We start from the raw sequence: 72,089 nt of genomic DNA, 5'->3' as shown, positions 1-72,089 counted from the left end.
AATAGACTATGGGGACAAAGATACTGATTTGGGTAAAAATACCACGATTGGGGTGTCAGTCCTCTGTTCCATATACTCCAAGTTGAAACTAAAATGATGTGTTGGCATTCTCTAGAATCAAACTTTCCCTAACTCAATTTAAATTTCCCACTAAACTATTTTTTTTAAATCTCTGTCTTTTGCCTCCCAGATCCCAGTTCCATTTAGGCACCTAATCTCCTTTTTGGACTTGGTCTCCTCTAGTCATTCCTGAACTGGGATTTCCTTAAAAACAATTAACCACACATATACTCCCACATATGCACAGAGAAAGCTCCAACAAGATAACCCTAAGGATGACAGTGCTGGGCCATTTCACCAAGGGCAACTATAACAGGTTTTTACTATGATGACAGCACAGGTATAATCTCCATGTTCTCTCCCCACCTCCCTCACCCACCCACTTAGGACCCGGCTTAGTTTAATATGAATCTACACTCACTATCAAAGGGAATGTAGCATGTTATTGATTTGCTATCTTTTTCAGAGACCAGAGATCTCAAGGAAAGCAACTTGTCTCACATCAGATTTGACTTTTCAGAATTCTGGATAGCTGTTTCCTTTTGTTTGGGAGGACTTTCAGGGGTGGGAGAAAGATGCATCTTGTTAGTTTTTGATAGGTGGAATATTTCGTCTCATTCTGCTTGGGATGTTTGCATTTTGGTTTGGATTTTAGGTCCTTTTAAAAATCGCGCTGGTGTGTAACTTTTGGCTGCTATGACAGTGAATCGATTCACTTCACATGCTGTTAATGAGTAGATTGACTTATTCTGTTTTCCTCACTGGATGGTATTCTAGTACAATAGGCAAAATGTCAACAATGACCAACAGAAGTCCAGTTAGAAGAAAAAAATGGTGGGGAAGTCTGGAAAGAAATGATACAAGTTATGATTCATTAAGCCTTTTAGTATTTAGAAGCAGAGACAGGTGAATTCATTTTCACAGTTATGTCCTTGAAAACCTCAGGTTTTAGAATATTGATTGAGAGCAGACCCTGCTTAATTTTTATCTTTGCATCTTTGCATCTATCATAGTGCCTGTCAAACAAATGCTTGTCTAATGAATGACTGAATTAGAATTGGGCCAAGTCTGGTGAAGCTGACACCATTACATTAAACATGATTACTCTCAGAGAAATTATTGTACATTTAAGTAGCAATGATACAAACTTTGTACTGGTGTCAGGAGACACAGAGTCAGGTCCCAGATCTGCAATTCAAGGATGTGTCATAGAATATTGATGTATGACCCTGGAAAAGTCACGTAACATCTTTTAGTCTCAGATGCTTTGTTGAATGAAAGACTTGGAATAGCTGGTATCCCAGATCAATCCAATTGAATCAATATTTGCTAAGTACTGGTGGTATACAAGTGCTTCAAGTGTTTACAGTGTACTAGGTATCATGTTTTAAGAGATGCATCACAAAGTTGGGGAATGTGCAGAGAACTTTAACAAGGATGGTGAAGGTTCTTGAGTTCATGCCAAGGAGTATTTTTTCAATGACTGTTGGCCTGGAGAAAAGAGTTAGGCAGGGCATGATACCTATCTTTAAGAATTTGAAGGGCTGTCACATAGAACAAGGATTAAGATTGTTCAGCTAGGACACAGAAGACAGAACTGGGAGCAATGTGGGTAAGTTGTGAAGAGAAAAAATAATATGTTTGATGTAAAGGAAACACATAAGGCAGCTAGGTGACATAGTGGATAGAGTTACAGATCTGAACTGAGGAAGATGTACGTTCCTGAGTTCAACTCTGGCCTTACTGGCTGTGTGACTCTGGGCAAGTCACTTAACGTTGTTTGCCTCAGTTTCCAAATCTGTAAAGTGAACTGTAGAAGCAAATGGCAAACCACTTCAGTGTCTTTGCCAAGAACATCTCAAATGGGGTCATGAGGAGTTGGGCACGACTGAAAGAACTGAACAACAAAAAGGAAATATTCTTAAATGAAAAATATCCAAAAGTGATTCCCTCCCAGCTCTCTCATCCATTCAGAACAGCCTTCCTATGAAACTTTGCTGCAGTTAACCTAATTGCTTAAATAACTTTTTGCACTCAGTCTATTCCTTCTTTCTCTCTTTCTACCTTCACATTTTAGCAATTGTCATATGCTGTTGGTTTTACTCCCCAAAGATTTCATTGAATTCTCCCTTCATTTCCATTCCTTTTGCCACTCTAGTGGTTCAGATTCCCATTCCTGCTTTCCTTGAAAGCTGTATTGGCTTCCTACCTGGCTTTCTATTCCTCTTGTTTTTTTCTTTATTCAATTAATCTATAACACGCATGTCAAAGTGAATCACCTAAGCCAAAGGTCTGATTACATCTCTCAATCAGTCCAAGTCCAGTGTCTCTCTCTACTGAATAAAAATGTAAAATCCTTAGGCTGGCATTCAAGGCTCTTCACAACTAGGTCTTAACCTATCTTGTTAACCTTATTTAAAAATATTCCTTTTCATTCACTCTGATCCAACCAAAATGGACCATTTGCTATTTCCCAACATTAACTATTTTCACTCAGCTCCGATTCTTCACATGCCTCTAATTGACCTCTCATTTGCTTTAGTCTCTATATGGAGTACCTACATCTCTACTTTTGTTTGACAATAAAAGCTCATCAAAATCTGGCCCTTTCCTCCCCTTTTCAACCTTACTGTATATAACTCTCCTTTATACATAGTATTGTCTAGTCAACATGGATTTTTTACTGTTCCTTGTACATGATATCTTCCATCACTGTGGCTTTTTTTAAATAATTTTTTTAATTTATGGAATAAAACAATCATTTCTGTAAGATAGTACAATAAAAAGATGATTGCACATGAAACTACAAATCCACTATATACAACTTGCTATTCTTTTTAAATACACAATGTAGTTATCATGTAAATTTCCTTTTTTTCTTTTTCTCTCTTTTTTTCCCTCCCCCACTCCAAAGTTGGCTACCATTAGACACAAATAAGAATATATACACATGTGTGTATAAATATATATGTGAAATAATTTTATATATACTTCTATTTCTCAGTTCTTACTCTGGATGCAGATAGCATCTTTCTTTATTTGTCCTTTATAGTTGATTTGTATATGTGTAATAATAAAAGGGACTTATTTGCTCTGTTATTTTTTTAAGCAATTGGGGTTAAGTCACTTGCTCAAGGTTACAAAGCCAGTTATTTCTGGGTGTGGTGCTAAGTATCAGAGCCCGGATTCGATCCCAGGTCATCCTGACTCTGGGGTTGGTGCTCTTACTCATTGAGCCACCTGGACGCCCCTAAGCAATTGGGATTAAGTAACTTGCTCAAGGTTACACAGCCAGGTGTTTCTGGGTGGGTGCTAAGAGTCTGAGCCCAGATTTGATCCCCAGGTCATCCTGACACTGGAGCCAGTGCTCTTACTCGCTGTGCTACCTGGCCGCCCCTGCTCTAAATTATTCTTAAAATAATATGGCAATTACTATAAAGTGTTCACTTGGTTCTGCTCATTTTGCTCTTTATTATTTTGTGTAAGTCTTTCCATTATTTTTTTCCATGCTTTGTATTATCTATAAGTCATGTTTGGAATACACTCCCTCCTCTCCTCCCTCTCTTTGGATCTCTAGCTTCCTTCAAGTTTCAGCTCCATCTCTATCTTCTCCATGATTCCTCACATGACCCTACTCAGATAGAAAGGATACTTCCCTCTTTGGATTTCTCATGACCTTATTTAACCACCTCCTATTTACTAAACTGCATTCTAACCTGTTATAATGATTTGCATATGCATCTAATTCATTTAGTAGAATCTAAGTCCTTTGAGGGCATGGACTACATAATTTTACATCTTTCTCTTTATCCATAGCACCCAGTCTTAAACATTGTAGGAGATTTACAAATGTTTGTTGAATGAAAATGAATGAGTTATTACATGTAGTCACTGATATTATTTACTCTGGCTTCTTTGTTAACTTTATAAAATCAATTATTATTGATATTAGCATATTACTTATGAAAATAGGTGACTCTTTCTGGAGTCATAGAATGTGAAAGTAGCTATCTCTTCCATTTATACACAAACAGAATGCCTGTTATAATGTACCCAACAAATGGTTGTATGGTCTCTGCCTGAAGACCCTTCTTCCCCTGAGTTAGCCTATTCAATTTTGTGACAGTTTTAATTCTTAGAAAGTTTTTTTTTTGCTGTTTATTTATTTTTTACCCTTGGCATAAGCCTAAACTTACTTCTTTTACATTTCTCTTCATTTCTCCTGTTTCTTCATTGTGGGACAAAACAAACTAAGGCTAATGCCATCTCTGGATAACAGCTTTTCAAACACTTGAAGACAGATGCCATGTCTTTCCAGGTTAAACATGCCCAGCACCTTCAGCCAATTCTCAGATGTCATGGATTCAGGGCTCTTCAGTCTGTTGGTTGTCCACCTCTGGGTACTCTTCAGCTTTTCAGTGTACTTATTAAACTATGGATCTCAGAAAACAGCATGATAGCCTTGATAAGATTTGTTGAGGTCAGAGGACAGTAGGATTGCCATCTTCCTGTTCCTGTAAATTAAAGCCATCTAGCATCATATTAGATTTTGGGGCTGCCGCATCACTCTGCTGCATCATATTGAGCTTATAGTACCCTAAAATACCTGGATTCTTTTCAGAACCTCTGCTGTATGGCTATGCCTCCTCCTTCTTACACTTAGGCTACTTTGTATCCCAAGTGCACAACTCAACATTTATGTCCTTTAAATTTAATCTAATTAAGTTCAGCAAGTTGCTGAATCAAGTTGCTAACCTGTCAAGATCTTTTTGGGTCCTGATTGTTATCCAGTGAATTAGATCTTCCTCTGAGTATTCTGCCATTTGAACATTTGATGGGCAATGTTTTCTATCTACACTTCCTACTGTTTTGCAATGCTAAGCTGAATGTGTTCTGTGTGTAGGGGTTGGGGGGGGCAAAAAAGGGGTGGAGTCATAAATTAATAAAGATTAAACCAACAGTCATTTAAGACATGGAATATTTATATGTAGACACTGGAAAAAGCACAGGTCATCATCCCTTTTAATGAAAAAAGACTAATGAGCCCTGACCATGCAAAGGGAAGGGACACTTTTAGCATAAGTGGTGGAATCAACACAAAGTAGCTCAAATTCCATTTCAACTTTTGGTTTCTAGTTTCTCTTTCATAAGATGGTTTATAGGACTGCTTTAAGTAGCAATGTTGCCTGATTTTTTAGTTTCCTCTCTTCTCACTTTCACACCCCAGGGGCCAGGGTAAGCACAATAAAACGGTTAAAATCAGGCAGCAGGAAGGAGTAAGAGGAATGAAAGGCCTGAAGAATCCAGAAATTAGATAATCAAACTCCAAGTAAGTCCGTTTTCTAAAGATAAATCTCTTTAATGATAATGGATTTCTCTTATTTTAGGATGAGTGGGAGGCAGCTGACTCTCAATCAAGCTAGATTTTACAGAAGAAATGCAGTTTGAAAAAGAAAGAGGAAGGAAAGGTCTGGAGGATCTTATGATTTTCAAAGGATATGGCCATGTTTCTTTCTCATCATCTAACTTTTTTTGTGGTTGTTGAGTTGTTCCAGTTGTATCAGATTTTTTGTTACCCCATTTGGGGTTTTCTTGTCAAAGATACTGGAGTGATTTGCCATTACCTTCTCCAGCTCATTTTACAGATGAGGAAACTAAGGTAAACAGGGTTAAGTGACTTGCCCAGGGTCACACAGCTAGTAAGTGTCTGAGGTCACATTTGAACTCAGGAAGCTGAATCTTCTTGACGTGAAGCCCAGCATTCTTTCCCTTCCACCTATCTGTGCTCATCATGTAACTACACAAATAAAATGACACAAAATCTTCCTAGAAGATGGCAAGGAGAGCCAGTTCTGACAAAAAGCCCTAAACAATTAAAAAAAAAGAGAGACCAATCCTTTCCCATCTCAATGAAGATGTTGAGAAGAGGGAAAGAGAAATAGAAAAAAAGAAAAATATTTTAAGGAATTGTGTTGGCATTATTCCTACAGTTCCATGATTTCCTGTTACTCTGGAGTTCTATAGCCTCCTCTGACCTGAACAATGCTAATGTTTCAATGTCCCAACTGGGCACCAGAAACCACATCCAATCTTCCTTGCCTAGGTGGGTTGAGGGGACAGAAGTTACTGTGTCATTCCAGTAATATGCTCGTCCTTTGCTCTACATATTGACCTTTCCCACTGAGTCACTACCTAAAAAGAACTGATAGAGTCTCCTTGACCCCAAACACAGTCTAAGAAATGTTCTATCCATCGCATTTCTATGTAATAATCTTGTCCGCTCTGAAAAGTTTTCTTTATTGAGATTGACCCTCCAGTAGAATACCTAGCTCTGTTTCCCCCCTTTCCCTTATGATTCCTATGCTCTCTTTAATCTTCAATCTCCCTCAGCTACTGGATCCTTCTCTGCTGCTTGCAACTATCCCCACATATCTCCCATCTTTTAAAAAAAAAATCCTTAAATTGTCCTAACTCTTTTAGTCTTTCCAATATATGGCAAAGTGGTTATTACCATCACTGTTTGGTAGTGGGCAAAAAAATAGAGAAATTGAATAGAATAGATATCAGGAGCCAACAAAACATATTCAATGATTAGTGTTTGATAAAGCTATAAAAAATGGCTGAGTCCAGAAACCACATCAAATGAGTTTTATTGAAATGGAACTATCTAGAAAAGAGACTCAGAGAGGCATCATGCTCAGTCAAATAGCGATGTGGTTTTATCTAGATATATCATTGGTTTGTTCTATAATTATGTATAGTTCACTACCCATCCCAACTTGCCTATCCAGGAAGAAGGAGACTACTGTCTGTGGTCTTTCTTGGCACTGAGAAGAAAACAGTGGTTCGCATGTGCTTTCCTCCTCCATTTATCTCTTGTTCTTTTCCTAATCAGCTCACCATCATTTTCTACACACACAGACACACACACACATACACGCACACACATGCACACACACGCACACACGCACAGACACACGCACACATACACGCACACACGCACTTCTTTACTTATATGCTGTGCTTCAACTTCCTTGTGCTCATCCTGCTCTTCCCTGCTGATCTTTAGATTATCCTAAATTTCAATTTTGGGGGTATTGGAGTATGCTATGACTTGTAGACATTTAAAATCGCTAGACTAGTATTATAGTGATGGACCTTTTTTTCAGGAAGAAGTTTGAGGTCATTATTACAGCTTTGCAATGTCCCAATTGGGGGATATTACATTAAATAAGGCATTGCAACTTAGAATACAAGTCATCAAAAGGCTTTGTTTTGAACATAGCATGTAGGCAACTAGTTTGTTTAGTAGTGCATAGAATACTGGACTTATAATCAGGAAAACCTGAGTTCAAATTCAGCCTCAAACCTTCAGTAGAAGTGTGCTCCCATTTAATCCTGAGTTCAGCTCATTTGTAATGTGTGCACGTGTGTGTGTGTGTGTGTTTGTGTGTATTGAAGGATGACTTCTATAGTTGGTCCATCCAGTTTCATATCCTAATCTGCACAATTCTCCACTTCATGTTCCAGTGTAAAAAGTTATGGCAAACTCTTTTGAGAGATTAAATATTTTGCTGAAGAAGCTTTGCAATGCTCCAGGCTTTAATAAAATCAGAAATTCATTTGCAAACATCTGGAGCATCTTGAAATCATCTTCTAAAATTTCTCCTCAACTTGGCCTGTATTTTGGATTTTCTCTCTGACAAGGGCAAATATCATTAGTTACCATATTTATCTCTGTTTTAACCCTCACTTGATATTAATGATGAGTCGTCAGAATTATTATCTTTTAATTGGGGGGGATCTGAAATATCTATCAAAACATATATATATATATTTATAGTCAATGAGCAAGTGCAGTAGGGTTTCATATTCTCTACACTTTTCAGTCAGGTCTATGACTATAAAAATATAGAATATCAGTTGTGAAAACTCACCTGTTGCCTCCTGTAGAAATTCCTTTGTGCTTACTCTCCCAGCTCCTACTTCCCACTGGCACATTCGGCCCCTCAAGACAATGACTACTGCTTCCCTCAGACCAACAGGTAACTCTGAGATGTTTGTCTTTCTAGTACTAACACTTCTAGTACTAACACTCACGAGCCCTGATCTCATATTCCCTGATCCCATCTTCCCATTGCTTATAGCTTTTTAATTTAAAAAATAATTTTTATTTTTCAAATAATAAAAATCTCTGTCAAACCTGCCATGAAACCTGACAAATTGCCCCCAAAGTCAGTGGCTGATTGATTATGGAAGTAGAATGATTATGTATTCTCTGTAAACTAAAAGTTTTCAGGGAAATAGATTGTATTCAGAAGTCCACTTGCCCCACAGAGACATACTTCTCTATGTTTGAAATGATGCTTTTCCCCACTTTGGCTTGGAAAAAAAAGTAATAATAATTAGCATTTTAAAAGATTTGGGAAATTCTTTATGTGAGTTCATTTGATCCTTGCAAAACCCTTTGAGATTATTCTCGTTTTATAACTTAATAAGCTGTGACAAAGAAAAGTTAAGTGAGTTGTCCGGGATCATACTGCTAGTGAAGGTTTGAGGCTGGATTTGAACTCAGATCTTCCTGATTATAATTCCAGTATTCTAGCCACGCATAAACGAACCATGCCTACATGCTATGTTCAAAACAAAGCCTTTTACTGACTTGTAATCTAAGTTGTAAAAAATGGGTTTTCTTGCTATGAAAGTTCTAATTTTGATCTTTGTTCTAACTACTTGCCATTCTGACTATATGCATAGACAGTTAATTCAAGAATATCTCTCATATCACTGAACAAGACATTTCCTTTCCATTATAATATGAGCTATTTCATTTTTGATGATATAAGGTGTTTATTATGTCCTATGTCTCCAGATTATTTTCTCAAAGTATCTATTATATATAGAAATAATATTCCTGTGTAGTCTACAAATGTTTGACCACTTTCATTTTTAATTTTATTATTTTCTATTTTTTTTTTTGCTATTTGTTTTCTAATTCCTACCTGCACATTGAAGTCACCAAATGTCAAAGCATGTGTTAATTGAATTTGAATGGTCTTATTGAGTTTCTAGAATTTATCTGTATCTCTTTATCCTCAAGAGATGTTAGCACATAAGCTGATATTATTTTCATGGAAGACTTTTTGTAAATAGCTAACATGAACATGTTCCTGTCCCCATTAATATAGAGGATAATAGACATCTTCCTAGTCTCTTAGGCTCAAAACCTTGGTGTTATCCTGTACTTTTCTGTTGGACTCACTCTACATATCTAATGTACTGCCAAGTTTCATCATTTCTACCTTCACAACAGCTTTCACATATGTCCCCACAGGCACCATTCAAATAATGGCGTCTCTTCCAGTAGAAAGTGAGCACCTTGAGAGCAGGGACTCTTTTTTTTTTGGCCTTTTTTTGCATCTCCAATGTTTAACGCATTGCCTGGCGTATTGTACATACATAATTAATGCATGGGGCAGCCAGGTGGCATGGGAGATAGAACACTGTGTTTGGAATCAGGAAGACTCATCTTCATGGATTCAAATCCATCCTCAGACACTTCCTAGATGTGTGACCATGGGCAAGTCATGTAACTTTGTCTCAGTTCCTCATCTGTAAAATGGGCTATGGGAGCAAATGACAGCTCCAATGCCTCCACCAAGAAAACCTCAAATGGGTCATAGAGAATCAGACATGACTAAAACGACTGAGCAACCCAACACCAACAATTAATGCTTGTTGATTGACTGGTTGAGCCCTGCAATAAAAGATGATTGAATATATCCCTTTTGCAATGCACTGGTCTTTAATTTTAGTTTCCTTTTAGAAAAAAAGCAACAAGAAACAATGTTTGATGCATCCTGGGATGGTGATAGAAGGATGAGGTGTAATATGGTTATTACATTGTATCATCATGTAGTATACATTATTTGTATTCATTTGTATCTTGAGCATGTCCCAAAAGACTTATTGCAGTTTTAAACTTTAATAGCTCGAAAGTTTAGTAGCTGAAAACTGTGCTAAGGCTTTTGGAATATCCTATATGCAGGTTTAAGATGGTTCAGAAGACCGCAAAGCTTTTGTGTAACACTTAGAAGGCTACATGATTGGTTTGTTCCCATCATAACTAACCATTATTGGTTTGCTTGCTGCCGCATTAACACTAGTAGCTTTGCAGTCATTTTACACATGTTTTCTATGTTTAATCCTCACAACCCTGTGAGCTAGGTACTACACATATTATCATCTCCATTTTACAGATGAAGAAATTGCATGTCAGACAGTTCAGATGACTTGTCAGAGAGTGTCTTTGTTATTATAAGCAATCTTGTCAATGTCTTATATTAAAACTAACATGAAATTACCTTATAGATGTTTAGAATGGGTAGGATAGATCTGTTTCTCACTGCATTCTACTCAAAGAAAAGAAATAGTCAGTAATGGGTCATAGATCAAGGAAATGACTCTCTACATACTAATGGGGCCAGAAACACTTCGTGTGAAACTGAGACCACCCTCATCAGACATATGGGTAGATTGAGGAGTCATGTCTATATATCAATGGGGTAGAAACCCCTAAATTCAAAATGGACCATTTTGGAAAAAAAAAAAAGATCCCACTTCTACTAACTCTTAGGACAGACAGAACTTAAAATAGAGATGACTGAATATACTTGCCAAACTTGGAGAAGGAATTAAGCAGGCAGGTGATTTCACATATTTCTCTTGACCTTTTACTTTTTGCTTTAGTTGAAATGAAAAATACTCTATCTAACCCTGCCTATCTGTGCGTCTATCCATTTTATGTTATCATACAGTATATATTATTCCTATTCATTTGAAAATTCAGCATGTTCCAAAAGAGCTAGAAAGAGAGAGAGAGAGAGAGAGAGAGAAAGAGAGAGAGGGGGGAGGGCAGTGTCTTCCTTAAAATCTCATCTGCAAGAGGGGATTAGACTAAATAAATTCTAAGTTCCCTTTCAATTGTAGTTATATTATCCAATGAATTCTGGAGACCCAGAATTCTAGCCTACTGGTAACCAATCTATAAAAATCATGCTAATTTAGAACAACCATAGGAATGGTAAGTCAGAATAAAGGTTTTCATTTTTATTCAAGTTCTAGCCCACATTCAATCTCACTACTAACATAATGTTTCAAGTATAGTTAGCTTGCCAAATCTTTCCTTTGTAGCCCATTCAAAAATAAGCTTGTATTGTCCCATGCTTCATACACCTAGTTTAGGTTCTGTCATTAATAATTCTGAATAAATGGAATCCAAATCAACAAGGTGGGACTTCATTGTATTTCAGTAGCATGATTATGTTGGGTTAATAGTTAATGGGTACAACATTTGGTGATGATGCCTCATCACAAAAGAGAATGTTTTAATAAATATTACCTTTCTTGATGCAGGAACATCAGAAACTGTTGATTGCTAAAGAAAACATCAACTGTGTTAGAAATAATACTATTGTAAGTATAATATTTATTCCTGGGCAGACCAAAACTAATATTTTAAATCTTTCAATGCAATAATAGCCAGTAATCCTTTAGGAAATAAGAATCTGGAAGTCATAGCACAGGTCAAGAGACCAGTTCCAGTATGCAAGCCAGGTAGAAAGAAAATAGCTTACTTGTGATTGATATCTAAGTAACCACAACCAACATGTGTTCCACAGCTGGAACACTTTGCAATGTATTGAATGTTTTTTCTTAAAACTCCCACATTTAGATAATTCTGTAATTGTGACATGGGCTGGCAAAGTCTGTGATTAGCCTCAAGGTCAAGGCTGAACAAGAACAAAGAGGATATTTTATCAGGTTTTGTAAACTTATTTTGATTTTCCCTAGACACCAGAACATCCTGGAAACATTCAATTTTGACTTTTAAAATGGGTGTCATGTAAAAATCTCCATACAGCCACTTAATCTTGACCTATTTATATGCAGACAGAGAAATGTTAACTAAAGAGGACAGAAATTTGGGTTGTGAATTGTTAACTCTGCAGGTGCAGGGAAAGTTTAAGATTTCAGTTTCTTACAGAGTTATTTAAAAGGCAATAATATACAACCCATATTGATTGTGGATTTTCATTCCAAAAATGAATTTTTGAAGAACAAAAAATCTGTTTAAAATTAGATTTTAAAATGGGGCAAGGACTGTGACTCATTGGTAAGCTCCAATTGAAGCAATCCAGAGTGAACTTTTAAGGCTGAGTTATTTTTAAATGCTTGAAAATAAGGGAACTATAAATGGAAATCTGAACACAGCTTAACCTGCAGCCATATCAACAGCCCCCTATGAAACCAGATAAGTTCCTAAATTCCACAATGCATTCAAGGCTATTTATTCTTTATTTTTCTGAAATGAAAATCCTAGATGTATCAATCAGTCTTTGGGTAAAGAGCCCAAAAAATGCATACTTAACTGAGTGGGGTGGGTGACACTGAAAGAAAGGAATGAGAAGTGTATATAGGCAAACAATCTCTAGCATATAGAAAATTCCTGGTGGGCACAAGCAAGTTTACATAAACACACACAGTACTCAGAAGCTTGCTTCTACCCCCCCCCCCCAAGCTCTTTCTCAGTTAATGTCACTGCAAAGATGGTCTTGTCTTAAGCTGCATCACATTTTAAATCTTGGCATGTCAGAGGCTCTTGCTGTTGCCATCTTCCTGGTTGAAAGTTCTGGAAAAAAAACAGTTACCAGGTTTTCTTTAGGGATTTTGTCAGGTTGAAAAATGAATATCCTTGGCTATCTTGCCTTCCTTCCTTCTTGCATGTCAGAATAGTTTTCCATATTGTCTCTGTTTCCTGTCCACTCTCTCCCACCTTTTGACCCTATGTGTCTCCCTCACTTCCTTAATTTTTCTGCCATCTTCCCCTCACTCACTTGCTTACTCCTTTTTTCTCCTAATAAAATTCCAAATGCTGCTGCTATACAAATATCAAAGGAGTTTGCCAAGCATAACTACTTAGAAAAACAGAAATATTGAAGTGCCCAAGTTCAAATGAGCACAGAACTTGAGACTTCAGAGGATGGTAACAGTATTGATGGAAGAAACAAAAACATTTTTATGCCTGTACACACACACACACACACACACACACACACATACACACACACACACACACACACACATATATATATATATATACATACACACATAAGGTACTTATTCCATGTGCATCTGTTCAACCTTTTGCATCTGTACTGTACAATACATGTTTAAATATAATTAAAACAAATTTATTTCACCCAAGAAAATATAAATATAGATCTAATTCAACAGTAATTTATTAAGAATCTATTAAGTATGAGGTACTCTGCTGGGTCCAGCTGGTACAAAAGCCAATATGAAACAATCCATACCTTCAAAAAACTTACATTCTACTGGAGGGAGAGTAAGGTGCCTGGATAAATAATTTATATAGTAAAGATAGGCATATAAATGTATATATGCATCTACATACATACATATACAAATACAGGAAGGAGTACTAACAACTGGGGTAATCAGGAAAGGCCTTAAAAAAAGATAGAACTTTCACTGAGCTTTGAAAAAAAAGAGAATTTCAGAGACAGAGCCATGATGGCAGAGCAGCAGGAAGTCATAGCTCCCTAATGCAATTTTTCCACAGAGATCTATACAATAGAAAACTGAGTTCTGATTGTAAAATTAAAGAAAAATATCACAAGGAGTCATATTTCCAATCCAGGTTAACATAGAGAGAAAGATAGAGGACCGAGGCCAGTAGGAATGGGGCCTAGCCAACAAGAATTGAAGGAAATACTAGGAAACTTACCCAGGCAAGAAGTCCCAGATACATGCAGGAACCCCAGCCTCTTTCAAAATACTGGCACTGGGTTAAGCACTGTGGATACAAGTAAGAAAAAAAAGATGAGGGGCGGCACCAGGTAGCACAGCAAGTAAGAGCACCGGCTCCAGTGTTGAGAAGACCTGGAGATCGAATCCCGGGCTCAGACACTTAGCAACCACCCAGAAACACCTGGCCGTGTAACATTGAGCAAGTTACTTAACCCCAATTGCTTAGGGGTGGCCAGGTGGCTCAGCGAGTAAGAGTACCGGCTCCAGTGTTGGGACGACCTGGAGATCGAATCCCGGGCTCGGACACTCAACTCAGCACCACACCCAGAAATAACTGGCCGTGTAACCTTGAGCAAGTTACTTAACCCCGATTGCTTAAAAAAAAAAAAAAAAAAAGGATGGTCCTTCCCCCTCAAGGATCTAACAATCTAATGGAGAAAACAACACATAAAAGGAACCTGGAAAGGGGAAGGACATGCTACAGGGTAACTGACATGGAATGTGATGGAGCTGAGTACAAACCAAGCAAAGCTGTTGATGAAAAACAGAGAATTAGCAAAGGTGGGAGATGGAATGTCTTATATAGTGATTAATAAGTAATCCCAATTGATTAGAGTCATGAGTTTGTGAGTGGGATAGTATTGCTTTAGTTTGGAAAGATAAATTAAAGCTAAATTGTAAAGGTCTTTAAATGCTCAGGAAAGCAGTTTGTATTTGATCTTAGAGACAATAGGGAGCCATTAAGATTTCTTCAGCAGTATATTGATGTCACCCCTCTGCTTTAGGAATATCTTTTAAAATTTTTTACATTATGGAATGCACATCAAGCCTTAGTTGTCTGACAATATACTATAGTCTGGTTAATTATTGATTAAAGAATAATGTTTATTTCTTCTAATAACAGGAAAATCTTATCCTGTGTCCCTTAACTTTATATACTTTTAACATTGCTGAACTAAAACTAATTCCATGTAAAAACTTAGTAAGCTCAGAAAGCCAAGTCAAAAAGCAAGTCAACAAGCATTTATTGAATGATTACTATGTTCCAGAGTCTGTCCTAAGTGCTGAGAACACAAATATAAGCAGAAGAAAGACAGTTCCTGCCCTCAGATAGCTTATATTCTAATGTGTGGAGCTCCTTAGAGGTTGGAATGTAGAAGTGGAAGGAAGTAGGGAGAGATAAGGGGAGAGAATAATGCTGCTGGGTCATGGCAGAGAAGGCAACAATGTCAAGAATGGAGCTAGGAGAGGAGTGAAAGAGCGGGCATGACTAAGATGGACACTTCCTCAGAATGGAGGTCCCAGAAGGAATTCACCAATCAGGGGAAAGCCTATTGGGATAAAGGGATCTTTCAGGTGAGAAGGTCATGGGGGTGGATGCATCTGTCAGGATGAGAAGGCTGCTGTGATATGGCAGAAATGTGTAGAGAATTGAGTGGACATTGAAGTATTTTTTTTAAAGCAATCGGGGTTAAGTAACTTGCTCAAGGTTACACGGCCAGTTATTTTTGTGTGAGTGCTGAGTATCTGAGGCCAGAACCAATCCCAGGTCTCCTGACTCTGGAGCTGGCGCTCTTACTCACTGAGCTTCCTGGCCACCCCTCATTGAAGTATTTTCGTTAGTGTTGCCAATTTGGCAAAAAATGAGTACTGCACCTGATTATTTCATTTACCACAGAGGAGAAACAGATTTTACCAAAGTTGTAAGATGCCAAGAATTAATTATACCAAAGGGTCTTCTTGGGGTTGGACTAAGTATTTTGTCATGCTCACTAAATAATACTTCAATAATAGGAATAATTAAGAATAGAGTCAAGGGCGGCCAGGTGGCACAATGAGTAAGAGCGTCGGCCCTGGCATTGGGAGACCTGGGATTGGTTCTGATCTCAGGTACTTGGCACCCACACAAAAATAACTGCTCACAGTGTCCTGACGATGAAACATCAAGGTATATATGTACACACACACACACACACACACACACACACACACACACACACACACACCTTGATGTTTCATTGCTATATATGGTACCTAATGGATATTTTCTTTTCTTTTTGAAAATCTGATACCTTTTATTTTAACATCACCTTCATTTCCCAAAGTAGAAAAGGAATATTCTTTGCCCTCAGATACCTTGCCTAATTTGAGGTTTCTACTACTTAAAACCTTTAACAACTCTTTACCTTATGTAGATACGGAATACCAAGTAATTATTCTCCACCCAATGAGGAGAGTCTTATACAAATGAACTTGAGACATGACTTACGCATATTATCTTATTTGATATTCCATCATCCCCCCCCCCTTTTACTGCAGGCTCTTGTGAAGAGGTGGCCTTTCTCCTCAACAAGACTGACCCCCTGTTATGGAAATGGGAATCTGAAGATCTTCCCTGCCCCTTGGCCCTTTGATAGGCTTAAGTGACTCTGAGAACCTTCCCTCATATGAAAATATATTCTTCCTCTTAATAGGCTGAATGTGGTTACATGGACCCTGTGGCGGGAGGCTTGTTTTTCAGGAATGTCCACACCTTGTTACTTTGTGTTTGGGCAGTAGTTCAAGAGGATTGTTAATGTTCTTTGATCCAGGAGAAGGCTACATATACCCTGATGTGAGGTTTTGCTTTGGGGCTCACTTTGAGAAGAGCTGTGTGATTTGACCAGATGAGACTCTGGGCAGCCATTGAGCCCCCTGGCTTTGAAAACCCAAATGTTGATGCTTCCCTCCCTGGTAACTGACTAGTTATGGATGTAATGGTCAGACAGCTGGAAGCCTGTCTGCTGATCTGTTTCTTTGTCTGTATTTTTTGGCTGCTTGTAACCTCTGTATTCTCTGAAGTTTGAGGTGCTGACCTTTTCCCCCTGAACTAGGTAAATGACATAGATTTGATTAAAAAAAAGATTGTTAACCCATTTTGAGTTTCTTTCCTTTAGAAAAGCAGATCTAAGAAACTGTGCTAGCAGCCATCCTGGGTATGGTGGGGTGTTTGCTGCTGTACCCCCTAAATGTACATGTAACTCTTCCATCTTCTCCAACAAGTTACACTTACAATCTATGGATTGCTTTCCTATCTACAAAGAGGCTTAACTTTCCACCATCCTTAAAACAGAAAAAGAACAAACAAACCCATGTTCACAACCTTGATATTATTTCCAACTCTTCAGTCCCATTTACCTTGGGGCAGCTAGGTGGCAAAGTAAGAGGCTAGTATAATCAAATGGAAGTGGTATATTCAAAATAGAGCAAAAACAGGCAAAAGCGGAGTCTCTGCTCTACATGAATCTGTAGCAAACATGGAAATTGAGAGGAATGACACACCCCCTGAGCCAAAGCAACAGTTGGTACAGTCCACTGTAAAATGGAATGAGGGATATGATGTATTAACTGAGGAACAAAAGAGACATGCATGGTTTACTGATGGGACAGCAAAATATTTGGGGCAAAAAAGACATTGGAAAGCAGTGGCCTATAACCCATGCACTAGAAGGACTTTGGAAAGTACTGGGATAGGTGCAAGTAGCCAATATGCTGAACTTATGGCAGTATATCAAGCCATCAAAATAGAACAAGGAGGACAGTGTCATATATTCACTGATTCATGGGCAGTAGCTAATGGGTTAGCTACATGGATGCCCATGTGGAAAAATGAAAATTGGGAAATTCATGGTAAACAAGTCTGGGGCAAAGAATTATGGGAAGATATCTGGAACATGTCTTTGGTCACTGACTTGTCAGTTTTTCATGTAGATGCTCACGTGGCCCCCACCACACCAGAACGTGAGTACAATGCTCATGTTGATCGACTGGCAAAGATTGCTACTGAACATATTGTCCCTACTTTGACAACAACTGATGATCCGGTATTAGCAAAATGGGTCCACCAAACAGCAGGCCATTTGGGGGTCCAGGCCACACACCAGTGGGCACAAGATCGAGGTATTAGTATCTCTCATTCACTGTTAAAACAGATAGTAGAAGAATGTCATATATGTCAATTGGAAAAGGAGCGAACTGTTCCTCGGGTAGTAACTGGAGAGATAGCAAGAGGAAAAGTCCCAGCCCAAATCTGGCAAATAGATTATATTGGTCCACTACCACTGGATAAAGGATGCAGATTTATATGTACTTGTGTTGACACCTATTCAAGTGTACTAGTAGCTTGTCCTTATAAGAATGCAACCCAGAAAAACACTTGTAAAACTCTAGATCTCATAAGTCTATATTATGGAAGCCCAATGCAGATTCAAAGTGACAATGGGTCACATTTCAAAGGAAATGAAATGAAGAAGTATTGTATACTAAACAATATAGAATGGATATATCATATCCCATATTATCCAGAAGCATCTGGGTTAATTGAAAGAATGAATGGATTACTGAAAGAACAGTTGAGGAAGTTAAGTTCCAATAATTCATATCAACATTGGAAGGATAATTTGTTCATGGCTTTGCGTAATTTGAATAATAGACCATTGGGAGGAAGTACACCTCTAGCCAGAATGATGACCCCCAATCTGCAAATTAGAAAACAACAAACACACAAGATCCCAAATATTGAGTATTGGACCTTGAGGCCAGATGTCCCAGCACCGTACCCAGGACCACCTGGTTCGGTGGGGTATGATTTACATTGTTTAGAGGACTTTTGGTTGGACAGGAAAGAAGTAAGAAAAATTTCCACTGGGATATGCATAAGAATCCCTAAAAATCACTTTGGACAGATTTTACCCAAATCAGGATTAGCAGCTCAAGGAATACATGTATTGGCTGGAATAATAGATTCTAATTATCAAGGAGAAATTGTTGTAACATTCCAGAATTTAGGTGAAGGGCCCATACAGATTCACAAGAATGATAGGATAGTTCAAGTGATTATCGTTCCTTGTAAAACAATGCCACTTGTAAAAACTGACCCTCCTTCCAAAATAACTGTCACAGGAACTGAAGGATTTGGTTCTACTGATAGAATAAAATCAGGAGCTAAAGTATGGGTAAAACGGAAGCCAGATGATGTTCCAAAGGCTGCAGAGATTATAGCATATGGGAAGGATAACACTGTAACTATTGTTTATTCTGGAGAAGATGATTACAAAATTGTACCCTTAAGTCATTTATTCTACCGTGAGTGAGGCTACAACAGTCTGGTTATTGTCTCTTTGCTTCTTCTTGATTTTTTGTTTGTTCACCTTGTTTGTTAGATTTGTTTTCATAGGCTTGGTACCCTCCATCTGTAGATGCCTGATAGCTTAAGCTGGATGTCACCCCCTGTCTGCAACTGCGATGTGTCGCCCTTGGACCTGGCATCAAGCATATTAAGAACTGACCTCTCAAATGGGACCCCTTAAGACAGGGACAGCTCTACATCCGATTTCAGCAGCAAGTAGCCATAGAAGAAGAGATCTTCACCCCTTACCACAAGATTTTGGGGCCCCATTTGTTCGGGGTGGGGGGAATGATGGGGAGCTTGTGCTCAAGCCCCACCCTAAAATATGGTTTTCTGTGTTTATTGTGTGCTATTCTTGTTATATTGTTGTGAAATTTTGTTGACACCAGTTATTCCTACTGTATTTTTGCCAAGTAAGGGACATGAAAGATCTTGGGGCCGAATGTAAGGGTTATGGGATTTAAAGATCTTCCATGCCCCATTGGACGTGCTGACGTAGCAGGAAGGGGTGGAGCAAGAAAAAGCGAAAGCCAGAAAATGCGCAAGCCAGAGAAAGAGAAAGCCGAGCTAGCAGTCCTGCGGTGGGCTGGCGGTGGTGGCGACGGTGGCAGCAGCAGAGGCAGCGGCAGTGTGAAGCCCTTTTTGAGTTAGGACTGCTAAGGACTTTCTGCTAAGGACTCCTGCTGAGGACTGCCAGGGGCCGGAGCTGCTGGGAGTGTGCTTCCCGCACGCTGGGTGGTTGCTGTGCGTGGGGAGAGGAGGACCTTTGCCTGAGGTAGCCTGTTCTGTTTTAAAGGCTTGAAAATTTGGGTGCTTTCTACTTTATCTACCTGTGCCAATATCATAACTACTCTGATGGCTTTCACTTTCTGGTTTTGGGACTCAGTCTTTTGGTATCTTAATAAATTTTCTAGTTTATTTCCTCATATGGCAAGCATGACGTATTTTGTAATGGATAATTATATCAGCATATTTGTAATCTCCATAGGCATTGTGAATATGGTATTGCTGATACACTTTCCTATCTACAAAGAGGCTTAACTCTCCACCATCCTTAAAACAGAAACAGAACAAAAAAACCCATGTTCACAACCTTGATATTATTTCCAACTCTTCAGTCCCATTTACCTTGGGGCAGCTAGGTGGCAAAGTAGATAGAGTGCATAGCCTGGAATCAAGAAGACCTGACTTCAGATTCAACATGTTTTGTGAAAAACTTTTGACTTCTATGAAACACAACTTGTTCTCAAATATACAAACAACATATTATTACTTTAGTGTAATTTTTCAAAAATGAGAACTATTCATTCAATATTTTTACTGCTAATATTTACTACCTTATTTGAATCCTCACATGAGGTAATTATTATAATAACATTTAATAACAGATTTTTTATTTCCTTTTTTTCTGTTTCCACAGAATTATTTAGTTGGAAAAGACATCAGAGATCTAGTCTTACTCATACAAGAACAAGATTCCCTCCTATAATATACTTAACAATTCATTATCTGGCTTCTGCTTGAAGACCTGTAGTAAAAGGGATCAGACTGCTTCCCAATGTTGCTTTTTTACTTTTGTATAGCTCTAAAAATTAGGAAGTTTTGCCTCCCACCAAGTGTAAATCTTCCTTTCTGTAATTTCCACACATTATTCCTACTATCATCTGTGGCTAAGCATAAAAAGTAGATTGCTTCTTACATGTGACAACCGTTGAAATATGTAAATGCTCCTCTCTCCCAGCCTTCTTTTTGCCAGGCTAACTATCTCTAGTTTTCCCAATTGATGTTTATATGGCATTGTCACCAATTTTATTACTGCATCTTTTGGGTATGTGACATTTTGTTAATGTACTTCCTAAAATGCAAGTCCCCAAACTGAAAACAACATTCTACATTTGGTATGACAATGTCCTTTCTTCCCAAAAGGTACCAAAGTTCTTTTAAAATAATTGCAAATACATTGTGAGTATGTACCAACTAGTCATAAGTTTTAGCATTTTGCATGTTTCATATATCTGTATTTAACACCCTACAAGATAGAGAAAATTTGACTAAATATTTAAAATAAAAGATTTATTAGACCTAGTCATAGTCACCAAAACAAAATATATGCAGGGATATGAAAAATAATAATGCTTCTAGACTGAAAAATTAGATTTCTAATGTGCAAAATGGTAAAGTATAATTGAAATTGATCCATTAAATGAATACACCATTTGTGCACCAAATATAATATAGTTCATATAAATGTAGATCTGTTTTAGTGACTAGCTGCCAAATCTTATATATTATTCCTAATTAAATTTCATAAATGTACATGTAAAAATTTGATGCTGCAAAATTATCGATGTCATTGAATTCTATTCTTACTGAAAACAGCCTGATCCAGAGAATTGGGACAAGTTTGGGAATATCAATTCTCATGATTTCTCCATGACAGATTAAAGCCATAAAACAGAAAGAGAGGGTGATTGTCTAAGAAAAGATTCCTTTTAGACATTCCAGGAACAAAACTAGAAACACACACTCTTTCTTTTAACTTCATGTATATATAATATCACCTTAAGGAATGTGCTGATACTTTAATTTTTAAAATTTTCACAATGTTTCACTGAAACAGAACTTTTTCTGTCATCTTTACAGACTGAAAAACAAATGTCATAGAATTGCAGAATCTCAAATCTGGAAGAAACCTAAGAGACCATTCAGTCCAATCTATTCCTGAAAGAATACCTTCTATGACATATCAAATAATGGTCATGTGGAATCTGGTTGAAGACTTTAAGTGCAAGGGAATCCATTATCTATGGCAGCAGCACATTTCACTTTTAGATAGCTCTAACTTATTAGGAAATTGTTTTGTTGAACATCCATTTTTACCAATATCCTTGAGTTCTTACGCTCAATTTCTGTGCAGAATCACTCAGCTACATTGCATGTATCTGACCTTTCGCTTTCTAAATGACCTTTACCTTCCCTACATAAATCCCTACTCCATTTTAAATTGATCTCAGTTGGTGACACGTGCCTGATGACACTAAATTGCACTATGGCAAAGATTTAGAGAAGTCTTTTTTTCATATTAATACTCTTAGCAGGGTATTCAAATTTACACCGTTAAAGGGAATGTCCTGTATGTGACAGACAAGTAGTTGAGATATTTGGAGTCCTACAGATTACAATAGTCTACCAGTCCCCCCACCTCAGGCCTAGGGACCCCAGGTTTCTGTGTTTTGTTTTTTTTTTGTTTTCATTTAAAATATTGTTATTATTGATGTTTTCTGTTTCTTACATTATCATAGTTAGCAACAGTATCGTTCTGTCCAGAGAGCCAGCTCATATAATAAATAGTGTTTTTTTGAAGAGGAAATATGTTAGCATAACTGATTGGTAGAAAAAGTCCAAAAATCTGCAGTGTGTAACACCTGTGGAATTCCTACATCTATGAAGGTCTGAGTTGGGACTGTCTTGTCATATCTCTTCAACTGAGTCATGTTGATCTTTATATTTCCTTTTTATTTTTTGTTGTATGGTTATACTTTCCATTTACATTGTTGTAGTTATTGTATGTATTGTTTTCTTGGCTCTGCTTATTGCACTCTGCTTTGGCTCATGCAAATCTTTCAATGCTTTTTCATAGGTATGATACACATAACTTCTTATATTTCAGTATATTTCATCACAATTTGTTTAGCCAGTACTCAATCTTTAGGAGTTGATCTTTTTCCCCAATGCTTTGCTCTCTCAAAAAAGTGTTTTCATAAATGTTTTTAGTGTATGTGTGGGGCTTTCTTATTAATGGCTTCCTTATGTTGCAAACTTAGTAACAGAGCCTCTGGTTCAGAGGATATGGAAAAATTAGTCACTTCATTTCTGTATTTCCAAAATGGTTGTGCCATTTCACAGTTCCACCAATGTATTAGTGTGTCTATTGTTCTGCAGCCTCTCTTATATTGATTATTGATATTTTGTCATTTTTGAAAATCTCCATGATATAAAGGAAAACCTTAAGGTTGTTTTAATTTGTATTTTTGTTTTAATTACTGATTTGGAACATTATTTCATATGGTTGTGAATGCTTTGTAATTATTCTGAGAACTGTTTGTTCATATCTTTTGACCACATATATATTAAGGAATGGCTATTAGTGATAGATATGTATCTATCTATATAATACATATCATATTTATGTGTATACACATATATACAGATATAATATACATATAGTGTTTATATACCTTGGATACCAAGCCTTTATCAGAGAAATCTGATACAATATTTTTCCTCTATTTGACTTTCTCTATCCTAGATGCATTAGTTTTGTCAGGGAAGAAGCTTTGTATTTTCATGCAATTAAAGTTATCTTTTAAAATTTTTTAATTACTACTTTTTCTTCTTTGGTTAAGAATACATCTAACGAAAGCTGGAGAGTTATATGATCTGTTTCTCTTCTATTTTTATTAGTAGGATCATTAACATGAAGGTTGTGTTTCCATTGAGAATGTATTGTAGAACATGGAATAAGGTACTCTTCTAAGTTTAAAGACTGCTTTCAAGTATTCCCAGTAGATTTTATCAAATGAGATTTTTCCTAGGTAACTAATGTTTTCCACTTTATTGAATACTGAGCTATTGAGTTCCATTTTTCTAATTTGTTCCTGTCTAGTTTGTTCCATTATCTATCTCTCTATTTAAAAAAAAGGGGGGGGAGGCAATCAGAGTTAAGTGACTTGCCTAGGGTCATAGCTAGTAAGTGTCTGAGGTCACATTTGAACTCAGATCCTTCTTACTCAGGGGCTGGTGCTCTATACATTGAACCATTTAGCTGCTCCTATCTTTTGCCTTATACCAGATAGTTTTTATGACTGGTACTTTATAATATAAAGCTAACATAATTGCAAAGTGCTGCTCCCTCCTCACCTCTAATTCTTTTCATCATTTCCTCTGATAATCTAGATCTTTTGTGTTTCTAGATAAATTTGGTTACTACCTTATCAAATTCTATAAAGTATCTTGAGTAATTTGATTGGCATTGCATTAAACTGTTAATTAACTTTGGGAGTATTGTCATTTTATTATATTGGCATGGCCTAGCCTTGAACACTGAAACTTCCTACAGCTATTTAAGCTGTTCTTTATTTTTCCATACAAATCTTTTGCATGCTTTGGTAGGTACATGTACTTTCTAGGTATTTGGAGTGGGATTTCTCTTTCTAGTTTTGCTTTTTGAGTTTTGTTATTATATAGAAATGATATTTATTTGGGGGGGTTTGTTTTGTAGGCTGTAACTTTACTGATAACATTAATTGCCTCAATTACTTTGTGTTCTTATTTTCTTGTATTTTCTAAATATACCATCATATTGTCAGCAAATAGGGATAGTTTTATCTCCTCTTTAAGTATATTTATTAAATTTCTTTATCTTATTTTATTGCTACTGCTAGGATTTCTTTTTTTATAATTCTATCTTTATTTATTTTTTGCTTTTTGGAGGGCAATTGGGATTAAGTGACTTGCCCAAAGTCACATGGCTAGTTTTGGGGTTTTTTGGGTGTTAAGTGTCTGAGGCTGGATCTGAACCCAGGTCCTCCTGACTCCAAGGCCGGTGCTCTATTCACTGTGCCATCTAGCCACCCCTATTGCTAGGATTTCTAAAATGATATCACACATTATATAAACATATGTGTGTGTGTACATACACACACACATATACATATATATGCACACACATGTCTACTTATATCTATATCCACCTATATAACTATATCTATTTATCTCTCTATCCAGAGTAAGAGTGAACAGCATTAATTGACTTATTTTTATGGGGAAAAAATTCTAGTATTTACTCGTTATATATAACGCTTGCGTTGAGTTTTAGATAGATGCTCCTTATCATATTGTGAAAAGGTGGGGTGTCTCTCTAAGTCTACATTTCATAGGGTTTTTAGCATAAAAGAATGCTGCATTTTATTTTCCCTGGTTTAAGTATTAGGACTATACTAGTCATATAAAAAGGATTTTGATAGGGTACTTTGATTTTTCTTCTTCTGAAAATAATTTGTAAAGTATTGGTACTAGTTTCTCTTTAAAAGTTTGATGGGGATGGGCAGCTAGGTGGAGCAATGAATAGAGCACTGACCCTGGAGTCAGGAGGACCTGAGTTCAAATCCGGCCTTAGACACTTAACACAAAAACCAGTCATGTGACCTTTGGTAAGTCAGTTAACCCCAATTGCCCCTCCAAAAAAAGTTTGATAGAATTGCCCTATAACTCCATCAGGACCAGGAGTTTATTCTTTGGTAGTTTCTTACAGTGAGATCTACTTCCTTTTGTGATATTGGGTTACTTGATATCTCTCTAGCTTCCTGATGGTTTTGCTATTTTACATTTTTTAAGGTAATGCTAGATTTTTTTCGATTCTCAGGTTCTCTTTTTAAGGCTACAAGGGTCATTGTCCCATCATTGCTAACCCTCAATTTGACCTATACACATCACACATGACTGCCTACTCTCTAGCTCCCTTCCACCCACTTTCATGTATTTTCCCATTTTGTAATGTAGTTCTCTTAGGGGAAGTTAAATGGTTTAATGGATAAAGCACTGGCCATGCAGTCAAGAGGACCTGAGTTCAAATCCAGCCTTAGACAATTTACTAGCTGTTTGACCCAGAGGAAGTCACTTAACTTTCTTTGTCTCCATTCTTCATCTGTAAAATGAACTGGAGAAGGAAGTAACATTTTCCTGCATCTTTGCCAAGAAAACTCTAAATGGGGTTAAAAAGAGCTGACACAACTGAACAACAACAATGCAATCCCACATACACACAAAAAAAACCCCAAAAGATTCTCCTGTAGGTAAGGTTTTGCCAGATTCTTTCCATAATGTCCCAGGCCTGCCTGGGACTATTGCCTCCACCTAATTTCTGTCTTCACCCTTGTCTCTTTGTGCACATGTAAAGAAGTTGCTTACTAGTATTTCTACTATCAATCTGTTGATGTTGCTGTCCTTGGCTATTACACTTGTTCACTCCTCCTGCATTGCTATTTGTAAGGGTTATGGGATTTAAAGATCTCCCATGCCCCATGGACATGCTGACATAGCAGAGCAAGAGAAAGTGAAAAGCCGAGCTAACGGTCCTGCGGTTGGCAGTTGGCGGCGGTTGCCTTTTTTTTTTTTTTTTGAGTTAGGAACCCTGCTGAGCACCACCAGGGGCCGGAGCTGCTGGGAGCAGGACTTTCTGCTAAGGACTCCTGCTGAGGACTGCCAGGGGCCGGAGCTGCTGGGAGCACACTTCCAGGACACTGGGTGGTTGCTGTGAGTGGGGAGAGGAGGACCTTTGCCTGAGGTAGCCTGTTCTGTTTTAAAGGCTTGAGAATGTGGGTGCTTTCTACTTTATCTACCTGTGCCAATGTCATAACTACTCTGATGGCTTTCACTTTCTGGTTTTGGGACTCAGTCTTTTGGTATCTTAATAAATTTTCTAGTTTATTTCCCCAAATGGCAAACCTGATGTATTTTGTGATGGATAATTATATCAGCATATTTGTAATCTCTATAGGCATTGTGAATATGGCATTGCTGATACATTTGGCAATCAGGATGGGATCACAAAATGTCAGGCCTCTATTTGGAAGCAGTGGGGCTTTAGAGGGAGAAATGGCTATTCCAGGATGGGAGGATTTGCCTTATTCCTCTCTAGCCAGAGAATGGGCTAAAAGCACAGGGCCCTGTGAAAACTGGGAACCAAGGCTAAAAGAGGGAGAACCTGGAGATTTGGAAAGATGTTTGAAAGCAATACCCATAGAACCAGGCAAAGAACTGGCAGGAGTGTGCAGGAGAGGCTGGGTGCTGCTAACAAGTTATCGCCTTATGTGTAAAAGTAGGGATAAGCTGCTGAAGGAAAGAGCTAGGATGGCTAGGGAGTCAGCTGGTTTGCCTGAGGATTCTTCTGTGTCACAGTACTCAGAAGAGCAAACTGGAGGGACCCATGTGGTCCAGGAGCAAGCTACTGTTCATGTAGCTAAAAGGAAGCAAAAAACTAGCAGAAGGAATGTGCATGCAGCTTTTGTACAGGCTAGGCAGAGTTGCCCTGACTGCTTCCAGGAGAATGTGTGTGAGGAGAATGGAACAAGGTTAGATGAGGAGTCTCCTAATGTAGAAGCTCTCCCCATACGAAGAAGAAGGCAGGAGAACCACCGAGGCAAAACAGAGTCCAGGGAGATAATTGAGGATTTCACTCAACAGGAGATCACTGATATATTAAGTAGATTTACCCAAAGAATGGGGGAGTCTTTAGTGTCTTGGATAGTAAGAATCACTGATGAAGGCGCCGGAAGAATAACACTGGACAATGAGGACTGTTTAAAATTCATAAGTATCAGTCAGAATCCTTTTGTACACCAGGCTTTTAGGGATCACCATATGCAAGGAGGAAATAACAAAACTAATCTTCTAGCTTTAGCTGCAGAAGGTTGCAAAAAGCAATATCATAACTACTCTGATGGCTTTCACTTTCTGGTTTTGGGACTCAGTCTTTTGGTATCTTAATAAAATTTCTAGTTTATTTCCCCAAATGGCAAACCTGACGTATTTTGTGATGGATAATTATATCAGCATATTTGTAATCTCTATAGGCATTGTGAATATGGCATTGCTGATACATTTGCTATTGTCTGGGGTATTTGAGAATCAAATGATCTCTTCTGGTATGCATTGCTTTCAAATGCATTTTAGATAGCACTTCATTATTGATCATCCATCTTTTTTCATTCTTGGTAAAACTCAGGTTTCAGGGTAAGGCACCTTGCTCTGTATCTTTAGCTCAGTTGCTCTTTGGAACACATTATTCAACTCCTTTCCATGTTTTCTGGTGGATGCAGAATAGGTGTGTATTCAAATTTTCTTTCTTTCGTATTCCTTTATATCCTGGGTATTTGCAGAATTTGTTGTTTCTCAATGGAATTGGTAAATTTAACCATGAAGTGTCTTGAAGTTTGCAGTCTTGTTTTTGTTGTTATTGTGTTGGTTCTTCTTTTTCCTTTCTGGTGACAATGTATGAAATTCTTTCATCGGTATTTCATTTTCTACATTCAGAATTTCTGGGCAATTCTCGCGTATTATTTCCTACTGTGTAGTGTCCCATCATGTTCTTCTGGGACACCATTGAACCTTAGGTTGTCTTTGTGCATCTTGTCTTCTAAAGCAGTATGTTTTACCTACATAATGAGCGACTTTTCTTTTAATGTTATTCTTTGTTTCCCTTCTGCTATATTGGTCATTTCTGTATATTTGTATTCTGACTCTGTTGATTTCTCTTTTGTTCCTTTGCTAAGACTTGCCATTGCATATTTCAATTTTTCTTTCCTGCTCATTTAAAAACAATTTTTCTAACTTTACAGGTCACAGATTCTTCTGTCTATTTCTTATTTCTCTTATTTCTCTCAGGAAGCCCTAGTATATTACAGTTCTGTGTTCTCTTCATACTACATAGTGTCTTCTGTCTTACCAAGTATTAAATGATTTTTCTTTGTTTTGTAGTATTTATTCATAGATGCCTTAACTTGTTTACTAGATCTGGAACCCATATTTCTGCCGTTTATGCTTTCCTTGTTGACTTATCTGATTATATAACAGGTCTTTGAGTTTTCTTCTTTTTCAATCTTTGGCAATTTCAGTTCCCCCATTACCCTCTCCATTTCCCTCTATTGTTTACTTTCTAACTCTTTATTCTCTCCCCTTCGATGGTGCCTTCCTTGGGGTCTGACTCTCAGAGCATCTTACCTTCCTCCCACTCTGGACAACTCATGAGCACACCAGCCTAGGTCTCAGGTCCATGTGGATTTGATTGGACAGAAACAGTTTCAGTTGTGCTCTAAATTCTTTCCCTCTGGCTTAGTGGAGTGCTAAAACAGCACCCTTCCCACACATGTACACTCTGTCCTGTCCAGATATCCTCTTTTCCTTCCTCTGTTTCTCAATTTTCTGGTTCAGAACTGACAATTTAGCAAGCTTCCATCCTGGTGGCTGATTTTTGTATTTTATATCTATAAGACTCAGGGATGTGTTGTGGAATGGTATTTAATATGGTATTGAACTTTCCATTCATCCTAGATGCCTTTCCCGTCCTCTTCCCTCTGTTCCTGGATTTTCTGCGAAGATCTTTTTTTTTTTACTTTTTGTAGGGCAATTGGTGTTAAGTGACTTGCCCATGGTCACACGGATAGTTTTTGTGTTAAGTGTCTGAGGCTGGATTTTAACTCAGGTCCTCCTGACTCCTGAAAGTGCTCTATTCAAATGTGCCACCTAGCCGCCCCTAAAGATCTTTTGCAATGCAGAATGTAACTTCATGATATTGTTTGTGTGGCTTCAGGGAGCTTCCCTAATTTGGAATGCTATAGAGATGGGCTGGCTCTCTGTCCTGAGCCAAGAAGAATTCCACAGTCTGGAGCCAATATCTCTATTAAGCGATAGTGTTGGGTATGGCAGGGGGGAGAAGTTGGGAGGATTGGGGGGTGGGGTGGTGCTCAGGGAATTCAGTAGAAGTCAGATCATTGGTTTGTTTGTTTTACATGCTTTTGGATTTTAAGTATCCTAAATCATGGAGACAGCTTAAACTATGTTATCTTTGGTGCATTAATTTCTTAGATTTTAGAGTTTGAGGGGATCAGAGGAGATGTCTAATGTTCCATCTTGTTTATCATGTGACCACTGCACATAGTCTTCAAATTATTCTTCCTGTAGTGCTGATGGATAAGGTGGTATGATCTGTCTATTATTAGAAGGAGTTCTAATGATTTAATGGCACAAAAAGTTCCTTTTACAATATAGCTGGATGGGGACTTAAATTTGAATGTGAGCTATTTGCTACCTTTGTGGTCTTGAGGAAAGTACTTAACATCTTTGGGTAAGTTTCCTCATCTATAAAATAAAGCAATATGAATAATAGTCTCTAAGGCCCACTCTAGATTTATACTATAACATTTTGTCTTAGTAAATGCGCAGACCTTCATTTCAAAGAAAATATGAGAAATTTCAAATTATAAAATTTATTAGAAAATTTTATTAGCTTTTTAGTTCTAATGAACTAAAAACAGTTTTGAATGAACAATCAAGTTCATTTTTTTTTAAAGTTACATTTTGTTTTGGAAGGAACATTGACTCAGAAATTGGAGGCACTGTGTTCAAATCCCACCTAGGATAGTTACTACCTCTTTGACTTTGGGCAAGGCATTTAACCTCCTTAGGACTTAGATTTCTCCTCTGTAAAATGAGGAAATTAATTATTTAGATGTGTGGATAATTGCTCCTACCTCTCAGGGTTGTTGTAAGGATCATCTGTGATAATATTTGTAAAGCACTTAGCACAGAGGCTGGCATATAGGAGGAATTTATTTGACACTTATTACTTCTCCTTCCCCTTACTCTTTCCTGAGTCTCATGTAAGCCTTACCACAACTCCAGGACATAGACACTGCAGTTATTCTCATTTTATAGATAAGAAATCTCAGGCTATATCCAATATCTAACTAGTCTTTCTTGAACTCAAACCAATGTCTATCTTATCTTTCCTGAATACGTTGCCAACACTCTGCTGGTTATCATACCCTGGATGCTTCATTAGCATCTCAGAATCAATATATTCACTGTAAATTCACCTTCACCAACATAAATTTAGCACTACTATCAACTCCCCTATACAACTGGATTTCAAGGTACCTATATTTGAAAACTTCAATCTCTTTCACTCTTCATATCTAATTGTAGCAAGACTGCCCCTCACATATAGCATGGAGAGGTGCCTTATGTATGGCTCACAGGGAGCCTAGAATAGATATATTTCTATTATCCCATCCTCCCACCCTTCTCCAAGGGAGATTTTAATTTTTCTCAGGAGAGGAAATAGGAGATTGAGACTAGAAATTGGCCACTTTACTCTCCCCAAAATTATATTTGAATATGTTTACATATATGTATGAATGTACATGTATACACATATGTGTATGTATACTATGTATGTGTGCGCAATTTGAATTATATCTGATTCCATAAATATTATTAGTCTAGGTAATGTAATTTTCACTTTCAACTTAAACTCTTGATAACTGTTTCTTAATAGAGAAAGGGGGCCTGAAGCTTTATACTTGAGATTTGATTCCTTTCCCAACAAACACCAGTTTTACAAAGAACACACATTTCAAATACTTAAACCTATTTATCAAAGTCTATAGAAAAAAAACAGGAATAAGAGAAATTATACATACGAGACTCTATACCAGCCAATATAGATTGAAGGAACTCTTCCAATAAGAGTGAGGTAACTCAGCTCGACCAAGAGGGAGAATTCCAGATCTCACTCAAAAAGAAATTCCCTAAAGTTTTTGATATAGAGACATGATAGAAATAATAAATTCTTCCCATGTTGATTTTTGCCAGAGTCTTTTTCTTCCTTTATCTACCTGAGGTAGGGTTGGCATTATCCAACTTTTCTTTCAAAGATGGAAGCCACAAGAACCCAAAGAAACTAATGAGACTGAAGTGCTTAAAGAGAAAGAAGAGACCAGATATCTGTCTCCATCTCTTTCTGTCTCTCTTTCTGTGTCTCTAGCTATTGTCTCTGTGTGACTCTCTGTCTCTTTTTGTGTCTTTGTCTCTGTCACTGTCTCTGCCTTTCTATCTTTTTGCCCCCCACCAACTCCACTCTTCATGCAAGTGTGCATATGAGACAGTGATCTCCAATAATGAAGAGTGCCACACCAATGGACTTTGGGGCTTAAGGTACTTAATTAAGGTTTTCTGGATTCCCTAGCCCCCACACACATACACACACAATTACATGTATTTATTTTGTATATATGATGTACATACTCATTCTCCTCCAATAAAATGTCAGATATTTGAGGGCAGGAACAGCATAACTTTTTTTTTGTCTTTTGTCCCTAATCCCTGACATAGTACCTGGTACACAATAGGTACTACACAGCAGAAAGATAAAGTATACATAGATTTTGGAGTCTTTTATGAAGAGGTCATTGAATACACTGGAGAAAATGAGAACATCATTTTCAGTCATAGAGATTGAAAATCCAAGACAGAACATTGCCACATAAGGGAAGGGAAGATACAGAAGGGTTTGTCAATAGTGTTAAAAGCTTCAGAAAGATTAAGGAAGATGAGAAAGGAGAAAAAACCTGGTTTGGTGATAGAAAGATCATCATTAACTTTGAAGACATCACTTGGAGTTGAATTTAGAGGTCAGAAGCTATTATGGAAAGGCTTGAAAAATGAGTTGTGATGAGGAAATGGTGGAAGCAGACACATTCCTCTTTCTAAGAGTTTAACTTTGTAAACAATGAAAAGCAAGAGTATTATAGCATGATAATGTGATGGAATGGCATGTTCAAGTGAAAGTTTTATAATGAGGGAGATGAGCATGTCTATAGGCAATTTATAAGCTGAAGGGAGGGAGAATGTGGGGAATGATTATTCTGTGATCTAGTGATCTCTATAATCAATGACATGGTAAACTATAAGAAGATTGACAGATTGGGTGGGGATGAGATCAAGAACACAAGATGTGAGTAACCTTTCAAGCAAAATGAACATTGCATTTTTGAGACTATATTACATAGATGACAGCTGAAGTTGTAGGGGGAGTTTGAAGTATGAAGCAGAAGTGGAAAGACACATAATGGATAACCTAAATTGGTGAGGAGTGGAGAAATCTGAAGCAGTCCACTTGTGTCAAAATTGTGTCTTGTTCTTAGTCCCCCTGACTACCCCACTTTCTATTCAGTGTAGTAAATTTGTAAGTAGCCAGTATAAAGGAGAAAGTAGGAAATAAGATTGCAAAGGGGAACCTGGAAGTCATGTAGCTGAAAGGAGCACAAATTACAATTGTATCATTTATTAGACTAAATTCACATCCCATTAATATGTCAGTTACAGAACAATAAAAGACTTACCATGCAACAATAAGAATCCAGTTATGATTAGATTATATGAATTCGTGATGGTCCCAGTTAACATAGCTATATTTTTAAAGCAATATTTGATTTGAGGAAGAGAAACAAATTAGGGAAATGAAGAGAGTGGTGGGGATGATGAAAAATTGAAGATTGACTGGGGCCACACAGGGTAGGAAATAAGGAGAAGGCCACCACCAAGGAGGCCCCAGATTTTGGTCATTCCCTTTGCCTGGGCTGCGGTGACTGCTCATGGTTCTGAAAAAGAATGAAGTCAACAATTCTATTCCTTATGAAGAGAAGGAAACCCACCAAGTCTGGCCCTTTACTTGGCCATTGCCTCCTAAGATTCTCCAGGCCTTGTCATTTGCCCTGTCCCTATTACCTTCAGTATTCTCTCCTTATCACTCCTCCCACCATTGCTCATTTTAACTCATTTATTCAAGGATCTCTTTGCCCAACTGATAACCCTTAGGACTTCTATTTATTTCCATTTGAATTTTCTTTTATGTTTTTGTTTCCCCTGAATTAGAGAGTGAGCTTCTTAAGAGTGAAGGGGCTAAGTCGCTTGATATAGAACAAGAAAACAAGAAAACTCTTCAACAGAAATGTCCAGATAGAATGGGATGTCTCAGGATATGGGGGTTTCCAATAACTGAATATGTTCCAACAGAGAGGTTAGATGAACAAGTGTTGCCGAAGGAAATCCTGTTAAGCTATCCATTGGACTAGATTGCATCTGAAGTCCCCTCCATCTCAGATTTCACCCTTCTGTAAAGCTCTTTTACCTGTTCCAGCCCACAACAATCTCCTGACCTCTGAAATTTTGTTGTACTTTGCTGTTCACACTCACTTGAGTACATGATTGATTAATCCTTATTTTCTGTGCTTGTTTTCTCTCACTGATTACATTGTAAGTTCATCAAGAGTAAGAATCAGATACTATACTTAGTTTTTGGTTCTCAGAGCACCCAGAAGAATATTGAGCTTTTAGCAGGTTCTTAATAAATGCTAACATTTCAAAAATGTTTTTGTTTGTTTGTTTACAAATTCATGCTATGTACAAGGTATTATGCCAGGCACTAGAGACACCAACTTCAAAAGTGGCATGGTCTCTGCCCTAAGAGAGGAGGAATAAAGGAGTGGATAGAATTCTGGTCATGGAATCAGGAAACCCTGGATTCAAATCTCGTCTCTGATATTTATTATTGTGTGACTACGGACAAGTTACTTAACAACTTTGGGTCTCAGTTTCCTCATCTATAAAACAGAAAGAGGAGGATAGACCAAGCATCTATTAAATGCTTACTCTGTGCCTCACCGATATACAATGCTGTGTGAAGTTTAAGTAAATTAATGTATTAAAAGGCTGCATGAACTTTGTGAATGAAAGGATGAAAAAGCATTTATTAAGCACTTACTATGTTTCAAGCACTATTCTAAGCTCTTGGAATATAAACAGAAAAAGCTTACTTCTCACTCTCAAGGAGTTTATGTTAGAATTGAGGAGAAACACAGACATGATAGAAAATCCAAATGGAAAGACCTAAAAGTGCTAAGGGTTCAGCAGTTGGGCTAAGAGGTCTTGAAAATGAATCAGGGAAGGAAATGACAAAGTACTCTTGTGGAAGCTAGGGGGCAGAGTGAATGGAGTGCTGGTCCTGGAGTCAGGAAGATTCATCTTCCTAAGTTCAAATATGGCCTCAGACACTTATCAGTTGTGTGACCTTGGGAAAGTCACTCAATGCTGTTTGCCTCAGTTTCCTCATCTGTAAAATGAGTTAGAGAAGGAAATGCCAAACCATCCCAGTATCTTTGCCAAGAAAACACTGTAAGGGGTCACAAAGAGTCAGACATGACTGAACAACAACAAAGAAGTTACATGACTCAGAGTTTGTTATTGCATCTCATTGGAACTATGAATCACTGATAAAAATCTTAAATTGCAGAGTGTTAAACATTGATCCCTGGGGCCATTCCACTGGAAATCTTGCAAGATGACTTCAACCTATTAATAACTATTCTTTTGGTCTATCCATTTAAATGCACTTCAATATAGCATCTAGCCCATTTCTCTCCACATTTTTTCCCTGAGAAAAGGAGAGACTTTGTCAAATGTTTTGTTAAAAAAAACTAGGAAAAAACTGTATCTATAATATTTCCCTGGTCTAACAGTATAGTAACCCTGTCCAAATAAAAGCAGGTGGAGATGTCTGTTTTTATTTTCCATTTATGAATTTGTTTATTAATTCCTCTTCTTTTCAATCATTGCTATCAATTCCCATTACACTCCTCCTTCCCTCCCTATACCACTACCTCGCCTGCACAAACCTTAGCTTTTAACAAGGACATAAAGTTAAATGGGACAAGTTGACACACTGACCAGGGATGGTGGCATATGCCTCATTAGACGCACATAGTTTGCCACCTCTCTTCTGTAAGGACAGAGTCATGTTTCATCATCAGCCCTCTAGAATCAAGATTCATTACAAATTTCAAACCCAATTTCCATTTGTTAGTAATGGCATGATTAGCATTTTCTGTTAGGCATATTCCTGAAATACATGTAGGATTATAGACTAAGAGACAGAATGGGCCTTAGAGTCCATCAAGAACAAATCTTTCATTTAATATACAAGAAAACTGAGGCTTAAATAAATTAATTGATATGACCACGGTCACATAGTTAGTACATGGCAGGGCCAGGACTCAAACCCAATTCCTCTGACTCCAAATCTAGAATGCTGTACCATGTTGCCAAATTTTAGGCACCCCCTCATCCTTTCCCCATCCCTGATCCATTCCTCGGTTATTGTATAAACTTTGTAATCCTTCTGAGCATACATAATTAGCTTTTAACATATGACCCTGCCTTTCAGCATCAAAATCTCCCACTCTGGGTGGTCTCTAAGCTTTTCCTACTTAGAGCATTTATGTGGTTGTCTCACCTTTTCTTGATCGAATTTTGTACACAGGTCACATTCAGTAATGCCCATTTCTCTTGACTGTGACATTAAGTAAGATCTATCTGCTTTGCCTAAGTTGTGCTTCCTTTCAATCAGTGAATTCCATATAACTTTATCATCCTCAAGATACAGTTTCCTTAAAAGCAGAGAGTTTTGAGGCAATTAACTTATATTGCTTGCCTACTATTTTTTATTGATATTTTTAACCCCAGACCAAAGGAGTTAAAAAATCCCAGTCCTAATACTGAACACTTCTCAGCACCCACAGCCCAATATCCTAATCCTAGCCTAAAATGGACATGAGAATGGGTTAAACTGGTTGAAAATTCTAAGTGATTGAGATAGGCCTGAATTCAAGTCCAAGGACATAAAAAACTGATCAAATAGCTGTTGGTTTACAGAAAATTGTGAAAACTTTGATCTGTTCCCCACTCCCTTCCCAGTCCTTGCCTAGGAAGGTCTGAAGCAGAGAGAGAGGAAAAGGGTCTTCCAGTCATGGAAGCATAGACTTTATTGCTCTGTTGCTGTGACAACCTAGTGCTACCTAGGTAAATGCCATCCTTCTTCCCACTTCTGTTGATTCCATGATCTTTAGTTGCCATCTACAGTCTACAATCAATGTTCCAACTCTTTGATAGACTTAGCTCTTCTCAGCAATGCAAGGATCTAAAGGATTCATGATGGAAAATGCCATCCACATTCAGAGAAAGAACTTTGGAGTCTGAATACAGATCAAAGTGTACTATTCACTCTCTTTATTTTTGTTGTCTCATTTTGCTTCTTCTTTTTCATGGTACTTTCCATTGGTTCTAATTAATTTTTACAACATGACTAATGTGAAAATATTTGTAATATGAATGTATATGTAGAGCCTATATCAGATTTCATGCTGTCTTCGGGAGAGAAAAGGGGAGGGAGTGGGAGAAAAATTAAAATTCAAAATCTTATTAAAGCGAATGTTGAAAACTAAAAATAAATATTTTGAAAAAAAAAAAACAGTGTTACAACTCTTTCAGAGTGAGGCAACCAAAGCCAACATGCCTTAAGACCAGTTAACATTTCCAGTCAGGAACCTAGTGTAGTGACCATGCAATATTTACAGCACTGACCATATAATGCTCAATGAAAAATATAGCAGACTCTCCATATAGAGGACATAACCAAAACATTTATCCAGACACCAGAAAACCAAATCCCCAAACCAATAAGTTGATTCTGTCATAGCAGCAAAGAAGTTAATAAGCCATAAAAACACACAGAGCCACAACATCCTTTAGCCTTTATACAAACCAATAAGAAATAAATATTTACTCACAAACCTATCTATCTCCTTGCTTGAGTGTCCTCTCTCTCCCACTGCCTCTCTGGGTCTGACTCCTAGCTTCCTGTAGGCTCTGCTCCACCATTCAGCAAACTACTCCCACTAGAGGCTCCATGTGACCACATTCAGCCTATTAGGGGACAGAGTTTATTTTCAAAGCAGGGAAGGTCTTCAAATTCCCCTAGGCTTATTAAGGGACAGGGAAGATCTTCAAATTTCCAGTTCCCATTACCTTTATACCTAGTCATTCCAAACCAGCATGGAAAAAGGCTAATTGGGCAATTGAAGAGACTTCTTGAAGACACATTGATTCATCCATTTCAACAAAACCACCCTCAGTCCTAATACAGAGTAGAATTAGGGCAATGAATTTTTTCACCTTTAGGTGATGCATTAGAGAGAGTGCTGGACCTGGAAACAAAAGGACCTAAATTAAAATCATTCTTAGACAATACTAGTGTGTCTCTTCCTCTTCCCCCTCACCATCCCCTCATTCTTGTCCTCCTCCTCCTCCTCCTCCTCCTCCTTCTCCTCCTCCTCCTCCTCCTCCTCCTCCTTCTTCTTCTTCTTCTTCTTCTTCTTCTTCTTCTTCTTCTTCTTCTTCCCCTTCTCCTTCTTCCTCCTGTTCTCTCTCCTTCTGTTCCTCCTCTTTCTTGTTTTCCTCCTCCTTTTACTTTTCCTCCTCAGTCCCCTCTCCCTTCTCCTCCTCTTCTTACACCTCCTCCTTTTCCTTCTTAATTATTAGTTATCATCATCCTCATCCTCATCCTCATCATCATCATTATTATTATTCCCTCACTGTACAGTGTGTCCTTAGGCCCTTACATGGTCATGATTTTCTGTTGATTCTTGGCGGGACTTGGGTAAAATACTTTTTCTCTTTTCCATTTTCCATTTTCCTTCCACCTTCCACACTCCAAGTTATTCTGTTCCCTTGGGTCCATGGCTATGACATGGAGATAGCAGCAAGGGCTACCTGTATCCTTGATATTGACTTGTAATTTATGATCATTCTTGATATTGATCACTCCTTTCTCCTTGTCCCAATCAAGATTTACTCCCAGAAAAGTAGTGGTAGAAAAAACCTTCAGTAGTTATGTAGTCCAAACTCTGGACTCTAGGCAAAGCTGTTACTAAATGATGCTAGCACGTGTATATATGCATGCATGTATCATATGCATGTATGCATGTATATATCTCCACAGTCATCTATTATAAGAGACAATGTGGTAGAGTAGATTAGGTACTGAATTTGGGGTCCAGAAAGAAAATGTTCCCATCTCATTTTAGAGAGATTAGAGAAGGAAGGAAAAGAGGGAAAAGAAAAAACAAAACATGATAGTTCTTATTATATACCAGTAACTGTGTTAACCCCAGTAGCAGCTAGGTGGCACAGTGGATAGAGCACTAGACTTCGAATCAGGAAGACTCATCTTCATTAGTTCAAATCCAGCCTCAGACACTTACCCTCTGTGTGAGCCTGGGCACATCACTTAACCCTGTTTGCCTCATTTCCTCATCTGTAAAATGAGTTGGAGAAGGAAATGGCAAACCACTCCACTATCTTGCCAGAAAAAGTCCAAATAGGGTCACAGAGTCAGAAATGATGAAACAACAACATAATGCTAAGGGCTGTAAAAATATTATATCATTTGATCCTCACAGCAATAACCCTGAAAAGTAGGTTTATTATTATCATCTCCATTTTACAGCTGAAGAAACTGAGGCAACCAGAGGTTAAGTGAGCAGGACAGGATCACACAATTAGTGTTGGAGGCAGGATTTGAATTTAGGTCTTCCTGACTCCAAGCCTGGTTATCCATCTACTATGCCACCCACTTCTCTCTAAGGAGGCACTGTGGTGGAGGAAAAAGAATATAGCCTCTGGAGTCAGAGGTTCTAGGTTCAAATTCTGTCTCTGAGGCTTATGATCTTGTGACTTTGTACAAATTATTGAAGTTCCCTGGACCTCAGTGTCATCATCTGTAAAGTAAAATAGTTGAATGAGATAGCCTCTGAAATATCTATGTTCCTACACTGTGTGACCCTGGGCAAGTTACTTAAATTTTCTAAGCCTGTTTCCTCATCTGTAAAAGGAGATTAATAATGGCACTTAGCTCACAGGGTTTTTGTGAGGAACATGGATAATGAGGTGTCTAATATGCTTCGCAAACTTTAAAGAGACGTATAAATGTCAGTTATTATTCTTATTGAAAGGAGTCATTGCACAACTAGGCATTTTACCAATACTGGTGAAAGAGATGCCATGGAGTAACTCAGGATTCAGTTCTAATATTTAGCACTCCACACTTTAGGGAATTTCACTAAATCTGGGGTGATGCTTGTCAAGTCCTCTCTTCCAGCACATTTATTGGTTTGCCATCAGTATGGCATAATTGTGCCTTGGCAAAAGTCACAGGCTTTTCTGAATTTACCCAGATGATGGTTTGCTATTTTTGCAAGGAAACCTTGCCATTTTGCCAAAAGGCCAGCATCCCACAGGGAAATAGGGTTTCATCTGAACCTTCTGTTTTTTTTTTTACCCAACAAACGTACAAAACTTCCCGTGTCCAGGAAATGGGAAAATAATAGAGATATGCAGAAAGTGGGAAGTAGGGAAGTTCATTCAGCCTGAGACCACACTCTCTGAATGCCTATTAGCATCTCTGGGGTTTTCAGAACCAGGCTGGGTCTTGAAAGAACAGGTTGCCAACCCTGTTTTCTTGGGCTGCAAATAGGGCAACAGCTGTCTCTTTTCTACCAGACTGCGGCTAGGAGGTTGCCAGAGAGGCATTGTTGTGTAGACTTGGACATTGTGATAATAAGCGCATCAGAAATGGATCCACGGATGGGTAATCTTCAGCATTTTCTCTTTCAGGAACAGGATAACGTGAGGAAATAAAACATAGGCTATTATAAAAGTTTACCAAACTCTTATTATATTCGAAATTCCTTTTTTGCATTCCAATAGAAACATGGAATCTTTCCTTAAACATTTGTAAGGTTAACTTTGCAATATAAGAGAAAAGAATCAGGAGCATAGAGATTTAGGGTCTAGACTTGACTTTACCTCCAACACGCTTTGCGACTTCATAGTAAATCATTAAACTTCTTGTCTCATTTTCCTCATCTGTAAAATAAAATATTTCATTAACAATCTGTCAAGTCATTTCTGCTACTAACATTCTGTGATTCTGTGAATGGTTGCTTCGAACTTTGAAAAAATGCAGTCTTCCTTTTTTTCTTGGTTGCCCCAGAAACTAGAGTTTGTAAACTTGCTAATTCATACAATACATCCTACTTGAAGTTAGGATTCAATCATTCAGATGAAAATATAAAATTTTATTAGTGGAATGTTCAATAATAATAGTTTAACTTGATATCGATTCAGACTTTACCCCCCCTGTTCTTATTTGGATGGAAAATTGTATGCTCAGTGTGGAGAATCTTCTTCCAACAGAGGCATCTGTCTCTTTGGCACTCATTCTCTCACATTCTCTTTTTCCCTTTGTGTCTCACTCCTAGATCCCTTCTGCAGTTTTATCATTTGTGCCTGTGGATTTTGGGGGTCCCAATCAGTGCCTCCCATAATTGTCATATTTAATAGTTTGGGGTCGAGGGAGGTGTTAGCCAGGGGTCTTATGAGATATCTCATTATGTACTTGTGAATCTTGAGTGGAAATTCTAATTTATGATAGGCATGTAAAAAGAGTGTTCTTACTTTAAACCAGTAAAAGTTCCAGGTGGGCAAGGGTCCAAAATGAAACCTTGCCCATGCTAACACTGTGTGTTTCTGCCCAAAGTCTGTGCACTCACTGCCTTCAAACCACTTCCTTGCACACTCACTGGGCAAAGGGATAGCCTCATCCTGCATCAACAGCACAGAAGGCTACTTTAAACTGTGTGAAATATCTTCTACTCTATGGCTGCTATGCCATCAATTTTTGTTATTGTTGAGGGGTGGATTAGAGGAAAGGGAAGGGAAGGTTTTTATTTTCTTCCCACAAATTCGAGGGATGTGCTTTGGAATCAGAATCAGTAAGACTGCTTACTCCAAACCGAAAGAATACATAAAACAAAAACTAACCATTGTTAAGCCTCTTGGGGGCTTTTAAAAGAGTTAAACTATGGTATTATTTCTGGATTCCCCCCCCCAAAAAAAAGTAATAATATTTTCTGTGTTTTCCTTCCTCAATGTGTCTTGTTGCTTTAACACATTGCATGTTATAATGTAATCTTTGAGATCGAAACAATACCAGGAGTCCTAATTAAATTAAAAGTAATTACCAGTTGTACAGATACGGCTTCCAATTGAGCAGCAGGAAGTTGATATTTTGTCATCCCTAGTTTATCTCCATGCACTGTGCACGATTCTTTGTACCAGTTATTAATGGCATTTTCTCTCCGGTCATGAAGAGTGTGGGAAATGAGGAAGGAGAAGAGAAGAACAAAAGAAAGAGAGGAATTAGAAGAGGCTGAGATGGAGACAGAGACGGAGCGTATACTTTCCATTGCTGTTTCTCAACACAGATCCTGGGAAATTTGTCATGCACTGAGGGGTTTATTGCTGTCCCTCACTCACCTATGAAAGAAATATTAGCCCAACCCATGTCTGTAGCATATACTAATTTTTCTTGACTATAAATGGATTCTTTTTTAAAAAAGAATCTAACACTTTAAAGGCTTGAGGTTTGGTTTATGATGTGACAGATTTTCCATTTTCAGAGGTGGAAAAAATAGTTCCATCTCCTAACAAGGACTTTTATTTGAGAGAAGGGATAAAGGCAATCTGTAAAGATATCCTCCTATTCTATTTCTTATCCTGCCTTTCTACTTGCCATCTTTTCACAACTGGAAACAACTTCTGTCTATGTCCAAAATATACGGTACAGCTGTTTAAGAGCATAGCAGAGGGATATCCATTTGATTGACCATTATCTTGCTGGCGTGTTCCTGCTGCAAACATGAGCAATTATTTGGAAAGCAGTCAAATTAAATTTTCATAACTATGAAACCACATTTTACCTCCAGGGTACTGCTTGCTGCCTATGTCTTCAGCCTTCTCTCAGTGCTTTATATTAAATCTAAACAAATGAATTGTTTACCAACATTAATATTTTAGCATATCATGCCAGTGTCTGCCCTCTCTCCTGATACTTTTTTTCCCTTTTCATTGGGAATATTCTATAAAAGAGTTGAAATTTCCCCATGATGGATAGGCCACATTTTACAAGTAGCCTCAAGGGTATGCTAGTAAATGTTTAACAACCAGCTCTCAGAAAATGCAGGAGACACTTTTGTTTAATCGGCACCATTAACATTTCCTCCAACACTTTTTCTCCATCATTCCTGGTGATGCTGATCTCCTTGCTATTCCTAGCACAAGATTCTCTGTCTCTGGGAATTTTTCTGGTTCCCTCCATTCCCTTCCAGGAATGTTCTCCCTGCTCATTTCTACCCTCATGGTTTCTTGGCTTCCTTAAAGTCTCAGGCAAAATCTCACCTTCTACAGGGAATGTTTCCCATTTCTTCATATTCTAGTGCCTTCTCTCTATTATTTCCTATTCATCAGATAGATAGACAGACAGACAGACAGACAGACAGATAGATAGATAGATAGATAGATTGATAGATAGATAGATAGATCTTGTACATACTTGTTTGCATGTTTTCTCCCCCCATTCAACTGTGAATTCCCCAAGAGCAAAGATTTTCTTTTGCCTTTCTATTTTTTTTTGAGGGGGGAAGGCAGGGCAATTGGGGTCAAGTGACTTGCCCAAGGTCACACAGCCAGTAAATGTGTAAAGTGCCTGAGTCTGGATTTGAGCTCAGGTCTTCCTGACTCCAGGGCTGGTGCTCTATTCACTGCACAACTAGCTGCCCCTTTTGCCTTTTTTTCTTGTTCTCAAAATTTACCACAGTGCTTGGTACATTTTTTGTTATTCATCTGCTCCCATTGTGCCTGATTCTACATTACCCTGTAGGTCATACTGTCCAAGGAGTTTTCTTGGCAAAGATACTGGAGTGGTTTGCTATTTCCTTCTCCAGTGAATTAAGTAACTTGCCCAGGGCACACAGCTAGTAAGTGTCTGAGGCTGGATTTGAACTCAGTTCTTTCTATTTCCAGAACCAGCATTCTATCCACTGAACCATCTAGTTGCAAGGCACATAGTAGTTACTTAATAAATGCTTATTGACTGAAAGAATGATTATTTTAAATCTAGACAGTCAATACAACAACAAATCAAGCCCTAATTAATAGTTTCCTGATTTCTGAGGCATAAATACTCATATTAAAAATTTAACAATTATCTCTAGGAGTAGATTTGACTAGGATATAGCACATCTTTTAGTAGGATTCACTGAAACTGTACAGACAATAGTTTCTTTCAAAGCTATTAGGTTTGTTCAATTCAATACAATTTGATTCAATTCAATAAGCATTTTTATGTACCAATAATATACTAGGTATTGCTTGTGTCTTCAAATAAGAAAAAATAAACTATTGTGTGAAAACTAGTACTATTATCATTGTAACTCATTGAAGGAAGGTTCTTAATGTTGAAAGTCTCAGAAGCACCTTCTAAGAGGTACCATTGTTCTGCCCTTACTTTTCATCCTAGAATGCTCTCTCCCCTCTTATTCTGCTCCACTGTGTCACTACTCTAGCACCTCACTCAATACACCTTCCTTCAGAAAGTGTCACCATCTTTGTTGTCTATTCTTCTTATCCATCATACTGCTGACCCCCTCACCCCTCATGTGTATATAAATATAATCGTGCCCCTCCTCTGTTTTATATCATCAGTAGAACAGCCATCCTTATGACCCACCAAATACGATTCACTGTTTTTGCCTGACATTCAAAAATTTCTTTAATCTGATTCTGTCCTACCTTTTCTTTCTCATTCTACTGTCCTTCATGTGTTCTCAGTTCCCAGAAATCTGGACTTCTCTCTGTTTCCTTGTACGCAGCGAACTTTCCCATGTCCTTATCTTTGTTTCACACTATTCCCTACACTTGGAATGTCTTCTTTTCCCTTCATTTCTTACTGATCCTTTGAAGCCCAGCTCAGATATCACTTCATCTATTCAATTCCATTTAATTCATAAGCCATTCATTAAGCACCTAATCTGTACCAGGAATTTCATAGATTGAGGACCCTTTTGCCACTAGAGTCACAACGAATACGATTCCTTATATGTCATTAATGCACTTGTGATGTATTATTCTGTATTACAGCTCTATGTACAGTTCTCTCAATCTCTCTGTCTCTGTCTCTCTCTCTGTCTCTTTCTCTCTCTCTCTGTCTCTGTCTCTCTCTCTTTCTGTCTGTCTCTCTCTCTGTCTCTGTCTCTCTCTGTCTGTGTCTCTCCCTCTGTCTCTGTCTGTCTGTCTGCGTGTCTTTTTCTGTCTCTGTCTCTGTCTCTCCCTCCCTCCAAGATATTGAGAGAAAGTCAAGGTCTCCAACACTCCAGGGAGAATGCTTAGTAATGAACATTTGGGGAAATATTTTTTAAAGTCATGTAAGATGGATAGGCATGAATGTCTTTTAATCTGCATATGGAAGGAAATCCCAGATGATGAACTCCCCAAACATTTAAATATTTCAAGCTAGTTCTCTATGTATGGGTATTATTTTCCACTAGACTCTAAGCTCCAAAAGGACAGTGATTATGTCTCATGTAAACTCTGTATCTCCCCTAGTGTCATCCAAAAAATATGAATAAGCATTTCTGAATTGAATATTAATTCAGTGAAATTCTGCCTCGGCAAAGTCATTCAATGCATTGGTAAAACTTTCTGAAAATTAGTTAATTTGTCTATCTGAGCCTGACCATCTATTTAACCTCAGCTTTCTTTCTCATTTAACAATTAGTATTTTTGCACAATACCTATTCTTAATGAGCTGATGTAAGTCTTATATACCTATGTTATTTGATTATGATTTCAGGAAGGCTACAGAAAATCTCACTTATCTGTGGGCAGTGGCTGACTTTCTATTATTTGGGGATAAGCTATTTAAATTGTGAGTTAGAGAAGGAAAGAGAAAGAGCTCCAGCAATGTCCAGACAGGTGAAGTCCCCCATAACTACTCTAACATGCTAGCATGTCTATGTTCCACATTTATGTTGTTTCCCAAAATCTTTCTATAGTTCTTCCTTCTGGTCAGGAAGCGATAGTATATTCACTTTCTCCTCTCCAAGCAGAAGAAATAATGAATCTTTCAACAAATCAAAGTAAATAATTTCAGTATATACATACACATATTTATACATGCATGTATGTATATACATAGACATACATACACACATACGTATATTTATATGCACATATATTTACACTTGAAGTCTGGATCACTGACTTCAAGAGGCTTACCTTCTAATATCAGAAGACAATACATTAAAATGTCCTATGGTTTGGGAATGGTTACAATGGTCTTACTTGTAGCAAGGCAATGCAGAAAACTGGTGGGCCTGCTGATTTTTGAAAATATACTGCAAAGGAGAGTTGGGATTGAAATTTATCTATTGCAATCCCACCTGGAAAACTTCACAGTTTACTGGTGGCTCAACAAAAGCTACAATGAGTTTGCATAATTTCTTTCTTGCTCCTACCCAGAAGAAGGTTACATTCTAACAGGAGAAGACAACACACAAAAGGGAGGTTTTGAAAAAGGGAGAAATGAAGGTACCCAATATAGGGGCATGGTAAAGAAAGTACAGATAGCCAAGAGTGCAGCTTGGAGAGGAATGAAAATGGACAGTAGACCACCTGAAAGTACAAGCTCTATTAATAATAATTAATATTTATATAGCACTTACTCTGGGCCAGGAACTGTGTTAAGTACTTGACAATTGTTATCTCATTTGATCTGTATAAAAATTCTGCAAGGTAGGTGCTATTATTATCCCAATTTTATAGATGAGAAAACTGAGACGAAGAGGTTGTATGGCTTGCCCAGGTGTATCAGCAATGCCATATTCACAATGCCTATGGAGATTACAAATATGCTGATATAATTATCCATCACAAAATACATCATGCTTGCCATATGGGGGAATAAGCTGGAAAATTTGTTAAGATAACAAAAGACTGAGTCCCAAAACCAGAAAGTGAAAGCCATCAGAGTAGTTATGACATTGGCACAGGTAGATAAAGTAGAAAGCACCCACATTTTCAAGCCTTGAAAACAGAACAGGCTACCTCAGGCAAAGGTCCTCCTCTCCCCACTCACAGCAACCACCCAGCGTCCGGGAAGTGCGCTCCCAGCAGCTCCGGCCCCTGGCAGTCCTCAGCAGGAGTCCTTAGCAGAAATTCTGGCTAACTCAAAAAGGGCTTCACGCTGCCGCTGCCTCTGCTGCTGCCGCTGCTGTCGCCACCACAGCCAGCCACTGCAGGAACTCTAGTTTTGGCTTCCGCTTCCTCTTGCTCCGCCCCTTCCTGCTACGTCAGCAAGTCCAACGGGGCATGGATGATCTTTAAATCCCATAACCCTTACATTCGGCCCCAAGATCTTTCATGTCCCTTACTTGGCAAAAATACAGTAGGAATAACTGGTGTCAACAAAATTTCACAAAAATATAACAAGAATAGCACACAATAAACACAGAAAACCATATTTTAGGGTGGGACTTGAGCACAAGCTCCCCATCATTCCCCCCACCCCGAACAAATGGGGCCCCAAAATCTTGTGGTAAGGGGTGAAGATCTCTTCTTCTATGGCTACTTGCTGCTGAAATCGGATGTAGAGCTGTCCCTGTCTTAAGGGGTCCCATTTGAGAGGTCAGTTCTTAATATGCTTGATGCCAGGTCCAAGGGTGACACATCACAGTTGCAGACAGGGGGTGACACCCAGCTTAAGCTATCAGGCATCTACAGATGGAGGGTACCAAGCCTATGGAAACAAATCTAACAAACAAGGTGAACAAACAAAAAATCAAGAAGAAGCAAAGAGACAATAACCAGACTGTTGTAGCCTCACTCACGATAGAATAAATGACTTAAGGGTACAATTTTGTAATCATTTTCTCCAGAATAAACAATAGTTACAGTGTTATCCCTCCAATATGCTATAATCTCTGCAGCCTTTGGAACATCATCTGGCTTCCGTTTTACCCATACTTTAGCTCCTGATTTTATTCTATCAGTAGAACCAAATCCTTCAGTTCCTGTGACAGTTATTTTGGAAGGAGGGTCAGTTTTTACAAGTGGTATTGTTTTACAAGGAACGATAATCACTTGAACTATCCTATCATTCTTGTGAATCTGTATGGGCCCTTCACCTAAATTCTGGAATGTTACAACAATTTCTCCTTGATAATTAGAATCTATTACTCCAGCCAATACATGTATTCCTTGAGCTGCTAATCCTGATTTGGGTAAAATCTGTCCAAAGTGATTTTTAGGGATTCTTATGCATATCCCAGTGGGGATTTTTCTTATTTCTTTTCTGTCCAACCAAAGGTCCTCTAAACAATGTAAATCATACCCCAGCAAACCAGGTGGTCCTGGGTATGGTGCTGGGACATCTGGCCTCCAAGTCCAATACTCAATATTTGGGATCTTATGTGTTTGTTGTTTTCTAATTTGCAGATTGGGGGTCATCATTCTGGCTACAGTTGTACTTCCTCCCAATGGTCTATTATTCAAATTACGCAAAGCAATGAACAAATTATCCTTCCAATGTTGATATGAATTATTGGAACTTAACTTCCTCAACTGTCCTTTCAGTAATCCATTCATTCTTTCAATTAACCCAGATGCTTCTGGATAATATGGGATATGATATATCCATTCTATATTGTTTAGTATACAATACTTCTTCATTTCATTTCCTTTGAAATGTGACCCATTGTCACTTTGAATCTGCATTGGGGTTCCATAATATAGACTTATGAGATCTAGAGTTTTACAAGTGTTTTTCTGGGTTGCATTCTTATAAGGACAAGCTACTAGTACACCTGAATAGGTGTCAACACAAGTACATATAAATCTGCATCCTTTATCCAGTGGTAGTGGACCAATATAATCTATTTGCCAGATTTGGGCTGGGACTTTTCCTCTTGCTATCTCTCCAGTTACTACCCGAGGAACAGTTCGCTCCTTTTCCAATTGACATATATGACATTCTTCTGCTATCTGTTTTAACAGTGAATGAGAGATACTAATACCTCGATCTTGTGCCCACTGGTGTGTGGCCTGGACCCCCAAATGGCCTGCTGTTTGGTGGACCCATTTTGCTAATACCAGATCATCAGTTGTTGTCAAAGTAGGGACAATATGTTCAGTAGCAATCTTTGCCAGTCGATCAGCATGAGCATTGTACTCACGTTCTGGTGTGGTGGGGGCCACGTGAGCATCTACATGAAAAACTGACAAGTCAGTGACCAAAGACATGTTCCAGATATCTTCCCATAATTCTTTGCCCCAGACTTGTTTACCATGAATTTCCCAATTTTCATTTTTCCACATGGGCATCCATGTAGCTAACCCATTAGCTACTGCCCATGAATCAGTGAATATATGACACTGTCCTCCTTGTTCTATTTTGATGGCTTGATATACTGCCATAAGTTCAGCATATTGGCTACTTGCACCTATCCCAGTACTTTCCAAAGTCCTTCTAGTGCATGGGTTATAGGCCACTGCTTTCCAATGTCTTTTTTGCCCCAAATATTTTGCTGTCCCATCAGTAAACCATGCATGTCTCTTTTGTTCCTCAGTTAATACATCATATCCCTCATTCCATTTTACAGTGGACTGTACCAACTGTTGCTTTGGCTCAGGGGGTGTGTCATTCCTCTCAATTTCTATGTTTGCTACAGATTCATGTAGAGCAGAGACTCCGCTTTTGCCTGTTTTCGCTCTATTTTGAATATACCACTTCCATTTGATTATACTAGCCTCTTGGGCATGTCCAATTCTGTGAGAAGCTGGGGTACTCATTACCCAGGTCATAATTGGGATTCCAGGTCTTAATATCACTTCATGGCCCAGAGTCAGTTGTTCAGTCTCCACCAAAGCCCAATATGGAGCTAACAATTGCTTTTCAAAAGGTGTATACTGGACTCCAGATGAAGGGAGTTAACTACACCAAAATCCCAAAGGTTCATTTCGGCTTTGTTGTTTTTGCCATAAGCTCCAGTTTGCATAATCATCTTGTACAGTCACTTGCAATTCCACTGGACCATTTTGCATGGGCCACAAATCTAGGGCCAATTGTATGGCAGCCTTGTCTTCTTCAAAAGCTTTACTCTGCTCAAGTCCCCAATCAAATTCATATTTCTTCCGTGTGACTGTATATAAAGGTTTTAAAATCTGTCCCAAATGTGGAATGTGGTGCCTCCAGTATCCAAACAATCCTATGAACTTTTGGGCCTCCTTCTTATTGGTAGGGGTAGGAAAATCCTGAATCTTTTGTCGAGCTTGAGGAAGAATCTCCCTTAGCCCCTTGTTCCATTGTATACCCCAAAATTTCACATTTTGTGCTGGTCCTTGAATCTTTGCAGGGTTAATTTCCCACCCTTTACTTTTCATATGCTCAATTAGGAGGGTCAAACTCCTTTCCACTACTTTTGCATCTTTTCCCTGTATCATGATATCATCAATGTAGTGGGTAAGCTGCACGCCAGGTAGCTTTAATTCATCCAACTGTTCAGCCACAATCCTGTGACAAATAGTGGGGCTATGTATGTACCCTTGTGGCAAGCAGGTGAAAGTATATTGTCTACCCTGCCAAGTGAAAGCGAAGTGGTCCCATTGTTTAGGGTCTATTGGGATGGTGAAGAAGGCATTTGTCAAGTCAATAACTGCATATCAAGTCCCATCATATTTCTGGATCCTTTCTATTAAGCTGATGGTATCTGGAACAGCAGCATACAAAGAAGGAGTCACCTTATTCAACTGTCTATAATCCACAGTCATTCTCCATGTCCCATCTGATTTTCTTACTGGCCAGACAGGATTATTCCATCTTGTGGTTGTAGGGACTAACACTCCTGCTTCAACATATTCCTTTATAGTAGTGGTAATTTCATCTTGCCCACCTGGCACACGATACTGTTTTAAAGTAATTACTTCAGAAGGTTCAGGTAAAGTGATTGGGTCCAGTTTTAGTTTTCCCACTAAAACTGTATTAATTCCTATCTTCCTTACAGCAAATTGGTATCTCCCTTCAAGTAAATTCAGAGTCATGCCTCTCAACATATCTATTCCAATGATGTATTCAGGAATGGGTACAACAACCACAGTATATTCTTTCTTAGGTAACTGCCCAATTTTCATTGTTATTTTAACTTGTCTGGCTGATATTTCAGTGCCTCCTAGACCTGTGATGGTAATAGGAGTTCCATGTTTAAACTTATCAGGGTTTCCATAGATAAGTGTGGCCTCAGCCCCAGTATCAAGCAGTGCCCTAGTCACAGTAGTTGATCCATTCTTCCAATATATTGTTAAACCAATATGGGGTCTGCAATCTCTTCTGCATATTTCTTTTATCTGGGCTGGGGCTTGGCCTATCTCCTATTCCCCCTGAAGGTGGGGTAAACTTGGATACAAAGATTCAGATTCAGAAATATCTGCAGGGGTGGTTCCTGCTTCCCTGTTCATTCTAATGCTAAGTACCTTTTCTTGATACAGCTTATTCAGCTCTTCAGTTGGAATACCATCTATTCTTCTGAAGTCCACCCCAGCTCTTAATAGAGCAGTAAACAGTTCCCTTCTTGTTGGTCTATTTTGTCTCTGAATCCTCTGGCTGTTTACTCTTCTCTCTTGAGGCAATTTGTCTTTTTCCCATTCCCCTAAATCATTTAATTGTGAAATCTTATCCAGCACCTCTGAAAGAGGGTGCCCAATTTCTCCAATTAATAGAGTCAGAATTAGGTGCTTATATGCAGGAGGAGCCATCTTCACTATGATATTTCTATGAGGAACTCCTAGGGGGGTATCATAATATGCATTTGCATCTCCAATCAGGATAGCAGTTTTCATTACCTCCTCCTTTAGCTTTCTCAGTCTCTAAGTGAGTACCAGGGTCTGTCTCCCCTAGGCCACATAGATTCAGTAGGATATTGCTTTTTGCATCCTTCTGCAGCTAAAGCTAGAAGATTCGTTTTGTTATTTCCTCCTTGCATATGGTGATCCCTAAAAGCCTGGTGTACAAAAGGATTCTGACTGATACTTATGAATTTTAAACAGTCCTCATTGTCCAGTGTTATTCCTCCTGCGCCTTCATCAGTGATTCTTACTATCCAAGACACTAAAGACTCCCCCATTCTTTGAGTAAATCTACTCAATATATCAGTGATCTCCTGTTGAGTGAAATCCTCAATTATCTCTCTGGACTCTGTTTTGCCTCGGTGGTTCTCCTGCCTTCTTCTTCGTATGGGGAGAGCTTCTACATTAGGAGACTCCTCATCTAACCTTGCTCCATTCTCCTCACACACATTCTCCTGGAAGCTGTCAGGGCAACTCTGTACAAAAGCTGCATGCACATTCGTTCTGCTCGTTTTTTGCTTCCTTTTAGCTACATGAACAGTAGCTTGCTCCTGGACCACATGGGTCCCTCCAGTTTGCTCTTCTGAGTGCTGTGACACAGAAGAATCCTCAGGCAAACCAGCTGACTCCCTAGCCATCCTAGCTCTTTCCTTCAGCAGCTTATCCCTACTTTTACACATAAGGCGATAACTTGTTAGCAGCACCCAGCCTCTCCTGCACACTCCTGCCAGTTCTTTGCCTGGTTTCATGGGTATTGCTTTCAAACATCTTTCCAAATCTCCAGGTTCTCCCTCTTTTAGCCTTGGTTCCCAGTTTTCACAGGGCCCTGTGCTTTTAGCCCATTCTCTGGCTAGAGAGGAATGAGGCAAATCCTCCCATCCTGGAATAGCTATTTCTGCCTCTAAAGCCCCACTGCTTCCAAATAGAGGCCTGACATTTTGTGATCCCATCCTGGTCGCCAAATGTATCAGCAATGCCATATTCACAATGCCTATGGAGATTACAAATATGCTGATATAATTATCCATCACAAAATACATCATGCTTGCCATATGGGGGAATAAGCTGGAAAATTTATTAAGATACCAAAAGACTGAGTCCCAAAACCAGAAAGTGAAAGCCATCAGAGTAGTTATGACATTGGCACAGGTAGATAAAGTAGAAAGCACCCACATTTTCAAGCCTTGAAAACAGAACAGGCTACCTCAGGCAAAGGTCCTCCTCTCCCCACTCACAGCAACCACCCAGCGTCCAGGAAGCATGCTTGCAGCATCTCCGGCCCCTGGCAGTCCTTAGCAGGAGTCCTTAGCAGAAATTCTGGCTAAGTCAAAAAGGGCTTCGCGCTGCTGCTGCCTCTGCTGCTGCCGCCACCGTCGCCACCACAGCCAGCCACCGCAGGAACTCTAGTTTTGGCTTCCGCTTCCTCTTGCTCCGCCCCTTCCTTCTATGTCAGCAAGTCCAACGGGGCATGGAAGATCTTTAAATCCCATAACCCTTACACCAGGGTCATATAGCCAGTGAGTGTTTGAGGACTGATCTGAACTCAAGACTTCCTTCCAGGCCTGGCACTCTTTCAGAGGGAGATTCTGTAGGGATAAATGGTACTTCCAGTGTTAGAAGCAGTTCAGGAGTAGAGTGAGATTCCCATGGAGAAAGGGTTTCTATGGCATGGCAGGGAAAGGTCTATGGAAGGGAGTCAGGAATTCAGCTTAGAGAGGAATTACTGTATCCCCATGACTTAGTACAGTGCTTGATAAGTAAAAAGTGCTCAATAAATGTTTTTTTTCAAATGATTCATTCATTTATTCATCCATTCAGGAGAAGAAAGAGAGGGAAAGTTAAACATAGCTTGATATTCACTCCACATTTGGGGAAAGCAAATGTTAAAGGATACATAGAAAGGAGAAGTAACATCCCAAAAAGCAAGACTTTACAGAAATATTGGGCAGCTAGGCGGTGCAGTGAATAGAGCACTGGCCCTGGAGTTAGGAGGACCTGAGTTCAATTCCAGCCTCAGACATTTACCACAAAAACTAGCCATGTGACCTTGGGCAAGTCACTTAACCCCAATTGCTCTCCAAAAAAAACCCCAAAGACTTTACAGAAATAATACAAGGAAGATGAAGCAATCAAAAATGAAATCTTGAATATACAAAGTGATTATAATAAGGAAGAAAAATAGCATGACATCATTGATAGAGAACAGGTATCAGAGACAACAAGAGTGCATGACTCCCACATTGATACATACTGGTTTTGGAGGGCATCACCATCCTCCCAGTCACCTAAGCTCACAGCCTCAATATCATCCCAGCTCCCCAGTCATACTCATGCACAAATTCAATCTACTGCCAAATCTTGTCATTCTTATCTTCTACATTTCTTTCATATATTCTTACTTCTTTCTACTCACATAGCTGCCATCCTAGTACAAGGCTTCATCCCCTCTCACATGTATTATTGCAATAGACTTCTAAAAAATATGTCCAATTCACAGAACAAAACAAGCATTTCCATAACACAGTACAATAAAAAGGATCATTGCACATGAAACTGCAAATCTACCGTGTACAACTCGCTATTCCCTCCAAATACATAACATAGTTATCATGTAAATTTCCTTTTCCCTTTTTCTTTTATTTTCTCCCCTTATCCCCACCCTAGAGATGGCTACTTTTAGACACAAATAGGTGTGTTTGTGTGTGTATGTCAAATTATTCTATGCATACTTCTATTTATCAGTTCTTTCTCTCGATGCTGATATCGTCTTTCTTCATGTATCCTTTATTTTTAATCTGCGTATTTATAATAGTCAAAATTACTTAGCTCCTCAAAGTTGTTTTTAAATCAGTGTTACAGTACACAATGTCTTCTTGGTTCTGCTCACGATGTTCTTCATCATTTCATGCAAGTCTTTCCATGCCTTTCTAAGGTCATTGAGCTCATCATTTCTTACACCACTGCAGTATTCCATCACAACCATACAACACAACCTGTTCAGTCATTCTCCAATTGATGAAGGAATCTGCAGTTCCCAGCTCTTTGCCACTACAAAGAGAGTTGCTATAAACATCCCATTCACAGTCAAAATTATAATTACTATTTGTGAATTTCCTTCTATCTTATCTTTACTCACTATTTTCTTTTAACTAGTCCCTCTGCCTCATGTCTCTCACTTCTTCAGTCCTTTTACCACTTAGCTTCCAAGTCAATCTTCTTAATGCACAGGCCTAATCATGTCACACTCTCATCTCACTCCTACTCAATAAACTCCAGTGGCTCCCTGTTAACTCAATGATCAAATAGAAATTGTTCTATTTGGCATTTAAGGGGGAGTTAGGTGTGTAGTGAATAGATCACTGGGCTTGGAATCAAGAAGCCTCATTTTTATGACTTCAAATTTGGCCCCAGAAACTTAATCACTGTGTGACCCTGGACAAGTCACTTAACCCTGTTTGCTTCACTTCCTCGCCTATAAAATGATCTGGAAAGAGAGATGACAAACCACTATAATGTCTTTGCCAAGAAAACTCTAAATGGGGTCATGAAGAGTCAGACATGACTGAAATTATGGAACAACATTTGGCATTTAAACCCTTAATAACCTAATATTTCTAAATGTGTAACATTTTTAATAAGATTATTTCTAATATTCTTACACTCTACTACCCTTTACATGGTTAATGACTCAACTACATTGAACTACTTGCTTTTCCTCTCAAATGTCCCTCCATCTCCCAACTCTATGCCTTTTTTACTCTCTGATCTCATGCCTGGAATGATTTCCTCTCCTTTTGTCTTCCCTGGTTTTAGCCAAGACTTAGCTGAAAACCTACCTCCTGCAAGATGCCTTACCTACTCCCCTAGACATTTTCCTTCAAGATGACCTTCAATTTATACTGTACACATGAGGTATGTACATAATTATTTAAATATTGTGTCCTCAAATAGAATCTGAACTCCTTGAGGGAAGAAACCATGTCTTTCCTTTTCTTCATATCCAGCACTTGACATAGTGTGTGGTGCATAGTAAGCACTTTAAAAATCATTGTTGGCTAATTTTATAATTCTGGGCAAGTCGTTAAACTGCACAGTACTCATGGAAACTCCCTAATACTTTAAGTTGCAGAAAAGTTGGATATTTGCATTGGTAGAAGAAATTTCTACACAGGAATTCTCTATGTCATTACTGGACACACAAAAGGAACAAAGTAGAAACTATTTAAAGAGACCAAAGAGACCAATGCACAAAGATCTCATAGACTAATTTGGAATATATATACACACATATACATATATATGCACAGATGTTCATATGCATATATGTTTATGTGCAGTGTGTATATTTCTGTGTATATTGTGTGTTTTATATGTGTTTATATGCAAATTCTGATATACAACACATACATTCATACATAGGTACATGCATAGAAATTTATATGCATCTGTGTATATGTATATAAAACCAGTACTTAGTGCTTCTCAATATCATATAGCATGAAGACTCCCACAGGAGAGATGTTAGGGACCTGCTTTTGGTAGAAAACATTGTGCATTGGCCTACCATGTGGTTAGGGGGAGCTTATTTCTACTGGCTGTTTAGACAAAACTATTTGTATTTTAAATCTACCTGAATGAGGCATAGTCACAGCCTGTTTCTGAAGGAGGAACCTAGGAATGAAGGATTCATCCACTCACGAAAGGGCCATTAATTAATCAGTAGTAGTCATCAAAGGAAATTGTATCTATTGTTATATCTTTTTTCTCCTCAGAATATGGAGTCTCCTTGGCTCCTCCAGGCTGGAAATGATCTATTCTTCCTTATGCAGTTACATTAAAGTTCAGGATTTGTTTCCATATTTTGTATATCCTCTTCTTTTCCATATACCTTGAAAATTATCACTCAATATACTCAAATTTTGTCCCCTTAAAATGGTCAATGACATTTATTAAGTGTCTACTGGGTGCTAGGTACTGTACTAAATATGGGTTGTACCAAGAATGCAAAGTCAGTTCTTGTGCTCAAGAAGCTCCTAGTCAAATGGGGGCAGACAAGACTCAAATAGCTATACACAAACAAAATAGATACAGGATAATTCAGAGATAATTTTGGAAGGAAGGCACTAACATTAATCAGGACTAAGAAACACTTTTCCTAGAAGATAGGATTTTAACAGAGACTTGAAGGAAGCCCAGAGGTGGATATGAAGAGGGAGAGAATTACATCTATGGATGCAGCCAGTGAAATTGCAGTCCACAAATGGGTATCTTAGCTAAAGAAGGTAAGGGACAGAGCCAAGATGGTGCAGTAAAAACAGGAATTTGCTTGAGCTCCCACTCAAACCAGCTCCAATACCTGTAAAAAATGACTTTAAACAAATTTTAGAGCTACAGAACCCACAAAGTGACAGAGAGAAACAAATCTCCCACTGAAGGCAGCCTGGCAGGCTGATAGGAAGGGTCTATCATATTGGGGTACGAGCCAAGCACAGTCCCACATGAGTCATGCTGACTCAGACTCATGGCCCAGACCTGGCCAGAACAGACTTCAGGAGAGTGAATCAATGGCAGCTGTGGTGGTTTCCAGACTTCTCAATGTGTAAATGCCAAAGAGAAAATAAAAGGTCAGTAGGAAACTCTGTTTGAACTGGGTGAGAGAAGAACTTGGTCTGGTCCCTGCCCCCAATGTGACAGCGATGGCAGCTGTGGTGGTTGCAGCTGCTGGAATGTAGCTGCCTCTGGAGCTCCTGGCCTATAGATCATAGGGAGGACAAGAAACCATTCAGAGGGTAATCACTCTTCTTTGACCTGCTTGGAACTGGGTTGCAGTCTTGGGTGGTGATCCTGGGATGAGGAACACTAGTGTGCCATAGCTTGTGGTGCCTGTAGAGAGGGTGCCCTCCTGATAGTTCTGACAACTACTCTGACAACAGCTGTGAAAATCCCAGAAATTTAGCACACAGCTCCCTCTACTCTGGAAGCAGAGTTCTATTTGGCAAAGAGCTCAAAAGTCAAGTAATTGGCTGGCAAGATAAGCAAACAGAGGAAGCACAATCAGACTAATAAATCATTTTGGGGGGGACAAAGAGAATCAAAACATGGAACTAGAAGAAGACAACAAAGTCAAAACTCTTGCATCAAAAGCCTCCAAGAAAAATATTAATTGGTTGCAGGTAATGGAGGAGCCCAAGAAGGATTTTGAAAATCAAGTAAGAGAAGTAGAAGAAAAATTGGGAAGAGAAATGGAAATGATTCAAAAAAAATCATGAAAAACAAGTCAACAGCCTTCTGAAGGATACCCCCCAAAATACTAAAGATAAATTAAATACTCCTTAAAAAATAAACTAACTAAAATGGCAAAAGAGGCCCAAAAAGCCAATGAGGAAAAGAATGCCTTAAAAAGTCAAATTACCAAGATGGAAAAGGAATTTCAAAAACTCACTGAAGAGAATAGTTACTTAAAAATTTGATTGGAGCAAATGGAAGCTAATGACTTTATGAGAAATCATGATACTATAAAAGAGATGCAAAAAAATGAAAAATAAAAGGCAATGTGAAATATCTCATTGGAAAACCACTGACCTAGAAAATAAATCCAAGAGAGATAACTTAAAAATTATTGGACTACCTGAAGGCCATGATCAAAAAAAGAGCCTAGAAATCATTCTTCAAGAAATTTTCAAGGAACATTGTCCTGATATTCTAGAATCAGAGGGCAAAATAGAAATTGAAAGAATTCACTGATCATATCTTTACAAAGATCCCCAAAAGAAAACTCCTAGGAATATTATAGTGAAATTCAAGAGTTCCCAGGTCAAGGAGAAAATATTACAAGCAGTAAGGAAGAAACAATTTGAGTATTGTTGGAACACAATCAGGATAACACAAGATCTAGCAGCTTCTACATTAAGGAACTGAAGAGCTTGGAATAAGATATTATGTAAGTCAAAGAAGCTAGGATTAAAACCAAGAATCACCTAACAAGCAAATCTGAGTATAATGCTTCAGGGGAAAATATGGACATTCAATGAAATAGGGGACTTTCAAGCATTCTTGTTGAAAAAACCAGAGTTCAACAGAAAATTTGACTTTCAAATATAAGAAATAAGAGAAGCACGAGAAGTTAAACAAGAAAAAGAAATCATAAGGAACTTATTAAAGTTGAACTATTTACATTTCTACATGGAAAAATGATAATTGTAACTCATGAGACTTTACTCAGTATGAGAATAGTTGAAGGGAATAGATATGAATATATATATAAACATATATGTATGTATAGGAGACTGCATGTGTATACAAATATATTTGCGAGTATGTGTATATGTGTGTACATGTATACATAGACAGAAGGCAGAGGATGAGTTGAATAGAAAGGTATGATATCTAAAAAAATAAAATTAAAATGTGAGAGAGGAATATATTGGGAGAAGGAGAAAGGAAATGATAGAATAGGGTAAATTATCTTACATAAAAGAGGCAAGAGAAAACTGTTACAATGGAGGGGAAGAGCAGGAAGGTGAAAGGGAATTGGTTAATCTCACTCTCATTGAATTTGGCTTAAGGAGGGAATAACATACTCAATTAGCTATCTTACCCTACCTACCTGAAAGTAGGGGGGAAGGAGATATGAGGGGGAAATATAGAAGGGAGGGCAGATTGTGGGAGAGGGTAGTTAGAACCAAACACTTTTGAAAAGGGACAGGGTCAAAGGAGAAAACAGAATAAGTGGGGATGGGATAGGATGGAAAGAAATATAGTTAGTCTTTCACAATATATCTACTATGGATATGTTTTACATAACTTCTCATGTACAACCTATATTGAAATGCTTGTCTTCCCAGTGGGGGTGGGTGAAGAGGGAAGAAGGGAAAGAATCTGGAAATCAAAGTTTTGAAAACAAATGTTAAAAAATTATTTTTACATGTAACTGGGAAATAAGATATACAGACACTGGGGTATAGAAATCCATATTGCCCTACTAGAAAGTTGGAGGGGGGAAAGGGGAAGGATATAAGAGAGTACAGATTGGGAGAAGTGACATTCAGTAGGCTTGCTATCTTTGGATGGGGGTAGGGAACATATGGAGAGAAAATTTGTAACTCAAAATCTTGTGGAAATGAATGTCAAAAACTAAAAATAAATAAATAAATTAAAACAAAACAAAACAAAAAGCAAAGAAGGTAAGGGAGGGTCATTAGATAACAGAGTGTGTATATAAAGGAAATTAAGGTATAAGAATATGAGGGAGTAGAGAGAGGCAAGTTATGAAGTGGTTTAAAAACCAAATGGGGTGGGGGGGGGGAGGCTAGGTCGTGCAGTGAATAGAGCACCAGCCCTGGAGTCAGTAGGACCTGAGTTCAAGTATGGCCTCAGACACTTAACACACAAACACACACACACACACACACACACAAACTAGCTTGTGACCTTGGGCAAGTCACTTAACCCCAATTGCCCTCCAAAAACAAAAAACAAAAAAAAAAACAAAGATGGTTTTTCATTTGATCCTTGAGGTGATTTGATCCTTGAGATTGTTGAATAGGGGAATGAAATAGTCGAGTCTAGGCTTTAGGAAGACCACTTTGATAGTCAAATGGGGTAAATATTACAAAAGGGAGACACTGGAAGTGGGCAGACCAACCAGCAAGCTATTGTAATAATTCAATAATCATGCAGTGATGAGGGCTTGCACCAGGGTTCTGGTGGGATCACTGGAGAGAAGGGAGTGTAGAGGAGAGGTTACAAAGATAGAATTGATGGGATTTGGCAACTAATTGGATAGGGGATGGGTGGGAATAAGGATTTGATGACACCTAGATTTTGAATCTGAGTGACTGATAGGATGGTGGTATCTTTGATAGTAAGAAGGACATTGAGAACACAGGGGAATTTATGGGTAAGATGGTGATATCAATTTTGGACATGTAGAATTTAATATTTCTATAGGAATCATTTTAAATATACAATAAGCAGTTGGAGTTGAGAGCCTGGAGGTATAAAGAGAAGTATTGGATAAGTAGATCAGAAAATCATCTTCATAAATGTGGTAACTAAATCCTTTACACATGGACCTCTTTGGTATGTACGTGATCCAACAGCTTTTAAATTTTTTTTCTTCAACAGCTACAAAAGATTTGTGATGGGAAAGGTTATCCACATACAGAGAAAGAACTACAGAGTCTGAATGCAGATGGAAGCAAACTACTTGCTCTCTTTTTTGTGTTTTGTTTTGTTCCTTTTTTATTGCTGTTCACTCCATTGGTTATAATTCTTCTTTACAACTTAACTAATGTTTAATGTGAAGGTATTTGTAGAACCTATATTTGATTGCATGTCACCATGGGGGGAGGGAGGAGGAAATGAAGAGGGAAAAAATTTGAAACTCAAGGGATTGTGGAACTGAATGTTGTAAGCTATAAATAAATACATTTCTAAAAAAATTCTTCACAGTCATTTTCACCCTCTTCTAGCAGCAACATACTCAGGACTGTGGCTTTGGAGTCTTTAATGTGAAGAACTTGACGTAAATATTCCTTAAGATATTTCCCATCTTTAATCTATTATTTTCTTCCCAGTTTCAACTATAAATGTTCTTGGAATGACTTTGCTATGTTAGATCTCTTCCAACCCTCTTTAAACTGGTTTTTCTCTCTACTGTTTTTTGTATTTTATAAGGTAATACTTCTCATGATCTTCCAGCATGCAACTTTATAAAATTTTATAAATTGGCAAGGAGACCAAAAGCTTTCTGGTCAAGGTAGTTTATAAGCTCTTTTGGTCTCCTTGTAATGATTATTGATTTGCATTGGTTAAACTTCTGTATGAGGTTGTAATAATCAGTGTCAATATCCTTTCTGCTATCCATTTATCATTTCTCAGCAACAGTAGTTCTTTTAAACAGGTCAGGTTAGAGTTATTTTCTTTACATGCTGTATCTTTTCCTCATTTTTATTTCTTCTAATAGTTTTGCATTTGATCTTTACACTAAATTGCTAACTAATTTAAGCAAAGTTCTCACATGGATAAGGAGCTGTTTACTATTAAGACACAATACTTTTTACTTAGGGTGTTGGTGTGTTACATTCATGCCAGCACTTTTAAATTATTTTTCTTAACAATTATATTCATGAAGTATGGACATTAGGCTTTTATGTAGTTTATAAGACTTTAGCATGTCATTCCTTACTATCTACCCATATTTTCCAACATATGTTTTTGCCTTCTTCTATGTCCATCTTTGTATTGAAATGTTGAAGGTGCAACAATGTAGAAAAGTAGATGTTCATTTAACTTACAGGTTTTTGTAATGTTTTAACAAAATATGTATACCTCCTCATCCTCTGAAACAGATGTTGGAACATAGGCAACTTTTATTTTCATGTGTTGGAAGAAATTATAAGATCTGTCATAGTCTTTGCCCTCAAGAACTTTATTTTACCAGAAGTAAAATGAATTGAGGGTGGGGAAGATATGGTACATTCATGAATAAACATAATGGCAAATGAGGAGTGCTTAGGACAGAAAAGAGATCCTGACAAAAGACTAGAAAAAATGAGAAGGAACAGAACATTTTTATGTTTAGATCAGGAAAGGCTACCCAGAGAAACTACTCCTCAAATAAAATTTGAAAGAATTATTTTGAAAGGGAGATATGAAGAGGGAATTCTTCAAAAGCATAGGATATTAACGACATGAATATAAGATCCAGCATTTTAAGTTCAGGAAACAGCTAGTTGGATGTTTTGGCTAAATCAAAAGTATGTAAAGGTGACTAATGTGAAAATACTAAAATGGTAGTATTGGGGAGACATAAACTGTGAGATTCCTTGAATGCCAGCAAGGGGAATTTATCTGTTATACTTGTAGCTACAGGAAGACACTGAAGGCTTTTGAGTGGGGCAATAGCATAGCCAGACCTCAGCAATTAGATTATTTTGGCAGTCATGTGAAGGATGAGTTGAATAGGGGAGAGACCAAAATTAGGGAGATCAGCTCTATTGCTACCACTGTGGTTCTTGTAAGAGATGATAATAGATTGTAGAGTAAGATGGTAATGTGAATATAGAAAAGGGAATGAAGATGTTATAAAGATGATATATATATGTAAATATACACACATGCATGTAAATGTTTATAAAATATATGAATATATGTTATATGATCTATTTTCTGTAATAGATTTAATATTGCATATGAAGATTTTATATATTAAATTGTGTATATATATGTGTGTATATGTATGTATACATATATTCATATATAATATATGTAAATTATGAGATGTTATGAAGGTAGAATCAATAGGAGAAGTTAGATAGGGAGAGTGAAGGAGATGGAAGACTCATAGATGAATCTTAGTGACTGGGAAGATGGTGTTATCATAAACAGAAATGGAAAGTTTGCAAAAGAGATAAGTTTTAAAGAAAGATTATTAATTTGTTTTTGGGCAGACAGAGCTTGAAATCCTAGGAGAGCATATAGAAGAATATTCCAGCAGGCAAATATATGGGGTAATCTGGAGAGATTAGGACTAGATATACAAATGGAGAAGTAATTTGACCGAATAGTGAACCCATATGAATTGGATGAGGTCACTAATGGAGTCAGCAGGCAGTATAGTAAAGAGCTAATAGCCTGGGTAAGAGAATTGTAGGACACTCATGCCTAGGAGCTAGGAAGAGGGTGATGAGCCATCTAAAGATAGTACAAAGAAGAGGTTAGATACATAGGAGAAAATCCAAGAGAGCAATGACATAGGAGCCCAAGGGAGGAGAGAAAATCCTCAAAAAGGGAGCAGTTGTCAACAGTGGTGAAAACTGTGGAAATAGCCAGCAAGTAGAGGATTAGATTTTATTAATATTGGGGGGAAATGGAGAAATCAGACAAATCATTAAACTTCTGCTTGAGGCAGGTGGTATGTTGAAAAGAAATGATAGAGAAAGCAGAACTCTTAATTTGCTGAACAAGAATAATAATCTTAGACTTTGACAGAGAGAGACCCAGAAAGAGGGAGGAAGGGAAAGACAGAGAGAGAGAGAGAGAGAGAAAGAGAGAGAGAGAGAGAGAGAGAGAGAGAGAGAGAGAGAGAGAGAGAGCAGTATCTATCTACCCTTGATGAAATCAACTGTGGGGCCATATGAAAAAAATAAAAATAATTTCAGATACTAGGAATCTGAAATAATTGACAGGTGTGATCGTGTGATTACTGAACCACTGTAAATTACTTTTGAAAGACTGTGAATTATATGTCATATAATTATATATTAGAGAATGGCAAATGTCTTAATTTAAAAAAAATTAAACAATGATATAGTCAAATAATAAGCCAATAAGCTTAAGTTCAATAGCTAGTTATACTTTAGAATGCATTATTTCATTAGGTGGGATTTATTGAAGACCTAAAAAAAAGAAAGAAAATAGAAGTTATTACAAAGATCCAGCATTCCTTCATCAAGAACAGTCCATGATGGCTTGATCTTATTTTTTTCTGAGAGGTTTTATAGATTGCTGAGGGTCTAGCAACAGCCTGTGTCTGCCTTCAGAGGAGCAGCCTCTCAGAAGAAAAACTGGATAGTTAGTGTTAAATTCTTTAGCCACTGTAACCCATAATCCTTTGTTCCCTTCTCAAATATGGGATAATGGAGTGATAAGAATTTGAGCTTCTGGATCCTCCATAAACACTAACATGTGTGTATGCATGTATATATATATACATGTGTGTATATATACACACATACATATATATGGATGGATGCACACACATATGCATATGTGTATGTGTGTGATGTACATAAGTGTGTAAAAATATATTCATCAACCCCTTCTCAACATCCTCAGTTATCTTTCTCCCTGATTGGAAGACTAGAAGGCAGATCAATAAACTACTCCCAAAGCTGTCCTTTACAGAGGGCTCAGAATTTTCCAGCTAAATTCATGTTCCTGGGCCTGGTAACCTCTGGCGGCTTTCTCCTTGCCTCCACCCCTTTTAGCTTCATTTGGTATATTGTTTTTGTCCATTAGATTGTAAGCTTATTGAGAGCAAAAACTGACTTTATCTTACTTATTTGCATCCCTAGTTGTTTAGTCAAGTGCTTGGCACATATAAGGTGCTTAATAGATGTTTATTGACTCTGATTCTGACTTTAAAAAGAAAACCAAAATATGAAAACTAATTACATCTAAATGGAAAGAGAATTCAATGGTTTTCTTTGGAATCAGATTTAGATATATTGTTATCCAAAGGCATTAAGAAATATAATTTCATAATATGTTATCTTATGATCTCATGTTGCTTTTCTCATAACAAATATTTGCAAAAAAATCATGAAAATAATTAAGTTTGTGTGCCAAGAACTACTGCAGAGGTTGAAGAGAACATGATACAACCCTTCAAAACTAAATCTCTCACTCTCTGTGTCTCTGTCTCTGTGTCTCTGTCTCTGTCTCTGTCTCTCTCTCTCTCTGTCTCTCTGTCTCTGTCACTCTCTGTCTCTCTGTCTCTGTCTCGGTCTCTGTCTCTCTCTCTCTCTCTTTCTCTCTGTCTCTCTCTCTGTCTCTCTGTTGTGTGTGTGTGTGTGTGTGTGTGTGTGTGTGTGTGAATTTAAATGTTCCTTGATTTAAATGCAAAGGCAAGTATAGATGAGGAAAGTGGAAATGTGGAAAATAGAGTTCAACTGCTAGGAAAGAGACAGCCTAAAGATTTGTAGATTGAGTATACATAAGCCTCATAACTATTTTCTTCAAGAAAATAATCTAGAGGAACTGGGAATGGTGTGCAATTAATAATACCTGACAAATTAATATTATTTTCTAACAGACAAGAGCTGACTCATTCCTAATGTGGGAGCCATTCCTGAATCAGCTGTCCATATACAACCAGCCTGCTGTCTTAACAGAGCAAACATCAAAACTAATACAAAACTGAATGAAAGACTGAAAATGAGAAAAAATGATCATAGTATTACAGAATTTGAAAGTTGGATGGTATTTCCATAGTCATGTAACCTAAATTACAAAGAAATCTACACTGTATGATACCTAAGAAGTAGTTATCCATCTTCTCTTTGAACACCTAAAAGGAAAGTTATTTACTAGAAAAGTAAGTTTTTAAAAATGTAATTTAAAAGTCCACCACTATTTCAACAAGTTCTTGATAATGAAAACTTGGAAATGGTTGGAGAAAGGTATGATGAAACTGTCAAATATTCATAAAAATTTTCAAAATGAAAATTGTCATAATGAGATAAAAATAGCCTAAAACACTTTAGTCAGCATTATTTAACCTACATGTTAAACGGAGTGCTATAGGAGGCAATGCTGGTTCAGAATATAAACTGATTTGTAAAATCTTATGGAGAAGGATGATAATAGATGATGAAGAGCAAAGGGTCATAAGACAGCAAGAAACAATGAAAAGAGAATCAGGTAAAGAAAGCTTCATGAGAGGTTCAGTGAAATAAAGTATCCCAGGAGTATTTAAGAAGCAAAACAGAAGAGGAACACATGATGAAAAGAATCTACAAAGCATTTTATATTCTGGAAAAAAGGCATTTTTATTTACTTTTTTCCTTTTTAATGATTTATTTTTAGTTTTCAACATTCACTTCCACAAGATTTTGAGCTCTGAATTTTCTCCCCTTCTCTCCCCTCCCCCAAGAGGGCATGCATTCTGATTACCAATTCTCCTGATCTGCCCTCCCTTTTATCACCCATACCCCTTCTCTTACCTCCTTACCTTCTATTATTCTGGAGGGGAAGGTAGATTTATATATGCCATTGCAGGTATATCTTACTTCCTAGTTACATATAAAAATATGTAACATATTTTTAACATCTGTTTTTCTCTCCCTCTCTCCCTCCACACCCATTCTGATTTAGAAGGCAAAAGTTCAAAAGATAGGATACACATGTGTAGTCATGCAAACCACTTACATATATGATATATACACGAATGTATGTGCACATATATGTGTATGTATATGTGTGCCTTTACATATATATGTGCATATATGTCCACACACATTCCCTCCAACTACTCTAATCCTGAGAAAAGTCTCATGAGTCACAAATATCATCTTTCCATGCAGAAATGTAAACAGTTCAACTTTAGTAAGTCCCTTATGATTTCTCTTTCCATTTAATATTTCATGCTTCTCTTGAGTCTTGTCTTTCAATATCAAATTTTCTATTCAGCTCTGGTCTTTTCATCAAGAATACTTGAAAGTTCTCTATTTCATTGAATGTCTATTTTTTCCCCTGAAGTATTATACACAGTCTTGCTGGGTAGATGATTCATGGTTTTAATCCTAGTTCCTTTGATCTCCAGAATGTCATATTCCAAGTCCTCCAATCCCTTAATACAGAAGTTGCTAAAATTTATTTTATCCTGATTGCATTTCCACAATACTTGAATTATTGCTTTCTGCCTGCTTGCAACATTTTCTACTTGACATGGGACCTCTGGAATTTGGCTACAATATTCCTAGGAATTTTTCTTTGGGGATCTCTTGCAGGAGGTGATTGAAGAATTTTTTTTCTATTTCTGTTTTACTCCTGCTTCTAGAATATCAGGTAGTTTTCCTTGATAATTTCTTGGAAGATGATTGTCTTGGCTATTTTTTGATCATGACTTACAGGTAGTCCAATAATGTCTAAATTATCTCTCCTGGATCTATTTTCCAGGTCAGTGTTTCCAATGAGATATTTCACATTTTCTTCTATTTTTTCATTCTTTTCATTGTTATAGAATTTGTTGATTTCTCATAAAGTCATTAGCTTCTATTTGCTTCTTTCTAACTTTTAAGGAATTATTTTCATCAGTGAGCTTTTGTATACCCTTTTCTATTTGGCCAATTTTGCTTTTTAAGGCATTCTTCTTCTCATTGACTTTTTGGACCTTTTTTGCCAAGTGGTTTAGTCTATTTTTAAGGTGTTATTTTCTTCAGCAGTTTTTTTTGGGGGGTCTCCTTTAGTAAAATGTTGACTCGAGGGGCTGCCAGGTGGTGCAGTAAGTAAGAGCACTGGCCCTGGCATCGGGAGTCCCGGGATCAGTTCCAGCCTCAGATACTTGGCATCCACACAAAATAACTGGTCATGTAACCTTGAGCAAGTTACTTAACCCCAATTGCTTTAAAAAAAATGTTGACTCGTTTTTTTGTGATTTTATTACATCTCTCATTTCTCTTCCCAATTTTTCCTCTATTTCTCTTACTTGATGTTCAAAATACTTTTTGAGTTCTTCTATGGTCTGTGACCAATTCATATTTTTCTTAGAGGTTTTTGATGTAGGAGTTTGATTTTATTGCTTTCTTCTGGCTGTTGGTTTTGATCTTCCTTGTCACCAAAGTAAGATTCTATAGTTTGATTTTTCCTCTATGTTTGTTCATATCCCAGGAAATTACTTGACTCTTTAGCTTTTTGTTAAGGTAAGTTTCTGCTTCCAATGTGGAGGGTGTACTGTCCCTAGCTTCAGGGGCTTTGTGTAACTGTTTTCAGAGATATTTCTAGCAACCTGTAAATTTTCAGTTCTTACAAGGTTGTATAATCAAAGGAGAGGTGTTTACTCTTCTCCTGGTCTGTGCTCTGGTCTGTGAGTGACCACAAGTATGCTTTACTGCCTTGTAACTGTGAGGAAGATTCCCTCTCCACCACCACAAGCTCAGTCATGCCAGCACTTCTCCTTGGCTCAGGACTATCCAACCAGGATTGCAACCCACATCTAATAATGGCAAAGCAAGAGAATCCTTCCTCATTGTCAGCAAATAATTATCTGAAATCCCCCTATGATCACCCACTGCACCTTCCTACCATCTGTGGGCCAAGTGCTCCAGAAACAGCCACTGCCACTGTCACCATGGCTGCTAACCTGGGGCTGAGGGCTGACCTTTCTCCTCTCTCCCCAAGTCCAACAGACCTTTCCTACTGACCTTTGGCATTTGTGGGTTGAAATGTCTGGAAACCACCACAGCTGCCAGTGATTCAATCCTCAGAGGCCTTCACTGGCCTGTCTGTGCTAGTGTGGCCCATGCTGGTCTTTATTCTTATCTCAGACAGGTACAACAGACTTTTTCTGTTGACTTTCCAGGTTGTCGTAGGCTGGAAATTTCCCTCTGTCATTTTGTGGGGTCTGCTACTCTAGAATTTGTTTGGAGTTATTTTACAGGTATTTGGAGGAGTCTGGGGGAGAGCTCAAGCAAGTCCCTGCTTTTACTCCATTATCTTGGCTCTGTCCCTGGGATTTCTATTTACTTTTTTTCTTATGTTGTGTTTATTGACTGACTGACTTCTATGGGAATGAATAAGTAAATTAATTTATGTAGAATTTTTAGTTTTTATTAGATTGTTTTCCCTGAAGCAAGCATTGAATGACCCTCCCCAAAATGGAGGCCCCAAGAGTAGTTCATAAATTGGAGAACTTGGCTAGCATGGTGGAAAAATTTTCCAGAGTAATAAGGAAGACTCAAGCACTGAGGGGAATTCTAGGATGATGCAGCAGCTCAGTATGGTGAAGTTAGAAAAATATAGGAAGGAAAAAATTTGGATGAAATATTTGATCATTATAGTGGAGACCTTCACCCCATCTTTTCCTGCTTCATCCTTAGTAGCCAGAATCTCTTTCCCAATGTCTTCGACATATTTTCCTTTATTCTCCTACTTTCCTTGAACATAATATAGCATCCACATTGGCTGAAGAAAAAGTAATGATTTCATGAAGCAGTGAGAGAATATTTACCAGGAGAGTTCTGGCATTTTTAATAGGGCTCCACTTCCAGAAGGCAATTCTCTGTTCTTTTGGATATCTGCAGCAGGATTATCAATGAAATGAATATCTCCATTCTCCTATGTGTTGGGGTACCACATTTTGAGTAGCAATATGAAGGGAGGTGATTAATATGCATAGTCAATGGGAAATACGCTATGAGCCTTGAGGTAGCCATCTCCTTAAACAGAATTGGGGAGCCTTGAGACAACCACTCTTTAGTGGTAGAGGTTGTATGAAGTCCTCCTTGGGCTCTTCCTGTAGGCCTTTGAGCTCTAGCATGGGGAGGGGAGGGGAAAGGAGGAGAGGAAGAAGTCCTCTCTTATCTCTTTATCTTGCTGTGTATCTATCCCTCTTTCACTCTCTATCTCTGTCTCTATTTTTCTCTCTCTCTCCCCATTCTCTGTCTCTCCCCCTGCTGCTCTTCTTATAGTTCAATAAAATTACCTGATGTAGGTATAACTAGATAACTATTTATGACAAAGATCTAATGTTTTTATTGGATGACAAGTTCAATACAAGTCAAGAGTATGGCATGATGGGGAGGCTAGGTGGCTCAGTGAGTAAAGCGCCAGCCCCGGAGTCAGGAGGACCCAAGTTTGGTTCTGGCCTCAGACACAACACCCACACAAAAAACTAGCAGTGTAACCTTGGGTAAGTTACTTAACCCCAATTGCCCTCCAAAAGGCAAAAAAAAGGGCGTGGTGTGATGACATGACAGTCAATAGGTTAGCACAAATTTAGGTTTCATCTAGAGGTATGGTGTCAAGAACAAGAGAAGTAGGTTATAGTCTTTCTGTACTCTTCCTCATCAGTCCACCTTCAATACTGCATGTTGTTCAGAAGCCACACATCTGAGAAAGATTATTGATAAAGTCTAGTACCTCCATAGGACTGTGGCTAGGAATGCTGAAAGAATTGGGGCCAAGCCATAGGGGCATTGATCAATGGAATTGGGGATGTCTAATCGGAAGATGAGAGTTGAGGAGGGCATTACTGACACAAAGTCATTAAAGTGTCATTATTGTGAGGGTTGGGAATTGTGCTACTCACCTGAAAATAGAACTAGGAGCAAGGTTTAGAATGTACAAAAGGATAGATTCAATAAAAGGAGAAGACTTTTAAAAATTAGAGCTAACTGAAAGTGGGAAACTCAAGATACCCCAAGAGAGAGTGTGTTCCTCATCATTGGAAGTCATCAAGTAATGACTGGATGATTACTGTCAATGATGTTGTACAGAAGACTTCTTTTGAATTACAATATGTGTTTGATGGTCTTTAAGCTTCCTTTAACCTCTGAGATTCTGTCATTTTCTTACTCATCAAAATGAATATTCCACCTTCACCAAAAGAGACTATTACCCTTACATGCCTTGCCATTCAGTGTGATTCTTATTTATGTTTTCCTATAAATCTCTAGTAGAAAATCTGTGGGCGAGGTCTTTCTCTTATTCCTTGAGTAACTCTGGTTTGTCAAAATTACACTTGAATTGTCTAACTGTTGCCTCTTTTTCCCAATTACTGACCAGCCCACCACTATTCGAGTTCTGCATATACTCAGTAGCTGTTAGATCCCTTATCACAAGCAAGTCACCTATGGAAGCACAGTTGAGGCATTGTACCTGAACCATGTACCTGTCAATTACCCTTTGTATCATTTGTAATTCAATACACTAGACATTTATTAAGTATTCACTATGCTCAAGTTATGATCCTAGTCACTAAGAATGAAAAAAAAAATCCAAGTCATCAAGGAGCTTACATTCTCCTGAGACAAAACTGTGCACACAGATGAGTAAAGGTAATTTATATACAAAATAATGCAAACTAGTTTAAAAAGGGAGAGGGCCATAACAAGTGAGGGAGTGGGTAATCAGAAAAAGTTTCTTGTAGGATATGGCATCTCAGCTGTATCATGAAGGAAAGTAGAGATTCCAGGGGAAGAAGGTGAATAAAGAGTATCTTCCAGACTTAGAAGGTCCACTGGATTGAAGCATGGAGGCTAAAAGTGGCATACTGGACAGAAGGAATATTTATCAGCTCTGTTTGATTAGAATGGAGAGTGAGTGAAAGGGAGTATCATGGTTTTAGATGGGAAAGGTAAATGGTAGTCAGTCTATGGAAAGTTTTAAATGTCTAGATGGAGATTTTGCATTTTGTCCTATAGGTAGTAGAGAACCATTTAAGATTTTTGAGGTGGGGGGAAGATGACATTGTCATATCTGAGCTTTAGAAATCACAAATTGGTAGACATGTGCTAGATGCCTTTGAGAGGAGAGAAAAAGAAAGGAGGGGGATATTGCCCAAAGAGGAAGATATTGCAATAATGTGTGTAAGAGGTGGGGCTAGCTTGAACAGAGGCAATGGATAGAAGGTAATGGATTGAGGAAATAGATTTAGATATGGTCAAGGTTGTGATTCTATATGATTGGAAGTATTGTGATATCCTTAATAGAAATAGAGAAGTTTGGAGGAGGAATGTTTTGAGGAGAAATATGATAGATTTCATTTTGGACATGTTGAATTTAAGATTCTCAGGATATCTAAGTTAAGATGTCCAGCAGGCAGTTTGGTGATATGGCAAGGGCTGCAATCCTCATCTTCAGGAAGTATACTTACTCTGATAAAGTTATGAGTTTTTAAAGTGCCATTTTGAATATTCTGAGGTCTGCCTACATACACAAAAGTATGTGGCGCTCAGAAGTTTGGGCACATCTGCTGCAGTGAGGAAGCAGCTGAAAATATCTGATGATTAGCATCCAAACATTATCTTCATTATTCTTTGATCATCACTATTCTTATTAATAATTATTATATTTGAATTCCAATATCAACTTTGTTGAGGGTGTTTTCATTTAGTCTACTTCTCTGGAATTCTGTGGCTGAAAAACAAAATGAAGTAAAATATTCTGCAGTTTCTAGTTGGTTACTTGGCTCTTCTCAGCACCTAGCTTCAAGGATTTTTCAAAATATATTTTTCTGCACCACAGCTCAGAGTTGCTAAATCCAGAAATTGAAACA

The sequence above is a fragment of the Petaurus breviceps genome, unplaced genomic scaffold (assembly GCF_028583685.1).
Source record: "Petaurus breviceps papuanus isolate PSGF00001 unplaced genomic scaffold, PetGlider_PUasm1.0 98, whole genome shotgun sequence".
Lineage (NCBI taxonomy): Eukaryota > Metazoa > Chordata > Mammalia > Diprotodontia > Petauridae > Petaurus > Petaurus breviceps.
The sequence above is the reverse complement of the archived record's forward strand: the minus strand, read 5'-3'. Positions refer to the sequence as shown.